This window comes from Muntiacus reevesi, chromosome 3 (genome assembly GCF_963930625.1).
Source record: "Muntiacus reevesi chromosome 3, mMunRee1.1, whole genome shotgun sequence".
Taxonomy (NCBI): Eukaryota; Metazoa; Chordata; class Mammalia; order Artiodactyla; family Cervidae; genus Muntiacus; species Muntiacus reevesi.
Window position 1 is genome coordinate 57,031,688 of NC_089251.1, and position 70,900 is coordinate 57,102,587.

The following is a 70,900-nucleotide window of genomic DNA, read 5'->3' on the forward strand; positions in this document are numbered from 1 at the left end:
AAGCATTTCACTGAAGGAAGATATCAAAGTACCAACCCTTTGCCTTCCCAGATGGTGGGAGGCCTGGCCTGGTGGGAGGCCTGACCTTGGCCACTATGGCCCTCGGGAAATGGAAGAGCCTGGTTCTGGTGATGGCCAGGAGCATCCAACTCACTTCTGTTCTTGCAGAGGCATAGCTGCAGCCGGACACCTAGTGCTTGAGGCTTGGGAGATGCAAGCCCGCCCCCCAGTGGTCACATGTCATAACCGCAGCCTAACAGCCCATCAAGCCTCCAGGCCAAACCTGGCTCGAGCAGAGCTGGACAGGGGGCACTCCAGCAGCCTGGAGCACCAGGCTCTGGAGACCTTCTGTGCCCAGGTGAAAGGAGGTACAAGTTCTACGAGAGCAAAGAAACATGGAAGCATCACAGACATGCAAGCATGCCAACAAACCTCTGCCTTTTATTCTGGTTTTGGAAATAAGGATACAGGTCAGTGAGGTCAAATAACCCACTCACGGTGGTTCAGCCTGTAAGCATCACTTGTGGGCCAAGTCACGTCCACACGGTGCTAGTCTACCACCCCAATCAAATGAGACAATTGGCCTCTGCCCATCAGAGTGGCCCAAGGAGCCTTAGAAATACTGTTGGTACCTCTGACCCAGACCTACTGGATCCAGATTCCTGGGCATAGGATGGGAATGCCTTCAGGGTCACTCTATACTGCCAGCTGGGAACCAGAGAACAGGATGGTCCTCTCCTGGAGGCCAGGGACATGCTGGATTCATGCCTGAATCTCATAGTACTGGCCCATAAAGGTACTTAATATTATTGGAGAAATGAAAGAATGAACCCATGAGCGGATGAATCAATGATTCTGAGGTCCCCTCCTGCTGTGACAGCCTATGTGACTCCTGCACACGATTAGCACACACATTCACAGACATGCACACACACAGACACATACATGCACACACAGACCCACACACACAGACACACACATGCACACACACGGCAAAGGGAACCCGGCCTGCCACCCTGCAGGTGGCCTCAGCTGCCCAGAGCTGCCTGCCTCTCCCACGCCCCTCACCGGTACACACCTCCTTCTTCACTGGTCTGTATTATTGTGCACCCACTGGGTGTGTGGCCCAGCCACAGCAGACACTTGTTGGTGACCCTCAAGTGCCAGCCCCACCCGGTGGAGTTGCAGGCCCCAGGGCTGGTTACAAGCACGAAGGGGAGGGCAGGGCGGCAGGAAGGCTGGAGAGGCCGTGCGAGCGTCAGCCAGCAGGCGGGTAGCTAGAGGCCCCTTTTGGCGGGCAGCCGGCTCTCACACTTGGCTGAACAGAGACAATGGTGGCTGCCTGGCGGCCCGGCCTCCTTCCCACAGGCAGAGCCTCGGGTCCTCGAGTGTCTGGTGAGCAGCCCAGCTGGGATGCAGTCAAAGGGAGCACAAGGGGGCTTCCCAGGGAGGGTGGCAAGGGCCCCTGGGAGCAAGCTGGGGCAGAGAAGGGGTCCCTGAATGAGTCCTGGAGCTTCCAGGGGAGGGGTGTGTGGGGAGGGAGCCAGGCCTTCACCGCCCCTCACAACTCTCCAGAGTCCCCAGGGAATACAGCATGCGTCACCACCTCTTACTCTTAGCCTCCCCGAACCTGGAGCACCTCCTTCCCTGCTCTGGGGAGGCAAAGGCCCTTGTGGCAGGGCTCTCCACTGAGCTCTGGGCGCCCCCACCCCTTCCGGCCCTCGCTGACCACCGTCGGTTCCACTCTGATGATCAGCCATTGGCCATGGGAGGCAAGGCCTCCCTCATCTGCCCCCTGTGTGTGCAGGATGTAGGGAAGACCAGACAAAGGCAGGGGGCCCCAGAGCCAGCCTCACTGAGCCCTTGAACTTGCCGAGTCTCTGCCCCTGCCCAGAAGGCTGTCCCCGCGGTGGGCAGGGCCCAGCTGGGGTCTCCCAGGACCTCTTCCAGCAAGTCACCTGATTTCCAGAGCAAGACCACTCCCAGCGCTGCAGCTTCCCTAGCCTGTCTATGCCCAGGTCTCTGCTGCCCTGGTCTTTGTCCCCGAGGATGGGGGAGCTTGCGGGGCCTCTGACTCTCAAACAGAGAGCTGAGAAATCCTCCAGGTCCAGGAAAGGTGTCCTCTGTGGCTTCTGAAGGGATGAAGGGTGGAGTGGGATGAACTGTGGCAGCTGAGTCAAGTCCTTGACCTCTGTCCTCTCTTGGGAGCAGCCAGGGTGGGGGCAAGTGTCAGAACTCCAGTGTGGTGTGCGAGGGAGCAAGGGGGGGACCACACTAGGGTATCCTTCCATGGGGAAGAGGCAGGGCCCCATCCTCAGCATGGACCCGCTGACATAAGGCTCTCCCTAGGGTTTCATCCCAAATCCACCGCAGGCCCAGGTCGCGGGGGGGAGTTGGTGAGGTGGCCCTGGCTTCACAGTTGATTGCGGTTCCGTTTGGGGATGATCTTCCGGTAGGTTCTGCGCTCTGAGATGTTGCGCTTGACCTTGGCCGTGGTGGGGGCCTCATCCTGGTGCAGCGACGGGCTGGAGTGGGACTTCTTCAGGCTGGGCTTGGGCTCCTGCAGGCCTCCAGCCTCCCTCCCCAGCTGTTTTTCCCACAGGTCCAGGTCTTCTGACGGGCAGTGCAGACGGGCCACGAGCAGCTGCAGGTAGGTCTCATAGCGAGTTTTCTGGAACACACATGGGTTCCACTGCCTCAGCACCACCCCAGTTCCAGGTCGGGATGGGGCTGGGATGGTGAGGGACAGACAGATCACACTGAATGATGTTACAGGGACAAAGACTTCTGCAGAAAGAGGGCTGGGCCAACTGCTAGCATTCCCTTGGACAACGATCTCAGCAGATCCTGTCCTTCCCCGGGTATCTTAGAGTTACACCCATCGGCCTGGCCCTGTTTGATACAGCCAACACTGCCTGGTGCTGTAACTAACATCTCTGGAGCACGTTACGTCGCTGAGACACTAAAAGATCCATCACCCACTAGGCTAGAGATCTGTGCAGCACCGCACACAAACAGCACACATCTGTACGCAGCCCTCATTGAGTCTGAATAGCATTTTAACAACTGGCATCTGGAGAGCATGACGCTAACTACCCTCATCTGCTTAACACTCCTCGGGCCCCCGTAACTAACATCCTTCAGATACAGTTCCCAGTTTACTCAGAGCTTTCCCACCCTCCAGCCCACTGGGTCCTCATCCCGGCCCTGGGAGGCTGGTAGGAGTCATCGCTGTGCTTTATAAAGAGGGAGGGTCAGTGTTAGTTGCTCAGTCATGTCCGACTCTTTACAACCCCATGGATTGTAGCCCGCCAGGCTCCTCTGTCCATGGGATTCTCCAGGCAAGAATACTAGAGTGGGTTGTCATTTCTTTCTTTCTGCCCCAGGGACCGAACTCAGGTTCTCCTGCATTGCTGGCAGGTTCTTTACCATCTGAGCCACCAGGGAAACCCACCAGAGAGGGTGAAGGCCTTGCTAAAGGTTCCAGCGAAAGGCTGGTCAGTGGTGGGGAATGGCTGGAGTGCTGCAGGCAGGGCTGGATCCTATCAGCCAGCCCTGGGACCTCGGGGAAGTGGCATGCTCACGGCCATGGATGCAGCCAATGCCCCAAGAGGATGAGCTAGAAAGGGAGGGAGAGGATAGAGAAAGACTGGTGGGCACAGACAGGAGGGGACACTGATGCTTGCTCCCCTCTCCGCCCCTGGGTGGCCTTTGCCCTCCTCTGTATCACACTGCCCCTCACCCGCCCTCCTGCTGAACTTGGGTGCAGGATTGGGGGTGGGGTGAGGAAAATATTTCAGCATCAGTCAGAGAGTTAATAAAGATCATTCCTTAGTTAGGGCCATGAATGAGGCATGGATGTGATCAGGTCTCAAGCAAGTATATCAGGTGTGAGCAAGTTTAATCTCTCTGTGCTGCAGTTTCCTCATCTGTAAAATGAGGATTAGTGTCCTTACCCCAGAGTAGCTGGATGACTAAATAAGACAATTCATGCAACAAGATTCAGAAATACTGCCTATTATAATAGTATTAGGTAGGTATGAGGGGAAGTAATTCTGTTAAAATATAGTTTTTCCATGACTTCCCTGGCAGTCCAGTGGTTAAGACTCAGCACTCCCAATGCAGGGTGCATGGGTTGGATCCCTGGTCAGGAACTAAGATCCCATGTGCCAAAAGGTATGGCCAAGAAAATTATATATATATATGTGTGTGTGTGTATGTGTGTATATATATATATACACACACACACATATATATGTAAAATAATATAATAGTTGGGCTTCCCAAGTGGCTCAGATGGTAAAGAATCTTCCTGCAAAGCAAGGGACCTGGGCTTGATGCCTGGGTTGGCAAGATCCCCTGGAGAGGGGAATGGCAACCCACTCCAGTATTCTTGCCTGAGAATCCCAAGGACAAGGGAGCCTGGCTGGGAGGCAAGACACACATACACATACACACGAGTGTTACCAGACAAGCAGCTGCTGTGTTCCCAGAACAAGAGGTGAAGTGGCCTGAGTGCACACGGACACACACACTTGTGCAGGCGTGTGCACACATTCGCGTGTGTACACATTCGCGTGTGTAGACCATTCACACAGGGCTGGAGTTCTCGCCCAAGCCCCTCCCCCTGCCCTGAGCGGCGGGGAGCCAAGGCTGCAGGGACGGCCACGGCCATGAGAGGGCGGCAGAGGGTCCAGGCGGAGGGTGAGACACAGGGACCTCACCTCGTACTCCAGGTACTCCTTCCGCAAGCGGTAGTCTTCCAGCTCCCGGCTGCGGCCTCGCCGCTCGGGTAAGTTCCTCTGCAGATCCAGTAGGTCGTCAGAGGCAGCGTCCAGGCAGTTCTCGTGGGATCGATGCTGCTCCTCCTGGGAGTGGGAGGCGGTGCGGGGAGCTGTTTCAAGCCCTCCCTCTCTGTCCCCACCATCCCAAGACGTCCCCTCTCTGTTCCTGAGCCCAGGAGGACAGCTCCATCCTGACCCAGGGGCCCAGATGTTCAGCCCAGCCCCCGCCCCCCCACTTCTCCTAGGCCTGGTGCACTGCCTCTCATCTCCCTTCTAGTCCTCCAGGGTGTATCCCACCACCACATCCCGCCCCTCCCTCAAGCTCAGGTCTTACCAGGGAGCCCTGGGTTGGGCCCACGGGCAGGATGGGCCGGACGAATTTGCGCTGGGAGCCCACCGCGGCAGGGAAAGGCGGAGCCGAGTGCGTGGCGGCAGCCAGGTTGATGCGTGCGATCCAGGAAGTCATCTCCTGGGCAGTGCTGTGGGCAGAGAGAGCGGTCTGTTCCTCGGACCGCAGAGTGCTAGCCCACCCCCGCCCTCCAGCCTCTGGTGGTCAGCGCAGCCACCCAGCTACAAAGGTCAGAAGTCCTGCCACTAGCTGAGGTGGCTGACCTCTGCTGCTGGTTTTTCTCACCCAACAGAGGCAAATCTGGGAAGGCAATAAGAGTTTATGTTTAGTTACTCAGTCGTGTCCAATTCTGGGACCCCAAGGACTGTAGCCCGCCAGGCTCCTCTGTCCATGAGATTCTCCAGACGAGAATACTGGAGTGGGTTGCCATTCCCTTATCCAGGAGATCCCCCCGATCCAGGGATCTAACCCAAGTCTCCTGCATTGATTGGCAGGTGGGTCCTTTACCACTGAGCCATCAGGGAAGCCCAATACAGTTTATATCAAATGCCAAAAAATGATCAAGTGTTCATGGCTTCCTGGAATCCTCTGTTTGGAACTGGGAGGCTTAGTCCAACTTTCAAGGAAGAGGTGGTCCCAGGGGTGAAACGGGCTTAGGGCAGGGGATGGAAGCCGAAGTTCCCCGCTCCCCACACTTCATGTGTATCTGGGGCCCACCAGTGAAACATCTCAGGTCAAGCCTGCACCTCCCTCCAGGGTAGGGCCAGCACCCATCAGAGGATGAGAGGTTCACAGGAGGAAGGCTGGGGCCTTGCTATCTCTCATCTCATCCCCGCCCCTGACTTACGGTGCCTGGAAGAGGTAGAGGCGCCAGTCGGCCGTGCGAAGCTGGAAGACATGAGGCTTCTTGGTGTAGTGGGTGGCGGGGGTGGCTAGTGAGTGGTGCACCCCCACCGGCTCATCCACCATCTGCCCCACCAAACTCTCCCCATCAAGGCCGTGGTCCTCTCCCTGCCACAGGGCAACAGGGGCTCAGAAAAGAGGTTTCCATCAGCTGCCCCCTCTCCCACACGGCCCATCAGGGATGCAGACACCCTCCCTACCTTCAGGAAGTAGAGGACCATCCCTCGAAGTAAGGTGTGGAGCATCTTCCAGCCGCGCTTACCCCACGGCGCTACCCGGGAAGCAGAACACGAAGGTGGGTGATGATCTCCCCCACACATCCACACCCTCAGATGCACACCATCTCACCACCGCCAGTCCCTCCCCAGGGTGCACAGAAACACAACAAAACACAACAGATCACAAGCAGGCAGTACTGTGTCTCACACACATGGGCAATCATGCTTAGATACCAAAACAGAGCTACTTACGAATAACAACACAAATAGGTGCTCACCCAATCCATCCTCCCTCAAACACGCCCACGCACAAGCACAGCTCTTCTGGGACCTCTTTCTGGTCCCATCCAGAGAGACACAGGGGCTCAGAAGCTAGGGCTGAAGGCCTACTTCCCCATGGTCACCTCTTGGCCTTGCTCATGTGGCTTCTCACAACCAAATGCCAGACCCCTAGCTGGTCGCCACAGCCCCATCCATCTGGGATCCTACTCCTGCTCTGGTCATGTGGCTCCCTGCTCCAGAGCCCTCAACGGTCTGCAGAATGAAGCCCAGTGCACCTCACACCATCTTTTCTCACACACCCCACTCTGCTCTTTTCCTGGTGGGGATCTCTCTGCAAATAACCAGACCCTCTTTTCCTCCAAGGTTCAGCTCAGAGACCATCATGTCCCAGAAACCTTAACTATCCTGTCTCCCACATTCTACCCCCAAAACAAAAACAGAGGCCTCACCCTCCTCCACACCCCATACCCGATTGAGACCTCCCTGCAGCACGCAGCTAGCTCCTCTGTTTATCCCAGACACTGCCTTGTTTGTCTAATTCCCACCTTAGCACAGAGGCCCAGGGGGCGGGGGATCCCTAGGTTTGTCTTGTCTCTGCATCACCTCCCTCACCCCCAACCCTGAGCTTATAGTCACTATTGAGGAAGGACCATGGGCTGCCCATCCTCCACCCATGCCGTCTCTCTGCACACCTGCACACACATCAGCTCAGGACATCGTGTTCCTGGGCAGGGCGCTCTGCACACACTGGCAGACAGATGCCCGGCAGCAGGCAGACACTCACTCTTCTTGCCATCCGCATCCTGGTGCATCTTCCGGGCCAGGAAGCCCTGCTTGTAGGTGGGCACCGTGGGGTCCTGAGCCAGCTGGAGGAAAGGGTTGCTCATCTTGCCAGCCGGGGGAGACGGCCGGGCCTTCTCGGGCCTGGCTGCGTCTTCTTCATCCCTGGGCATCAGAGAATTGGGCTGGGGCTGCTTGAATGGGCAGAGGCCACCAGGAGGCACCCCTGCCTCAGGACCCCACTCTCTCTCTTGCTGGGCAACCACACCTCAGGACCCCCTAAAAGAAGCCCTCCTGCAAGGTCAGCCCATCAGTTCCTTCATCCCTATGCCCTCATGGCCTCTGGCTCCTCCAGGTGTTATATGCCCCCCTGCACCCTCTCTGAGACCGGCCTGATGCCCTGCCTCTGGCTCCATCCATGCAGAGGGGAGCACTGTCCAGGACCCTGAACTCTCCCACTCAGCTGGGTGGGAGGAGGGCGGGCAGGAGAGAGGGCGGGGAGGGAAGATGGGTCTCACTTACACGGCCCACTCGAGCTTCTCACTTCGGATAGACCAGTAGAGGGCCTGGAACAGAAACACACAGCTGGGCCGGAGAGCCTCAGGCCAGGGGGCCCATACTCTGGCAGAGGTGGGATGGGCATGCTGCCACCTCCATCCCAGTGCTGCTGCCCTTCTGCCCTGGGCAGCAAGCAACCCATGGGTCCACGCATGCAGGCAACAATTTATCAGGCATTCGCCATGTGCTGGGCACTGTCCTGGGGGCTGGAGACACGAGGGTGAACAAGCCAATCCCCGTCCTTACTCGGGCTTTGTTTGTGCTCAGTGTGACCACGTGGACTCCAGCCCGCTGTGTGTGTGTGCTCAGTCGCTCAGTCGGGTCCGACTCTTTGCGACCTGATGGACTGTAACCCGCCAGGCTCCTCTGTCCATGGGGATTCTCCAAGCAATACTGGAGTGGATTACTATGCCCTTCTCCAGGGGACCTTCCCAACCCAGGGATCAAACCCAGGTCTCCCGAATTGCAGGCAGATTCTTTACCGTCTGAGTCATCAGAGAAGCCCATAGCCTGCCAAGCTCCTCTGTCCGTAAGATTTGCCAGGCAACAATACTAGAGCAGGTAGCCATTTCCTCTGCAGGAGAGCTTCCCAACCCAACGATTAAACCCAGGTCTCCTGCGTTGCAGGCGAATTCTTTACCATCTGAGCCATGAGGGAAGCCCTTTCCTTGAATTTAGTGAGGCCTGAACTAGTTCCCGTGAAGGGGAAATGAATCACCCACATACCATCCTGCCCAGAGGGATCTGAGGCCGCAGGAATGGCTCACTGCAGAGTAGTCAGCATTTGCTGAGTGAATGAATAAACGAGATGCCATGACTTTGAAATGATACGACCAAGAGTACGCATGTCCACGTGGCTGGCTGGCTTCTGGAGCTCTGGCCACATCTAGCGGGGGTGCCATGCGGATAGTAAGTGTTCAGTCAATGTTCGCTGAATAGACAGGAGAATAAATGCTGTGACTGCTTATGAAAGCAGCCTGTGTGCCAGGCCCTGGACTAAGCACTTGACCACCTTAATTTCATCGTGGTAACGACCCTGCAAAATGGTCACGCACCCTGGGAGAACTTGCCTCGGCCGAAGTGTAAGCTGCCCAAGGCTAGAATTCAAACCCTGCAACCTCTGGCTCCTGAATCCTAGCTCCAGACTTTCACCATGTGAAGCTTTACACCAAGGACCAAAAACCAGTGCTTCTCAGACTTAACAGGCCTAAGAGTCACCCAGAGGCATAACGGAATAATGTAGGGCCCAGCCCGAGATTTGATTCAGTGGACCCAGGCCAGGGGGATGTGAATTCACACAAGCTAATACCTTTCAAGGGGACACTGATGTCGCAGGCTGGGTAGTATCACTTTTAGTTCCCTTCAGTAAAGAAGGCCTGTTCTGGGATTTCCCTGGCAGTCCGGTGGTTAAGACTCTGTGCTCCCATTGCAGGGCGGACAGGTTAGGTTCGATCCCTGGTCAGGGAACTAGATCCCGCATGCCACAACTAGAAGATGTTGCATATTGGTGACAAAGACCCAGGACAGTCAAATAAATAAAAATGGAATTATGTTTTTAAAAAGGCGTGTTGTCTCCAGGATGTCTTGGCAGAGCCAGGCCCAAGCTCATGTTCCCCTTGAGACAGCAAGCTGAGGTTCTAGGCCCTACGTGGACCCTGTGCCGTACCTTGAGCAGTTCTTTGGGGAAGTTCCCGCCGTCCCGCAGGCCATTCAGGTTGGTTATGAATTCCTGGCAGCTCATGCTCTTCCCAATGTTCTGTGGCCAGAACATGTGGAGAGGGGGGCAGCTGGCACACATGTCCCACTCCAGCAGCAAGACCCCTGGCTGGCCACCCTGAACCTCCCATGGGTCCCCAGGGCCCTCCCTGACCCCATCCCAGGCCTTGGTCTTGGTTCCCCTCTCCCAGGACCCCCACAGGCTCTCACCTGTCCGTGCAGGTCCGTGTTAAGGAGCATGATGGCGCAGGTCAAGGTGTGTACACAATCTGCCCCCAACAGAGAGAAAAGGCCGTTGGAACTGGGACTCCCGCACTGTCTCTGCCCACCCTGTTGGGGGGACCTCCCCAATGCTTCTGGGCCCCCATGGGCCCCCAGCACACTCCCACCAGTCACCACCCAGTGAACCGGCCCCTCCCTACCTACTGAGGAGAAAAGCCCGGGGTTGCAGTGATGGAAGCGCTTGGAGAACTGGTAGAGGATCCGCTCTCGTTCCTGGGTCTCCCCACTGAGCACCAGGGCCTGGAGGAAGCCCCTGGAAGGAGGTCCCGAGTCCAGGCAGAGTCCGGCAGCCTGAGCTCGGGGCCAGCCAGAATCCAGCCTCTGCTGGTGGTGCTTCCCCTCTGCTTCCCCACCAGCCATCCCTCCTCCCCAGAGAAGGCTCCCAGGTGTTACCGGAGCGCGCGGTCCAGGCTCTGGCCTCCGAACTGGAAGAAGGACAGGTACTCCTCAGCCACGGCCCTGCTGAAGTCATTGCTGCAGAAGGAAAGTGGGGATGAAGCCTGGGTGGGGACCGGCGGGCCTCCTGGGGCCTGATGGGGGCTGGGAGTGTGATCAAAGGAAAGGCACAGCCAGGGTGGACCCTGGGTCCCGAGAGGGCACTGGCAGCCCCTGGGACCTCATCAGCGCTGAGCAGGAGGGACATGGGGCTGGGGTAGGGGAGGCAGGTGGGCAGGTCTGGCAGCTCTAGGCAGGGACTGAGGGTGGTCCAACGTGACTAAGAGAGAGGGGCACAACAAGGGTCTGGGGGTGAAGGGGAGGGGGTGTGGTGGACAGGGCAGGAGTGAAGGCATGAGAGGTCAGTGGTGAGGGGACACGGGCAGCAAGGATGGCCCATCAGTGGTCATCCCCATCCTGACTAGACATCCAGCCTTGCTTGAGTTCAAAAGCCCTTACTTCTTTCTCAGGTAGGCGGCCACTTCAGACTTCCGGAAGCCCTCCAGGTGATAGAGACGAGAGGCCAAGTTCCAGGCCACCTTGTCAGTCCTGACGCCATTCGCCAGCTTGTCTCCAGCCGGGGGCCTCTGGCCTTCCTCTGGAGGTTGCACTTGGGGCACGGGGCTCCCAGGAAGCCTGTGGAAGTCCATCATTGTCATCTCCATTTGGGATGGAGACAAAGGGCTTCTGGGTCAGGTGTCCTTGAGGTCAGTTGGGGCAGTGGGGGGCAGCAGTGCTCAGAGTCCATGCCCAGAGCTCAGAGTGGGAGCTGGGGCTACCCTCTACCCCAGGGAAGAGTGTGGGTCACAGCCCGCCTGACCTGACCTGGGCACCAGGAGGGCCCAATGAGGGCAGTATCCACAGCGAGCCAGCAGGGGCTGGAGCCGAGCTTGGTACCAGCACGTTCTCAGGTAAACCACATGGATTCACTGAGCCTAATTCACCTTGGGTGGCAGGTGCAGCCCTTTGAAGACCCTGGTGGTACTGAATCCATCCCAAGGAGGGGTGGGATTACCTCCCCAAACCCCAGCAGCCACTCGTGTCCCTCACCTCTCCTGCCCTCCCCATCATGCCTCCTTCCCTACCCCCAGGCCCCAGCCTCCACTCCTAGATCTGCAGCCAAGGATGGTGCAAGGATGAGGCAAGAACCAGAAGCTAGACTGGCTTTAGGGATGGTGATAGCTGGGGTTGCCATACAGGTGGTTTCCAACCCTTGCCCTCCCATACCAGCTGCCCTGTCATATAGAAGGGTCTCACTGCAGGGGCTTGGATGGGGATCTACAAAGGTGCACAGGCCCAGGAGACCCCCGGGCAGACTAAGGGAACACTCAGAATCTCAGAAGTCACCAAGACCAATCTCCATCTGACTCCTGCATTGTCCCTGCAACACTGCAACCAAGTACTTGGGTATCCTTGTTATTATCATACAAGTTGCTTCCCCAGGTGGCCCAGTGGTTAAAAAAAAAAAAAAAAACTGCCTGCCAATGCAGGAGACACAGGCTTGATCCCTGGGTCAGAAAAATCCCCTGGAGGAGGAAATGGTAACCCACTCCAGTATTCTTGCCTAGAAAATCTCATGGACAAGGGGAACCTGGGCGGGGTGCAGTCTATGGGGTCGCAAAGATTCAGACACGGCTAAGCGACTGAGCACATGCGACCATGCATCATCCAGGTTACCTCAGTTAGGGAGTTGTACAGAGAAGCAAAACTTATCACAATACGAAAATGTTCACCAATGGACTACCCACTTATAAAACTCAGCTGGACTTAGTAGTCCTCTCCACGTAACACAAATGCATGTTTCTGCCCCCAACTGGGTGAGTGACTTTGCTGATAACTTCTCCCTACTTCCTGAGGCTCATCTGCATCCAACAAGGCAAACATAATGGAAATCAACTGAAAACTGACATTACAAATCTTGCCGAAAAAACATAGGATGTTATGAAGTCCATGAAAGCGATACTGGAAGATTCCAGGGGTCACTTGGGAAGCCAGAGACAAATAGAAGAACAGGAAGGCTTATTCCAATGAACAACTGAGGAGGAGGAAGTAAAAATAATGACATGCTTGTCACATGTAAAGAGAACTACTTGGGGGACTTCCTGAGAGGTCCTTCAATTAAGACTTCATGCTTCCAATGCAGGGGGCACAGGTTCAATCCCCGGCCAGGGAACTAGATCACACATGCCTTGTGGTACAGCCAAAAAATGTAAAAAGAACTACCTGGGATAATCAGCTGATGAAGCCCTCAAATACTTTTACCAAAATGACCTAGTCAATTAGTATTGTTACTAAAATAACATCTAGATAGGGAGGCACTTTGAGGGAAAAAAAAACCCACAAAGCAAATATAATCTGTTATAGAATTGTATACTTTAAATGGATGGATTGTATGATATGTGAATTATATCTCAATAAAGTTGTTATTAATCTTCCTGACCCAGGGATTGAACCTAGGTCTCCTGCACTGCAGGCAGATTCTTGACCATCTGAGCCACCAAGGAAGCCCAAAATAAAATAAAGTAATAAATAGACCTTTATGACCTCACTGTAAAAGTTAAAGATGAATGAGTGACATCTCACTGGGCCAGCAAATTAGGCCAGGAAAATTAACTTCCTATATTGTATTAAATATAAGATTAAATAAATTTATTTCTGTAATATTTAGTGGGGTTTACCAAGAAAAGCATTAGTTAAACCGTTTTCATTATCTACTATCAAAGTATGGCTCACATTTTAGGTAGATTTACTTTTACTTGGGGTTGAATTAAGGTTAATTTCTGGTACAATGAACACTCTCTTTTTAGATACTGAGAGACTCTTCTGATTACCCTGAACATCTCCAGACACCTTGCAGTATTCCAGCGGTGGAAGAAAGATGCTTCTTTAGTTTCTGATACTGCCTGAGGTTCGCCATCACTCAATGACATTAAGATCGGAGTGGAGTTAACCTTCCGGTTAGTGTAACACTTAAACCATCACTGGTGTTCCCTGATCTCTTTCATCTGACCTCAATTTGGCCAACAAAATCCCTTTTCCATGGAGAGATCCTAGAGGTTGACAGGCTTCACGCAGTATCCTTGGGGCAGGAGGACATTTAAGTGGATTTCCAGGTGGCCTATTCCTACCTTGGCTCACAGTTCTGGGGTCATTCAATCCTGCTATGGACCCCAAGGTCCACCATTCCTTTGGTACCAATCAAACCTTCCCCTGCTACTCTGTGAGGGAGAGAGATCTGGGTCAGCACTCTGGGCCTCCCAGTCACATCTTCAAATTCATAGCAGTATGTAATCCCCACACCACTAGCTCTGAGCATCCCTCTTTCCAGACCTGCCTAGCATGACCCCCATTCTTCCGCACTCGTGGACCTGGTCAGGTTCACTGCACAACCCCCTGGTCGTGGACATGTCTCCCTGGCTGTCCCTCGGCACACGCAAGTCCTGCCCTACGTGTATGACCATCCGCTCTTTGGTTTCTTGTGCTTCTAAACTCTCCAGTCTGTAATCCCGGCTTATATACATTCTATGTTAGGTCCCAGCATGCATTTCTCATGTCACCTCACACCAGTCAGAATGGCTATCATCAAAAAGTCTACCAATAATACATGCTGGAGAGGATATGGAGAAAAAGGAACCCTCCAACACTGTTGGTGGGAATGTAAACTGGTGCAGCCACTATGGAGAACAGTATGGAGTTTTCTTAAAAACCTAAATATAGAACTACCATATGATCCAGCAATCCCAGTCCTAGGCATACATCTAGAGAAGCCATAATTTGAAAAGATATATGCACCCCAATGTTCACTGCAGCACTATTTACAATAGCCAAGACATGTGAACAACCTAAATGTCCACTGACAGATGAATGGATAAAAAAGATGCGGTATACATTGAGGGCTTTCCTGGTGGCTCAGATGGTAAAGCGTCTGTCTGCAATGCTGGAGACCTGGGTTTGATTCCTGGATCAGGAAGATCCCCTGGAGAAGGAAATGGCAACCCACTCCGGTACTCTTGCCTGGAAAATCCCATGGACAGAGAAGCCTGGTAGGCTACAGTCCATGGAGTCACAAAGAGTCAGACACAACTGAGTGACTTTACTTACATACTTAACTTATACATATATATACACACACATACAATAGAATATTACTCATCCATACAAAAGAATAAAATAAGCCATTTGCAGCAACATGGATGGACCTAGAGATTATCATACTAAGTGAAGTCAGACAACTGTTGTATGCTATGACTTATATATGAGGTCTAAAAAAAAAAAAGATACAAATGAATTTACTCATAAAACAGAAATGGAAAAAAACTTATGGTTACCAAACGGGAAAGAGGGGTAAGAATAAATGAGGAGTCTGGAATTAACATATACACACTATTATATATAAAACAGATAACCAATAAGGACCTACTGTAACAGCACAGGAAAGTATTCTTAATATTTTGTAATAAACTATAAGGGAAAAGAATCAGACTGGGTATTGTTAAATGCCTACATAATTAGGAGGCAGAAGGTGGTTAGAATGACACTTACGTTTTTGCAGAAGTCAGGCAAGCGTCAGGCTGTCTGGCTCCGGCCTCCGCAGTCCTGGTGGGGCTTAACTTTACTTCCTTCCCTCGGTTTGGGGCCTCTCCTGCCTCCTCTTTTTCCAGGGAACCTGGCTGCACCCCATCTGTCTCCAGGAATGAAGGGCTTGGAGCATCTAGTGTCCACTCAGGAAAAACACTGCCTGGGGGGCGGCCCTGCAGCCGCAGGCTGCCTTCCCGGGAGGAGACCGGGCTGGGCAGGGAGTCGGAGCCTCTGACCCCAGACTCAGGGCTGCTTGGCTCCGGCGAAGAGGCTGGGCTCTCCCAGGGGTGGCCAGGGGCCACGGTGCAGGGAGCAGACTCCTGGACACACTCTGTATCCTTGTCACCTGAGAAAGAGCATGGAATGAAGCTGGCATGGGGTGAGGGGCAGGCTTCGGGCCAAGGGGCCTGGCAGAGCCAGGGAACAGCCTGGGCTGTCATCACCAGCATGTCCCCCTCCCCTACCCCCCGGGCTCCTCCCTGAAACTGCACATTCTGTCCCTGGTCATGGGGCAGTGACCTCCCACACATGGGGCAGCAGGCAGAGAACTCCAGCCCCAAGGCAACCACGGGTTCAAGGTTGCTAAACCATGAAGATCCCGGCATCCAAAAGGCTGGGTCTTTTGTTGCTGTTGTTCAGTCGCTAAGTCGTGTCTGACTCTTTGTGACCCCATGGACTGCAGCACGCCAGGCTTCCCTGTCTTTCACCATCTCCCGGAGCTTGCTCAAACTCATGTCCATTGAGTCGGTGATGCCATCCAACCACCTCATCCCCTGTCATCCCCTTCTCCTTCTGCCTTCAATCTTTCCCAGCTTCAGGATCTTTTGCACATTTCATCATTTACTCTATGAGATGGTATTTTACTTTATTTTAAAAAAATTTTATTTTTCATTTACTCTATGTGTATTTTATTTTTAAAAAATTTTTAGTCTTCATTTACTCCCAAGAGATGGGTATTTCATTATTTATTCTTTTAAATTTACTTTTAAATTGGAAGATATGGGGGTGGGCAGGGGACGAGATGGTTAAGATAAGCATCACCAAGTCAGTAGACATGAATGTGAGCAAACTCCAGGAGATAGTGAAGGACAGGGAAGCCTGGCGTGCTGCAGTTCATGGGGTCGCAGAGAATCGGACATGACTTAGCGACTGAACAGTTCTTTACAATGTTGTGTTGGTTTCTGCCATACAACAACATGAATCAGCTGTAGGTATACATATGTCCCCTCCCTCTTGAAATTATTCCCTCCCACTCCCCACCCCATCCTGTCCCTCTAGGTTGTCACAGAGCACTGGGCTGAGCTCCCGTATTATACAGCAACTTCCCATTAGCAGAGATGGGTATTTTAAAACCCATTGCATTGATGAAGTTACAGAGGCAGACACAGGGTTTAACCTCAAGTCTGTCTGGTTCTAATACAATACAAGGGGACCCCTTAACAACACCCCTAGGATCCAAGAATGATCTTTGTCCCCACTCCCGATCAAGCCCCCAACCACTTGATTTCCCAGACCCCACACTGGATCTCACCTCTGTCCTGGGAGCTAAGAGGCCCTGGGGGCCAGGAAGGAATGACCTTGGTTGGCCAGCCCTGGGTGCCTGGCCCGGCCTGTTGAGAAAGATAGAGTTTCATCCATGAGGCCTGGAGACATTGAGAGGTGTGGGAGGCAGCGTAGGCAGGGGAAGATGGGAGGGAAGCAGGACTATAAGTATACAGGGCCCTCCTTCCCTGCTGTCCTCCCCCATCCCAGACCACACTCCCTGATCTGGGCCTCGGTTCAGAAGAGGCACCCTGGATGGGACCCACGTCCTAGGTGGGCTGGTGCTGGGCCCCGGAAATCACGGGGTTCATGTTCCCTCTTTACAGATGGAAAAGGTGAGGCCCAGAGAGGGGAAGTGACTTGCCCAAGGTTGCACTGGATGTGTGGCGGGTCTGCCGTTAGATTCCACATGTTCTGTCTCCCAGCTAAGTGTTTGGTCCACACAGGATGCTGCAGGCGAGGCAGGCTCAAGGCTGTCTCTCAGAGAACTCTTCGGGAAGAAAAGGAGAGATTTGCCCCAGGGAAACTGCTTCCAGGGCCTTTCCGACATCCCTCTGGCCTCACCCATGTTCACTGACTTCTAGTCTCTGCTCTGTCTGCTCAGAATGGGCCCTGCTTCCCGTGGCCCTGCTCAAGGAGAGGCTGTGTTGGAGGGAAGGTCAACAGCTCCCAGACACTGGGCTGGGCTCTGTCATCCCAGATAAGAGCAAACTGCCAGCTCCCAGGCCAGGGCTCCCAGGCCTCCCTCTGAGGACCTCAGGGGCCCTGAAGCAACCAGGTCGAGAACACATGTCACAAAACAGAGCCACAACCACCCCCTACTCCACCCCAGCCTGTGGGTGGAGGGGCCTGGCCAGTGTTCACAGCTCCTCAGATCTCGGGGTCAGAGCTCTTCCCAATTGTTCTCTGGGATCACAGAGATTAGAACGTTACAGCCTGGCTGTGCCATCTTGAGTCTCCTTATCTCTTAAGCCGAGGCCTCCCTGGGGAAAAAAAAGTGCTCACATAACTTGTCCCCATAACTTGTGCTAGTTGATATCAAGGACCTCTGCCATTGTCCTGGGGGCCTGAGCTTGTGAAACTGAATTCGATGAAAGATGCTAAAAGTAACAAAATGCTGCAATCTCTCCCAAACAGAGAGGACTCAAAGGAGACACCCCAGCGGGAGAAGAGGTCACCCCTGCAGGTTGACCCCTGCCCTGTTACAGCTGGGACCTTCTTCGAGGTGGGAGGCCAGAGTCTAAAGACTGGTCTGGAACACGCTGCAACGGGAGGAGCTATTTGTTCTCTAAATGTGTCCAGACGCAGTGCCTTAGAGCTGGTGAGATGGAGACATTTGTGCCTTAACAAACATCATCTGCTTAACAACTGAGCATTGTCATCATGCTCAGCTGACATCATGGCTCCTGTAAAATTCCCTCTACTTCTGAAGGCCACCCTGGGCCTGCCTTTCTGCTCTGTTGCTCCCCAAAGGGAAGAGAGTTCTGGGCACAGTGATGGCAGAGGAAGGTCCTTCCTTCTGTCCATGTCCCCAAGCACAGCCCAAGGGTTGGTTCCCGGGGCTCAGTTTACCTCGGTCTCCTCCTGGCTGGAAGGTGCCGAGGGAGCCCCCTCGGGGGTATCCACCACGACCCAGGAGAAAGAGTGTGGCCTGTAGGTGGGCACAGGGAATGGAGGGGTGGTGTGCCCGCTGGACTCTGCTGTGCTCTCCCCCAGATCCGGCTCACCGCCCAGCTCCCAGGGCACTCTGCCTCCTGGGGGTGGAGGCTCCAGGGTCTGCGGGCTCTGGGGCCCAGTCCTCACGTCTACATAGGAGTCCGAGAAGCCCCAGGAAAAGTGCGTTTCAGATGCACTGGAGTTCGAGCAAGGGCTCTCCAGGAAGAGCGGGTTGTCAAAGAAGATGCTCTCCTCCTCGGCACTCCACTCGGGAGACAAGTCCAGCGTGCCCTCCCTCGGCCATGCTGGGTTCTGGGTCTCTCCTTCTGGTCCGCTGCTGTCTTCCCCCGAGGCCTCATCCGCATCCACGGGTGGGCTGGGAGGGAGGCCTGAGTTCCGGGGGCCAACTGGGATGGTGGGAAAAGTGGGGAGGTCTGCAGGGGCCGCGGGAATGCAGCATCTCAGCTCAGCTCTGAGCTCTTCCGTCTTCTCCAGCTCCTCCTCCAGGTCCAGCACACACATCTGGGCCTGCAGGATCCCCGCCCAGAACACCACCTGTGTGGACGTGCTTTGGCTCTGCCCTGGGCTCCCCAGAGGCTGGTTGTCCCTGGAAGACCCGGGGGAGGTGGTTTTCTGTCCTGCCTGTTCCTGGGAAGAGCCGCTCCCCAGGTGCATGGGCTCTGGGCTGGAGCCCTGGGGACAAACATCGGGCCTCACAGCATCAGGAGGGACAGAGGCCCAGGTCTGCTCCCCGTGAGGTTCAAGAGGCTCAGGGTGGCCATAGGTCTCCCCTAGGTGGGCTTCCGAGTGGGGCTGCAGGCTGTCTCCCAAACAGATGTCGAGGATTTCCACGGGTCTGGGGTGGCCACAGAGTCCGTCGTCGCCCATCATCCAATGAGCGTAAGCTGCGCTAGAGCCTTCAGGAACATCCGCCTTCACAAACCCATTGTGTGGATTAGAGGGAGCGCTGACCAGGGGGGCGACCGGGACCCCGCAGGTACCCTGGAAGTACCCAAAGCAAACTCAGGTTAGCACTGGGCTGTCAGCCCCTGGAAGCACACAAGTGGCAAGTTACATATAGTTTTGAGTGCCTGCCACATCCACAGCCCAGGTCCAGGGCCACTGCCCTCAACACAGAAGCAGGGGTGAGGAGTGTGCCATACACGCTGTCTGACCCATGACTGCAACTGCCTATACCCATGGGGGCACCTGCCCCAAAGACACTCATCTGTTGGCTGAAGGCGGCTCCTGTGGCTGAGCTAAAAATGATGAACTGAGCACACCAGAGCCTTCTTTGGGGAACCTGGATTGGAGAATGTTGAGGCTGAGAATGTTGGTAGCAAGAACAAAAGGCACAAATGTCTCAAATTAGCAGGAAAGCAGAGGCAAACCAAAAAAAAAAAAAAAAAAATGACACGGAAACCAATGTATGTGGGAGCCAAATAGTCAAGGACTAGAGGTGAAAGGAATGAAACAGACTCAAGGGAGAAGCAGGCAGCCAGGGAAGAAAGGCCATGGCCAGTCTTGTTTCTACTTCCTGAGGCTCCAGCCTTCGGGGCCTGCATCCTTGCAACAATGAACCGGCCAATTCCCAGTTACAGCCATGCAGTCTGGCCTAGGTGGAACCAGGAAGAGGAGCACCAGCTAAGCTCAGCCTGGGCTCTTGCAGGGAGGGTGCTGGGCTTCAGCCCACAGGGAAGACTCAGGCTGCATGGAGAGGAGACCACTGCCTTCTTGGTGACTGGAGGGGGCGGGGGTGGGGAAAGCTGGGGATGTCCACCCGTGTTCCCCTGGGGCTCCACCACATCTGTTCAGAGCTGCCCAGTGCATTGGCCACATTGGCACTCTGGGCGGGGTCTAATGGGATGCAGCTGAGGATTCTCACGGGGAATTTTCTAGAAGACGTATCTCCATCCCCTGCATGTGGACTCCAGGTTACAGAGCTTTTGGGAGTGGCCCTGCTGCTTCAGAACAACTGGCCTGTTCTGATCCTGTGGACACTGTGAGACTCGTAACTGGATCCATTTCCCTCCCCGTATGGGCCCTCAGGAAGTGTAGGTTAAATCTGCAGGCCCTATGCATGCATTTCCAGGATTAAATGCACCCCAGGGGACTTTCCTGTTGGTCCAGTGGCTAAGACTCCATGCTCCCAACGCAGGGGGCCTGAGTTCAATGCCTGGTCAGGGAAGCATATCCCACTTGCTGCACCTAAGAGTTCACAAGCTGCAACTAAAGCTCCCACTTGCTGCAACTATTTCTTGGTGTAGTCAAATAAATAAAAACAGAACAATAAATGCACCCCAGACCGCCTCACATCTTTCATTTTCCCTTTGCCTTACTTTCCTCACTCAGAGATGTCTACTTGGAGGACTGTGTATACATTAAGCTGTTTTTTGAAATATCTGGGGGGGACAAAGGCACAAATAAACACACACATATCCCTGCTCCTGACTTGCAACCACGTGTGATTTCCCAATACCCATTGTCCACCTACTTCATGGTCTACCAGGAGACACTCAATAAGGGGGAAGTCTCAGAGACAGGGAACCAAGGCTGGGTGGGGTCCTATTGCTTAAGGTCACCAAGACAGCACAACTGGGTACTCTTCCTTCTTTCAAGAGGTGCCAGAGAAAAACAAGACAGGACCAGCGTGAATTTCAGTTTCTTATTCCCCTTGAGAGCATCCTCCAAAAAGTCTCTCAAAACCAGAATCCTTTTCTGGGTTTTTACTTCTCCCTCAGTCCCAACCCTCAGATCCCTCACTGTGAGCACAGCAAGAATCTGTAATTGCCAATCTGTGGCCTCAGGATTCTGAAGCTTTAGGCCCCAGGAAGGCCCAATTTACCACTGAGTTCTCAGCCGGCCTCCCCAGTAGACTGGAACTTCCTGAGAGCTGAGGCCACTTCTTACTTTCAGTCTTGTATTTGATGCTCTAAATCCAATCAATTTGAAATCTGCTCTTCCTATGGGTCTCCAACTCTTTTAGCTCAGCCTCAGTCATCATCTGGGACTTTCCTGGTGGCTCAGATGATAAAGAATCAGCCTGCAGTTCAGAATACCCAGGTTTGATTCATGGGTAGGGAAGATCCCCTGGAGAAGAGAAGGACAACCCACTCTAGTATTCTTGCCTGGAGAATCTTATGGACAGAAGAGCCTGGCAGGCTACAGCTCACAGGGTCACAAAGAGTCAGACATGACTGAGCGATTAACACTTTCACTTTCAGTCATCATTTGAGCATCTTCCTCTCCACCCCATATCTTCCCCAGGTTAAAGGCTGAGGACTTGTATGGTTCACTCCCTAAGTCCTTGGCTGGTCTCAGGGGTAATCCCTGGCTACCTTGCTCCCCCCAAGCAGCTGTCCATTTTCAACTCTTCCCCTCTCTGAGTGAGAGCCCTGCTATGATCCTATCTCCATGGGAGAGAGAATGAGTGAGGTCAGGACCCACCATCTATATTTGGGCAACCCCTCTGGAGCCAAACCTCCCTCCCCAGGCCTACCTGGAGAATGACCAAGTATAAATAAACAGGTGAGACATGACCCCCCCCATGCGCGCGCGCGCGCGCGCGCGCACACACACACACACACACACACACACACACACACACACACACACACACATTGCAGGCTTCTCAAGGAAACAGCCCTTGAAACTGCTAGTTGCTCAGTCGTGTCCGACTCTTTGCAACCCCATGGCTCCATGGACTGTAGCCCACCAAGCTCCTCTGTCCATAGAATTCTCCAGGCAAGAATACTGGAGTGGATAGCCATTCCCTTCTCCAGGGGATCTTCCTGATGCAGGGATCGAACCTGGGTCTCCCACATTGCAGGGAAATTCTTTACTGCCTGAGCCACCAGGGAAACAGCCCTTACGGTATGGGAAACTCAGGATATAGCTCCATTTATGAGATGGAGGGCAGATGCACAGGGAAGCACCTCCATCACAGACACCTGAACTTGGGGCATCCCTAGCTCCCTTCCCAGACCCCTTGACCATCCCTCCCTGCCAAGACCTGGTCTGTTTGTGTCCAGCAGGCTCCCCTCCTGGGATGCCCCCTCTCCAGTCCTCACTCCTCCTCACACTCTATCCAACGTGTGTCTACCTTAGGAGCAAATCCTTGTGGGTATCACAGCATTCTGCCTAAATGACTTCAACTCCCCTCCTCTTGTTAGTAAATTGCTTGACAGCCAAGTTCAAATGACAATAATGGGAATGGGAAACGATGGGCAGGGGGCCGGAGGAAAGTGTGCCCTGCAATTTTTAATAAGACGAGTTCCACACATCCCTCTTTGCCGAAGTGCTCAGTCACTCGGCCGTATCTGACTCTTTGCAAGCCTATGGACTGTAGCCCACCAGGCTCCTCTGTCCATGGGAATTCCCAGGCAAGAATACTGGAGTGGGTTGCCATTTCCTCCTCCAGGAGATCTTCCTGACCCAAGGATCAAACTTGCATCTTGGTGTCTCCTGCATTTACTGGTGGATTGTTTACCACTGAGCCAACAGGGAAGCCCTTATAACTAAACTTGTATATGAAGCAAAGTAGACATACAGGTAAATGTTAATGACCATGCTAGACATAAATGAGGGTTGAACTTGCCTTCCCAGAAGAAACGGGGACTTCCTCCATGAATTCAAAGGGAAAGAAAAATCAGAGAAGTTGTAGCAGCTTTCCAGAGAACAAAGGGAACAGATTGCTAGGGCCTGAGGGGACGGAAGGGCATGAGGGAGGTGGGGTGGGGACTGGGGAAAGACTGACAGATCCAGCACATGGTGGGGAAAGAGCTATGCCAGCACACCACCCCCTTCTCTCTCGTATTTCAGAGCATTTACTCCATCATGTAATTTCTAGCGTGTCAACCCACCTGGTTCTCACTTGCCTCCCCTCCCCAGAAGAAGGTTCTTTGTGTTTCTTGCTATCACTATTTCCTACGAAAATGCTATCCCTAATCGCTTTAGTGATTGACTGTGTGAGCCTCTTGATGAAAGTGAAAGAGGAGAGTAAAAAAGTTGGCTTAAAACTCAACATTCAGAAAACTAAGATCATGGCATCTGGTCCCATCACTTTGTGGCAAATAGATGGGGAAACAGTGACAGACTTTGTTTTGGGGGGCTCCAAAATCACTGCAGATGGTGAGTGCAGCCATGAAATTAAAAGACACTTGCTCCTTGGAAGAAAAATTATGACCAATCTAGACAGCATATTAAAAAAGCAGAGACATTACTTTGCCAACAAAGTTCCATCTAGTCAAAGCTATGGTATTTCCAGTAGTCATTTATGGATGTGAGAGCTGGACAAGAGAAAAGGATAAGCACCAAAGAATTGATGCCTTCAAACTGTGGTGCTGAAGAAGACTCTTGAGAGTCCCTTGGACTGCAAGGAGATCAAACCAGTCAATCCTAAAGGAAATCAAGCCTGAATATTCATTGGAAGGACTGATGCTAAAGCTGAAACTCCAATACTTTGGCCATCTGATACAAAGAACTGACTCATTTGAAAAGACCCTGACGCTGGGAAAGATTGAAGGCAGGAAAAGGGGACGAGAGGATGAGATGGTTGGATGGCATCACCAACTCAATGGACATAAGTTTGAGTAAACTCTGGGAGCTGGCGATGGACAGGGAGGTCTGGCGTGCTGCTGTCCATGGGGTCACAAAGAGTCGGATGTGACTGATCGGCTGAACTGAACTGTGTTTACCCGCTCCAGCTGCCGAGTGTGGGGGGCACAGCGTTATCCTCTAGTTTCAGCGGCTAGAAAGCTGAGGGTTAGTGTGGACTGGAGAAGCTCAGGACCACTCATGAGATACCTGGGGTTACAGAGCCTGGTGGCAGGCGTCCTGGTTCCAGGCAGACAGGTCCACATGGGCGCACACAACCTCTAGGCAGAGTTGCCACATTTAGCAAATACACAACAGAAGATGCCCAATACTGGGAACATATTTACACTGAAAATCAACTCACTTATCTGAAATTTAAATTTAGCCCTGGACTCTATTATATCTGGCAACTCAACTCATGTCGAGAGCACCCATCTCTCTCGACATTAGTAGGGTGTCCCTCACCTAGCTAGCTTTGCAGCCCAGACCTCAGGCCTGCCAGTCACCCCACGGGTGAGGCAAGTGGTGACATTGCCCTCCTACTCACAAGGAAACAAGGCTCAGAGAGCTTCAGAAATGTGCCCGGGTAGCTCAGCTAGTGGGTGGGGAAGCTGGGGTCTGATCCAGGTCTGTGGCTCCCTTTAGCGGTACTTTCTTTCCACCTGTAAATCAATTCCTTTGGGTATTCATGGGACTGAACAAAGCATAAATTTCTTCTGAGGTGGAGTCACCTGAATTCATCTGTTCCCCCCACTGTCCAGGGCAGGGCCTGCCTGACTCAGAGGTGACACTCCAGAAACACTTGTGAAAATAAGAGGAAAGATGGAGAGATGGATGGAGGGAGGGAGGGAAGGAGGAGGGATGATGTATGGGTGGATAGATGGAGGGATGGATGGATGAATAGAAGGATGGATGGATGAATGGATAGAGGGGTGGAAGAAGGGATGGATGAATGGATGGGTAGGTGGATGGGTGGATAGATCCTCAGAAAGCTCCCTCCTCACAACCTCACTACAGGACTGGGGAGACTGAGGCTTGGAGAAGGAGATTTAGCATTATTATGACATAAAGAGGTTCCCCTAAGGGCAAGTCTGACCATGAACCAATCACACCTTATTTCCAGGAAGCCCAGCGCCCTAAGGGCAGAGCTTTCCCAGAAGTGGTTCCCACCAGGCCAGGCCAGCCCAGCAGCCAAAACGTCCATCTGGGTCCTGGCTCCAAGGAAGAAGCTGGACAGAGAGGAAGAGAGTTCAGGACCCGTTCAACCACCTTGTCTATGCTCCTCACTAGAAATGCAAGTTGACTGAGTCTCTGTCTCTCTCTCCCACCCTCCTTCCCTCTCCCCGCCTACAGCCCCCACCCCACCCCCTTCTCTCTTCTATTGCTTCTCGCTGAATGAAGGGATGGGATGCCTGAGGGGGTGAGGTCACTTCTTATGACCAACGTGGCAGTCCCACCAATCACCTGGGTGAGGACAACCTGACTGAGCAAGGGTGAAGAGTCAAGGGTCAAAGGTGGAGACCAGTCTCTGTTTCCTGGAGGTAGGATGGCACCTCTTAGGCAGAGGTGGGCCAGGAATTGGGGAGCAGAGTCCAGGTCTCAAGCATCTAGACTTTTCTTGGTTTATTCCCTCCCTCACCCTTGGTACTTAGTGTTACCTCTTTTAAAATCACTCAGGTATCTTAACCAGAATTAAGGAGAAAGTGTCCAACACGGGTCTCTTAGCTGGGTTCCATCCTCTCTAAAAGGAGTGGCCCTTCATGTTTCTAAGCACCATGATAGGTCAGGAAGCTTAAGGAAAACTTCTGGGAGAAGTGGGGTGGCTCTTTGGAATCCAAGAAAATGCTCTGAGTTCAGAAGCCAGTGAGGGGAAAGATTGGGGAGGGAGCCGGGGATGGGGGAGGGATGGGAGAGAACGGGCGCTCCACTGGACAGTCCCCCAAGGCTCCTGTCCAGAGCGGAGTGACCACTGCTGGGGCTGAGTCTGTGTTAGCTGATGGTAGGTAAAGGACACAGAACCTGACAGCTGGGGGACCAAGGGGACAAGAAGTCCCTTCTACCCTCACCTAACCTCTCCTCCCAGCTTCAAGGCAAGGTTTTTTCCATCCTGGGAGAGGAAGGAGCCCAGATGGCACCCAGATCATCCTTTTGAGAGTGGGTTCTCTTTCCACCCTCTGCTTGGGCACAGAGCCTGTGCCCTGAGGTGTTGAAGGCCACAGGAGGCCAGGGGAGAGCCTGTCCAAGGGGGACAGGGGCCAGCACGAGTGTCACACATTCAGCCCCTGCTCGCCATACCCTGGAGGCTCACGGCCTAGTCTCAAATCCTAACTACCACTGACGAGCCACGTGACTCTGGGGCAAAACTTCACCTGGCTCCTTGCCTGTGAGAGAAGGAAATACGATGGAAAAGTCTTCTCGGGAAGTTTGCTAGAAAATGGGTGCAGGGCTTCCCTGGTAGTCCAGGGGATAACAATCCACCTTGCAATGCAGGGGACACCGGTTTGTTCCCTGGTCCCAGAAGATCCTACGGGCCACATAGCAACTAAGCCCGTGTACCACAACTGAGCCTGAGCGCTGTGACTCCTGAGCCCACGCTCTGCACCTCCTGAGCCCACGCCCCACACGCTCTTGAGCCTGTGCTCTGCAACAAGAGAAGCCACGACAACGAGAAGCCTGCAATGAAGAGCGGCCCTCACTCACCGCAACTAGAGAAAGCCTGTGCAGCAACGAAGACCCAGTGCAGCCCAAAATAAATAAATGAGTAAACAAATAAATAAAATCTTTTCAGAAAAGAAAGAGAGAAAATGGGAGGGGGTCTGAGTACCAACGCTGAGCCCGCCCTTGGGAGGTGCTCAGAAATACCATGTCCTGCTTGTATTAACCTGGCTGCTTTGCAGGTCCATTTGGAGAAGAAAAAATACATGAAAACAAGCAAACACACGGCCCTCCATGAGAGCACGGACTCGGCCCGATGGGCTCCCTCTGGACCTGAGGAATCGGTTCCTGGATGTCCTGTCTGGACTGTGTGTGTCTCTCTCTCCTTTTAAGCTTCCAACTCAGAAAGCTGCCTCCTTTTGCCCTGGCAAAGCTCCCTTCCTGTGCAAAAACCAAAGTCTTCTGGCCCATCCTGGGATTTAGGAGGTGATCTGCCCTGTCCTTCAGCAACCCTGAGCGGCAGCCAGGTGAAGGGTGTTGCTCTGCGGGCAGTTACCCTCCCCTGCACACTGTCCCCGGGCTGAAGCTGCAGGACAGACACCCCTTCCTGAACCTGGGGCCAGGGCACCCGAGATACATGACATATGATGAGGGGCCAGCCCACATCCTGCCCACACGGAAGGCAGCTTCATGCAAATGTGCAGAGAGAGCGAGAGAGAGAGCGAAACACTCACACACATACACACGCCATTGGTGCTGAGAACCCTGAGATGGGTCAGCTGAGAAGCAGGCATGGAGGGAGAATGGAGAGGAAAGAGAAGAAGAGAGAGTGGTGAGCAGAAAGGATGAGCCAGGGGCAGAGGAGATGAGGGGGCAGAGGGCCAAAGGGTAACTACTGACCACAGGAGGACAACAAAGCCTCGGGGCCAGCCCGGACCTCCCTCACGCCTTCCTGGATCTCCCCCTCCCACAACAAAAAGCCCTGAGCCCAGATTCTAATCCATAGGCTGGGTGGCTCCTTATCTGTAGAGCAAGAAGCCCTGTGATGTCCTAAAGCCTGGGAGACAGGCCTCCTGGCTGAGGCCCCATAGTCCTGTGGGGTGTTTATTATCAGCTGATGACAGGTCACCCTTCCCAGGCTTTTAGCAGAGAAGAGTGACTCTGCCTGTAGGATCTCGGGCCCTAGAATAAGGGGGCGGTGGCTGAGGATAAGAACTAGGAAGCTTGATATTGTCCCAAACAGGGACGCCATTGAGAGTGAGCTTGTTCCTGTCAACCACCAGGGCGATAAGCCTAAATTCGTGCTGCCAGGGCAAGCCAGCAAGTTGGGCCCCCTCCCCCAGCCCTGCCGTGCTGCGGGGGCCCTGAAGGCAATGCGGGACTGGGCGACCCAAGTCTGAGCTCCTACGATGACCACACCCAAAGCTGCCCCCACCCCAAAGCCCCAGCCCAAATGGCTTCCTTCTCTCCAGGGTTGAGGGGTCATTTGGGGCCTCTAGCCTCGTTAACCCCCACTGGGCACCAGTCACCAGGGACCCAGGGAGGCTCACAGAAGATTCAAGAAGGGTCTCCCTGGGAGGCCGGAGTAAGTGGGAGCCACAGCAGGATTCAGGGAAAGGGCTAGATTGGGAGGCGGCTGGTTGATGGAGAGGAGGAAGGAGAAGGATGGGGCTGCTGCCTGGGGCCGGGCTCACGGCAGACGCACAGGCCTTCAGGGCCCTCCTTCCGGCCCACCTGCCCCACTAGGGTCCGCACATGACTCCTTGCACCCTCCGCCCCCACCCCACGCAGGCCCACCTTGCTCACCTCCAGAGGACCGGGAAGGGATGCGTGGCCCTGGCTCCCCCGGAGCGATCCTGCCGCCCGGTCCGCCCGCCCTGTGAACGGTGAACGTGGCGGCAGCGGCTTCCGACTTCCGCTCCCCTCACCACACTCACCCTCCCTGCCCCCCTTAGGCCTCTGGGGCTCCCCAGCTGCTCTGCACCTCAAACTTCCTGCCCCAATGTGAGAGACCCTACTCCCAGGCTCAGTGCCTCTGGCCGCCAGCCCCCTGCTCCTGGGGACCCCCACCCTCTGCACAGCCCAGAGTCAGAGCCTGGGAGAGAAAAAGAGGAAGATGCAGCGCCCTGGGCTGTGAGCACGCCCCACCCTCCACCCTCAGTTCTGTCACCAGGTTCTCATCTCTGCCCAGCTCTCGGTTCCTTGCACGGCACCCAGTGGGACTCAGGAGGACCCTGGGGCTGCCAACTTTTCTTTTTCCCTCGATTTATGTGTGGCTAGGTCTTAACGGAGGGGCTTCCCAGGTGGCTCAATGGTAAAGGATCTGCCTGCCAATGCAGGAGATGCAGGTTCGATCCCTGGTCCAGGAAGATCCTACGTGCCTTGGAGCTAAATACCTTAAGCCTGTGCACCAGAACTACCAAGGCCATGTTCCTCCAGCCGATGCTCCATAAAAAGAGAGTAGCCCTCACTAGTGGCAACTGGAGAAAGCCCTCGGGAAGCAACAATACCCACTGCAGCTGAAAATAAAGTAATTAATTTTCTTATTTAAAAAAAGATCAACAATCAAGGGCTTCAGACCTGGGCTAGCCTGGCCCACAGCACAGAGGGCGTGGCTCCAGCTGCACTCCCCAACCCCCCCCCCCCCCCCCCCCGCCCCCGACACACACAAAGCAAGGAGTCCATAGGGACATGCCTACCTGGCCTTTCTGCATCACACCCTGGAAAACTTGGAATCTGGGATTCTCTGCTTCCTGGACTCACAGGGTCTCTACCCTCTGTGGACATTGCATCACTGCTCTGTGCAGCCTGAGACCTGGAGGGAGGCGGAGAGGTAGTCAAGAGGTGAACATGGCCTGGGCTTGGGGGTAGGTCACGTCCCTCTATACACATGCTGTATCAAGCCAGGGCAGGGAAGAGAGAAGGAAGGGGCTAAAGGCTTGGGGTGGGCTCTGCTGCCATATACGGTGATGGCTGAGGATTCCAATTCAAACTTGGGCCTCCAGGTCATCTGTAAAGGGGGAGGCAGAAGAAGGGAACATTCATTCTATAAGAGTTCATCAGGTGTGGTGTTATAACACTGACATATCCAAACACATCTTGATGGGTTCTGTTTCTGAGGCTGCAATGCTAGTTCAGTCAGTCAGTCAGTCAGTTCAGTCGCTCAGTCATGTCTGACTCTTTGCGACTCCATGAATTGCAGCACACCAGGCCTCCCTGTCTATCACCAACTCCCGGAGTTTATTCAAACCCGTGTCCATTGAGTCGGTGATGCCATCCAACCATCTCATCCTCTGTCATTCCCTTCTCCTCTTGCCCCCAATCCCTCCCAGCATCAGGGTCTTTTCCAATGAGTCAGTTCTTCGCATGAGGGGGCCAAAGTATTGGAGTTTCAGCTTCAACATCAGTCCTTCCAATGAACACCCAGGACTGATCTTCTTTAGGATGGACTGGTTGGATCTCCTTGCAGTCCAAGGGACTCTCAAGAGTCTTCTCCAACACCACAGTTCAAAAGCATCAATTTTTCAGTGCTCAGCTTTCTTCACAGTCCAACTCTCACATCCATACATGACCACTGGAAAAACCATAGCCTTGACCAGACGGACCTTTGTTGGCAAAGTAATGTCTCTGCTTTTTTAATATGCTATCTAGGTTGGTCATAACTTTCCTTCCAAGGAGTAAGTGTCTTTTAATTTCATGGCTGCAATCACCATCTGCAGTGATTTTGGAGCCCCATAAAATAAAGTCTGACACTGTTTCCACTGTCTCCCCATCTATTTCCCATGAAGTGATGGGACCAGATGCCATGATCTTAGTTTTCTGAATGTTGAGCTTCAAGCCAACTTTTTCACTCTCCTCTTTCACTTTCATCAAGAGGCATTTTAGTTCCTATTCACTTTCTGCCATAAGGGTGGTGTCATCTGCATATCAAGGTTATTGATATTTCTCCCGGCAATCTTGATTCCAGCTTGTGCTTCATCCAGCCCAGCATTTCTCATGATGTACTCTGCATATAAGTTAAATAAGCAGGGTGACAATATACAGCCTTGACGTACTCCTTTTCCTATTTGGAACCAGTCTGTTGTTCCATGTCCAGTTTTAACTGTTGCTTCCTGACCTGCATACAGGTTTCTCAAGAGGCAGGTCAGGTGGTCTGGTATTCCCATCTCTTTCAGAAATTTCCCACAGTTTATTGTGATCCATACAGTTGAAGGCTTTGGCATAGTCAATAAAGCAGAAATAGATGTTTTTCTGGAACTTTCTTGCTTTTTCGATGAGCAGGCTTATTTCAAGCTTAGTGCAATGCAAACCTGGTTCCTTACCTCCTCTAAGCTGCTTGTCCTCTGTATGGGGGATTCTTATTCCCAGCCAGGTGACAGAAACTGAAGTCACCTTGGCCTAAATGCCAGCCCTCCCTCAGGCCAATCCTAATGCCAACCCTCAGGCCTCCAGCCTCATAGGGTGTCTGGAATATGACCAGCACCAACTCCATGCTGTCTCAATGTGAGAAGCCACTGACGGTCAGGGATAAAACACAGGATCCCCAGGGTTTCCCTGGTAGTCCAGTGGCTAAAACTCCATGCTCCCAATTAAGGGGCCTGGGTTCATCCCTGGTCAGGGAACTCGATCCCACATGCCACAACTCAGAATTCAAAAGATCCCATGTGCTACAACTAAGACCTGGCAGAGTCAAATCAATAAATATTAAAAAACAAACAAACACAGGACTTCTGTCCTCAGGAGCTTCCAATCTAGTGACAGAAAATAAACAAGAAGTAATCAACATGTGATTATAAACTGTGAGGAGTGCTGGCAGGGGAACAGGCGGGGAGAGAAGAAAGTGATTGGGGCTGGGGGGCTCACTGCAAGGGGAGACCAGGGGCATCATACCCCCATGAAGAGGAGCCAGGATGTGAAAAGAGAGCGTGGGGTGGGCATTTTAGGAAGATGAAACTGCATGTCTAGTTTCTTACCGAGACTGGAAAGGTCTCCAGGAGGGAAGGGAACAGAAAGCCAGACAGTGTGGGAGGGTGGGAGAGGTGGGTGGGCTGGACCCCACAGGGTCCCCAGGGGTAAAGCAAGGAAGGGACAGGTGTATTTATTTTCAGATCGCCTGGCGCTGCATGGAAGAGAGACAGTGAAAGTGCTCAGTGGGGTCAGGTAGGGCTCTGTGACAGTCCAGGGGAGGCGGGACAGTGGCTTGGAAGGGGGTCAGAAAGGGCACAGAAGGAAGACGGAGGATGTGGGACCTACAGCAGGGATTTCTGGTAGAATCTGCCACGAAAGTGGTGAGAGATAGAAGTCAAAGGCGACTTGAGAGATAGAAGTCAAGAGTTCTGGCTTGAGCAACTTCAAGGGGTGGGAATTTTTGTGGAAATGGGAAAGAACTGGGGAGATGAGGCTCAGGGGAGAAAATCAAGGGTTTCAATCTTTACATATTAGGTTTGAGATATCTGTGAACTACTCAAGCAGGAGTGGCTGGTACCTAGAGTGGATGGGAGGGGCTGGGGTGGAGAAAGGAGCACGTGTGTGACCAGCAGGAAGGTACCCTCACTAGGGGTCGGCAGAGCCCCCCCAGGAGACGCCTGCAGAAGAGAGCGAGCAGGGGCTGTCAGGGAGGTGAGAATGAGAGGGTGTGTTGTCACCCAAGGCAAGAGAGGAGACAGACAACTTCAGAAGGAGGAAGTGGTCGGCTGTGTCAAATGCTGCTAGAAAGAGAAGGAAGATAAGGAGCAAGGTGACCATCGAATGAGGCGCACGAGGAGGTCACAGACAAGCTGGGGGTGGGGGTGAAGACATGATGGGGGCGACCAGGAAGTAAGGACTGATCAGAAGCCAAGGACCGGGGTCCACCCCCCTCCAGTCCCAGCTCTGCACCATCCCCGGGCCCCTCAGCATGCTGGGCTGAGGTGCTGTTGGTCAAGCCAGGTGCCAGTGACCAGCCTCCTCTGTGTATTTCTGAATCTCCACCCATCCCCCTGACTGTGAACTTCTCAAGGGCGAGGACTGGTCCACTCGCCTCTATCACCACCCAAGTTGTGCAACTGGTGGGGGCCGGGCTCATAACTGCTCCAAGACCTTCTGATGAAGACTCCTGCACCCATCAGCTCTGTTCCATCTCCTAGAACTTTCACCTCCTTCCCAAGATGCAAGGAACTAGAGCTGGACAGCCAAGAAGGGCCTTCTGCTCACAGGGTGTGGGGCTCAGGGTGAGAAGGGGAAGGCAAATTGGCTCCTGCCCCCAGAGCCCTGCCAGAGATGGGCTTTGATCTTTTATGCCTCCTCCCCCTTCTGGGGGTCCTAGCCCACTGTCCCCCTTCCCTGGGCCCAGCAGATACGCAGTCTGCTGACCCGACCACAGCCCAGGGGCAGGCAGCCCCTTCCTGCCTCCCCCAATGTGAGCGGCTTCCTGTTTGCCCACAGAGGAAGCTGCTGCGTGCAGGTGGGGAGGCAGCATCTCACAGACCGAGCGCAGGTTGGGGAGTGGAGCTCACCTTCCAGGAAAGGAGCTCTGGGGCTTTCAGCACACAGACCACCCTCCTGAGAGGCAGAATGTGAGAGGACAGAGGAAATGGACACCTGACTTCTGACAACCTTTCACAGCGGGCCCCTAGATGCTAACATTCATCAGGCCTTTCACAACCAGTAACTCCAAACTCTAGAGTCTAGGGTGGGGGTGGGGTGTCATGAGTCCCATGCCACAGAACAGATGAGGAGATCAAGGGTCAGAGTAGCCACTTCGGCTGAACTTGAGCCCAGGACTGCCAAACCAAATCCACTTTCTGCTATACCATATTGCATTCACACACCACTCATATGAAGGACCGAGGCTTCTTTCCAAGCAAGCAGGGCCACGGACAGCCCAGTTTGAACTCACCTTTTAAAAAAATAATTTTACTTGTTTGTTTTTGGCTGTGCTGGGTCTTCGCTGCTGCACGGGCTTTCTCTAGTTGCCATGAGTGGGGCTTACTTTCTAGTTGCAATGGGCAGGCTTCTCATTGTGGTGGCTTCTCTTGCTGCAAGCGCAGGCTCTAGAGCGCAGGCTCAGTAGTCATGGCGCACAGGCTTAGTTGCTCCATGGCAGGTGGGATCTTCCCGGATCAAAGATCAAACCCATGTCTCCTGCACTGGCAGGTGGATTCTTTACCACTGAGCCACCAGGGAAGCCACAAATTATTTTTAACAAAGCAGACCTTAGGAAAACTCTGATGCTGATGGAGCTCACTACCATCCTTCTGGGGGTACTAGCTATCAGGCAGAGGGAGAGCTGAGGCCAGAGACACCTCATTTGGGCCACATGTCCCCGTTGTCTCTGTAGAGATTTTGTTCTTCAAGGAGCCCTGGGAGTGAGGCAGCCACGTGCGCCTTCCTCCAGGAAATGCCCTTTGCCCTCCTAGCCCTCAGGCCCTCACGAGCCTGGGCCCTCAGGGAGACAGACGGGAGGACGCCTGTCTTCCTAAACAACCCTCTGACAGATTAGATGATGACAGCCCCACTGGCCAAGCAGACTGCAGGTTCCCTAGGGATCGGAGCAGAGAGCTGGGAGGGAGGTCCAAGTGGAGGGCTTCTAGGGACCGAGTCCATGACGGGGTCTAGGGACGGGGTTCCCCGGGGTCCCTCCCTAACACCTGTGGTCTTAGACTGGGAGAGAGAGGTATCCCTGAGCAGGGCAATGAGAACAGGGGGCAGAGGCCAGTGGTAACACCATCAAAAATCACCCTACGTACGTGGAAGCCAAGGCTGCCCTTGATTTCCTGGGGAAGGGCAGGAAGTGATTATTACAAAAATGAGTGACAAGCTTCTATCTCCTGGACTTGGTTGCCCAATCGAGTGCTGGGTACAGTAACTTTGTGAGGTGTCCCTTCCCGGCCTGGGGACAGGTGTCCAGGCCACCAATTCCTGGAACTTTTCTTCCATGAGAGTCTGGCCCCAGCTGCTCTCTCCTAGTGCTGCCCAGTGCTTTCAGATTAGCATTTTCCATGTAGCCACTTGTCACAGGTCCATTTAGGGAACCAGAAAGTAGGGTCCACAGGTATTCACCTCTGTCCTCGAGCCCCCTTGGTACCCAGATGATGCTTACAAACATCTGTCTAAATACATATGTCTTAAGATAGACTCAGTGGTAAAGAATCTGCCTGCCAATGAAGGAGACACAGGTTCGATCCCTGATCTGGGAAGATCTCCTGGAGAAGGAAATAGCAACCAACTCCAGTATTCTTGCCTGGGAAATCCAATGAAAAGAGGAGCCTAGTAGGCTACAGTCCCAAGGGGTCACAATGAGTCCAAAACAACTTAGCAATCGAATGACAAGATACTATAAAAGGAAAAATGCTCACAGCTTCAACATCCATAATCAGGAAACAGATAGATTATGGGACAGCCATAGAGCCATAGGGTGAACCCCAGCACCTTTAACTATCTTGCTTTTGAAGAGCATTTCATGAAGTGGAAAGATTCTCACAGCATATTATTAAGTAAGGAACTTGATTATATATTTGGCACAGTCTCATTTTTCAAAAATGTATGTACCTAGGCAATGAAATACTAAAACACTGGTTGATAGTGGCAATCTCTGTGTGGTAACAATATACAGGATTTTAAGCTCTTTATGGCTTTTGTGTGTGTGTGTACCTGCTGTTAAAAATAAATAGGGATGGACTTCCCTGGTGGTCCAGTGGTTAAGATTCTGTGCTTTTTTTAATGCAGGGGGAGAGGGTTTGATAACCGGTCAGAGAGCTAAGATCCCACATGCTGAGTGGTAGGTTCAAATTAAAAAATAAAACAATATCGTCAGAGCTATGGTATTTCCAGTAGTCATGTATGGAAGTAAGAGTTGAACCAAAAGAAGGCTGAGTGCTGATGCTTTAAAACTGTGGTGCTAGAGAAGACTCTTGAGAGTCCCTTGGATAGCAAGGCAATCAAACCTGTCAATCCTAAAGGAAATCAACCCTGAATATTCATTGCAAGGACTGATGCTGAAGCTGAAGCTCCAATACTTTGGCCACCTGATGTGAAGAACCGACTCACTGGAAAAGACCCTGATGCTGGGAAAGATTGAAGGCAGGAGGAGAAGAGGGCGATAAGAGGATGAGATGGTTGGATGGCATCACTGACTCAATGAACATGAGTTCTAGCAAACCCTGGGAGATGGTAAAGGACAGGGAAGCCTAGCATGCTGCAGTCCATGGGGTTGCAAAGTTGGACATGACTTAGCAATGGAACAAAAACAAAAATAAATATGCATGATGTTTGTCATCAGCAAAAATAAATTTGTTGTATTAAATTACAGAGAAATATTTAATTTCTCTGCTCACTTTAAAGGCTAGGAGTTTCTTTGCCAACACTCCCTACCCCCTCTGGTTGCCAGTGGGGGACTTGTGTGGGATGGAGGTGAGCCTGAGAGGATCTGTATGGGGCCCCCTCACTGTTACCACCTCTCAACTGGCGGCAGGGTGACTTCTCTGATGCTAGTGTAGGGACCTACCTGGGGCCCCAGAACTGATACAGAGTTTAAGATGAACACATTTGAGATCTAACAGATACAGTAAGAAACCTTCTCAGAGCTTAACTTATCAGACTAAAAGCAGCAACTTTTGAGAAATAAGGTTGCCATAAATTCCTTCTGCAGGGCAGTTCTACTCCCAGAAGGAAGAACTGAATAAAATCTACCCTACCTCCCTTCTCTAGGAGAGATTTATGGCCCAGAAGGAGACTGAAAAAAACAGTCTTACCTATAAAGACCAACATTATCCCTATTTTCTCATTTCATGTGTTCTAAAAATCCATTAGTCTTATGAAAAGAAACCTATTTGTTCTTCCCCTAGAAGCCTTTTTCTCCCTCCTCCCTTTCCCCTACTAATTTAGGTATATAAGCATTTAACCCTTTAATAAGTGAAAAGTGAAAGTCGCTCAGTTATGTCTGACTCTTTGCAGCCCTTTAACAAGCCAGTTACTTAGATTGACTCCTATGTGCAGGCCAATAAAACTTTTTTTTTTTACTGTTAATCATCTGTCAGTTTAATTCACAGGTACCAGTGACAACATCTTAGAGGGTTGTTGTTGTTTAGTCGCTAAGTCGTGTCTGACTCTTCTGTGACCCTATGGACTATAGCCCGCCAGGCTCCTCTATGCATGGGATTTTCCTGGCAAGAATACTCGAGTGGGTTGCCATTTCCTTCTCCGTGATTTTCCTGACCCAGGGATCAAATTGGCATCTCCTGCTTGGCAGGCAGATTCTTTACCACCGAGCCACCTGGAAAGCCCCGTTAGAGGGTAAAGTTTTTCTTTTCCCCCTCTCCCACATCGTTTCTGGGTCAGGAAGATCCGCTGGAGAAGGGATAGGCTACCCACTCACTCCAGTATTCTTGGGCTTCCCTTGTGGCTCAGTTGGTAAAGAATCTGCCTGCAATGCAGGAGACCTGGGTTCGATCCCTGGGTTGGGAAGATCCCCTGGAAAAGAGGAAGGCAACCCACTCCAGTATTCTGGCCTGGAGAATTCCATGGACTATATAGTCCATGGGGTTGCAAAGAGTCAGACATGACTGAGCAACTTTCACTTCAGTTCACATCGTAAAGATTATCTCCTCCATGAATCCACCAATCTAAAGCTGTATTTGCCTAAGTAGGCATATGGTATACATAATAAACATTTTTAATAGTTAAGAATGTACTTGAATATGCAGTAAAAAGTCATGATTTCACTGATATTGTTGCTAAGGACCACACTAAAGTAAATTATGCCTACCTCACATTGATTTTTCAAACTGCATGCACTCAGGAAAAAATGTTAAATGAAATAGTATAGGTGGAAAATTCTCATGTCAGAAATCATGACAAACTATGTGGATGAGTAGACACTTTTTATACGGCTGAGTTCAATCTTTCAGGCAGTTACTCTTTCGGAGAAAGAACTGGGGTACTCCTTATAATACTAACTGGCCTTCATCCATCATTGATTGATGAGCATAGAATTCAATTCAGGTGCACAACTGGCAGAAAACCAAGGCTCTTCTTGTGTTACCTAAAGGAACAGATATGCTCTGACATGGTAAAGAAGGGAGACAAAAAGAGCAAGGCATTTCCTGGAGCCCCCGGAAAGGTCAGTGTTCCCCTGGAGGTGCCCACACTTAAGCCTGCCCAGAGCAACAAAGCCATGGGCTCCCCAGTGCCCTCTACATGCCAGCTGGAGATGATCATGTCTATCAACAGTTGCCCACGGGGACAGAGAGGGCAGCCTGTCTGGCTTGGCAACTTCCAGCTGGAACAGTGCTAGGGCCCGGAGCTCCTCCCCAGGGAGAGAGCCGGCACACCTGTGCTTCCTGAGGTCATTTCCCTCCTATCTGCCTCAGCCCTTCCATACATCCTTCAAGGATCCACAGAGAAACACCTGGAAGGCAGGGAGCCCTTGTTGGCCATCCCTTGACCAGCTTTCCATGATGAGAGGATGCATCCCCGAGGCTGTGGAGCCAGCAGAGGGCAGAGTTCCAAAGGGCATCCATGCCTCCTTGTTGGTCCAGCCTCTCCATCTACTTCTCCCTGCATGCCTACCCAGGGCTTTGTTCTAGAGGGGCCTCTTCTGCCCTTGGGGGCTTCCCTGGAAATTCAGATGGTAAAGAATCTGCCTGCAGTGCAGGAGACCTGAGTTCAATCCCTGCATTGGGAAGGTCTTCTGGAGAATGAAATGGCAATCCACTCCAGTATTTGCGGGCGAAATTCCATGGATTTCTCATGGACTTCCACGAGAAGCCTGGCAGGCTATAGTCCATGGGGTCACAGAGTCGGACACAATTTGGCAACTAAACAATAACAACGGCACATGATGACCTACTCATTCCGACATGTTTACCTCCTACCCACTCACTGAAGGTTCAAGAACACTCCCCAGCCTGCAGTCCTAACTATCAATGAGGATACTCTAGGTAGGTGAGCAGGACTTCAGAGTGATTAGGCGCCCGACAGCCTGTCCACATGCCCATGAGTGCACCTCCCCACCCCTGTGCCCAGGCCTGCCCTCGGTCCTGTCAGTGACAACCCATCTGCCTGGTTTCCCCAGGTGAGCCTCCGGCGCCCAGTCCTGCTGGTTCTCCCTGCCCAGTAGCCCCACCATTCCTCCCTTACCTGGAGAACCCCAGGGACCTCCCCTGCTTCCCAGGTTCACGTCCACGGTCCCAATTCTCCTTCAGGAGACCACCCCTGCCCTTGAAAATCCTTCCTGATTGACCCCTAGCCCACTGCCTCTCCCCGTTGCCTTTAGGGAAGGCCCAACACAGGCATTTGAGATCCTCCCCCAACCTCTGCTGGGACCACACATGCCCACCCTGAGCCACTCCCCCAGTCTATGGGGCTCCCCTGAACATTCCTGGAACTTTCACATGTTGGCATGTCCTCAAGCGGGGCTCCTGGTCAGCTCTACTTCCCTTCCCCATTCTCCTTTCCTCCCAGCCAATCCTCTTCATCTGCCAAGGCTCACCCCCATCATGCCATTTCTCCCAAAAAACTTTCTAGACCAAGCCAATAAGAATCAATGGTTATACTCGATGACATAAATCAAAGCAAGATCCTCTATGACCCACCTCCTAGAGTAATGGAAATAAAAACAAAAGTTGGAACCTAGTTAAACTTAAAAGCTGACGCACAGCAAAGGAAACTATAAACAAGGTGAAAAGACAACCCTCAGAATGGGAGAAAATAACAGCAAATGAAGCAACTGACAAAGGATTAATTTCCAAAATACACAAGCAGCCCATACAACTCAATACCAGAAAAACAAACAACCCAATCAAAAAGTGGGAAAAAGACCTAAACAGACATTTCTCCAAAGAAGACATACAGATGGCTAACAAACACATGAAAAGATGCTCAGTGTTGCTAATCATTAGAGAAATGCAAATCAAAACTACAATGAGATATCACCTCAGAATGGCCATTATCAAAAAGTCTACAAACAATAAATGCTGGAGAGGGTGTGGAGAAAAGGGAACTCTCCTGCCCTGTTGGTGGGAATGTAAATTGATACAGCCTCTATGGAAGACAGTATGGAGATTCCTTAAAAAATTAGGAACAAAACCACCATATGACCCAGCAATCCCACTCCTAGGCATATACCCTGAGGAAACCAAAATTGAAAAAGACACATGTACCCCAATGTTCACTGCAGCACTCTACAACAGCTAGAACATGGAAGCAAGCTAGATGTCCATCAGCAGATGAATGGATAAAGAAGTTGTGGTACATACACATGATGGAATATTACTCAGCCATAAAAAGGAACACATTTGAGTCAGTTCTAATGAGGTAGATGAACCTAGAGCCTATTATACAGAGTGAAGTCAGAAAGAGAAAGATAAATGTCGTATACTAATGCAGTGTTCTTGCCTGGAGAATCCCAAGGATGGGGGAGCCTGGTGGGCTGCCATCTATGGGGTCGCACAGAGTCAGACACAAGTGAAGCGACTTAGCAGCAGCAGCAGCAATGCATATATATGGAATCTAGAAAGATGGTACTGATAAATTTATTTACAAGGCAGCAATGGAGAAACAGACATAGAGAACAGATTATGGACATAGGGAGGGAGAGGAGAGGGTGAGATGTATGGAGAGAGTAACAAGGAAACTTATATTTCCATATGTAAAATAGATAGCCAAGGGGAATTTGCTGTATGTCTCAGGGAACTCAAATAGGGGCTTTGAATCAACCTAGAGGGGTGGGATGGGGAGGTAGGTGGGAGGGATGTTCAGGAAGGAGGGGATATATGTATACCTATGGCTGATTCATGTTGAGGTATGACAGAAAACAACAAAATTCTGTAAAGCAATTATCCTTCAACTTAAAAATAAACTAATCAAAAAAAAGAGTCAATGGATACGATAATTTCGTAATTCCAACCATGGGATGCAGTACAACAATCAGAAGCAATAAACCAAGTGTCCAGACACCAGCCAGATAAATCTTGAAAAACAGCATCGGGTTTCAAAGTACGATCCAGATTTGTAGCACAATACAACGTCTGTAAGTTTAAATTACATGCATATATAAATCAACACCATACATTTCTCTAAAACAGTCTGGATCCCAGGATAAACATATCATAAATATATCAGAGTAGCTGCTATGCACAAAAGGAAGATGCTGAAGGGCAGTCAGTGATGGGGGATAAAGAGGAAATCATAATAAGATCCCTTGTAATTCCCTCAGAATTCAAAAACAACAACAAGAAGACAAAAATCCAAGTTAAACCAGAGGCCAAGGACATGAACAGAAAGAGAAAAACAAAGGGCTTAAAACATACAGGAGACTCATAACATTGCTCACAATAAAGAAATACCTATTAAAAATGACAACGTGATGCCCAAGTCTGCAGGACCATGCCAATGCAAACAAGCAATCCCGGAAGTAGTAAGTCAGACTGGGGCTTCAGTGTAACTGCAGGCTGCAGCATCAGTGTAAATCTAAACTACACAGAGCTTTTCAATCAGTAGTTACATGTTTATGGATTTCCCCTGCGGAAAGTCACAGAGTGAGCAAAGATGTGGGTACACGCATGTGCGCTAAGTCACTTCAGCCATGTGTCCGACTCTTTGTGACCCCATGGACTGTAGCCCACCAGGCTCCTCTGTCCATGGAATTCTCCAGGCAAGAGTACTGGAGTGGGTTGCCATGCCCTCCTCCAGGGAATCTTCCTGATGCAGGGACCAAAACTGCGTCTCTTGTGTCTCATGCACGGGCAGATGGGTTCTTTACCACTAGTGCCACCTAGGAAGCCCGATGTAGGTACAAGTATCCAAATGCATACTTGTCTACCACAGCAAACAAACAAAAATAGGAAAAACAGTTTAGAAGACCATAAAGGAATGACTAGAGAAATACAGTACAAACATATTTATTTTAAAAAGATGAAGTATATCTCTATGCCCTGAATCAGAATAAGTATATTAAGTTTAAAAAAAAAAAAAAAGGTACACACCTGAGTTTTCTTATTTGTGTTAAAAAAAACAAAAGTACAATCTAGGACTTCTGTGATGGTCCAGTGGTCAGGAATCTGCCAGAAAATTCATGGGACCCAGGTTCGATCCCTGGTCTAGGAAGATCCCACACGCTGCAACTAAGTCTGTGGGCCACCACTGCTGCTGCTAAGTTGTTAAGTCACTTCAGTCATGTCCGACTCTGTGCGACCCCATAGATGGCAGGCTACCAGGCTCCTCCATCTCTGGGATTCTCCAGGCAAGAACACTGGAGTGGGTTGCCATTTCCTTCTCCAATGCATGAAAGTGAAAAGTGAAAGTGAAGTCGCTCAGTCGTGTCCGACTCTTAGCAACCCCATGGACCGCAGCCTACCAGTCTTCTCCATCCATGGGATTTTCCAGGTAAGAGTACTAGAGTGGGGTGCCATTGCTTTCTCCAGTGTGCACCCACTACTGAAGCTTGAATTCTGCAACAAGAGAAGCCACTGCAGTGAGAAGCCCATGCACCGCAACTAGAGAGTAGGCCCCGCTCGCTGCAAGTAGAGAAAAGCCCACAGCAGCAACCAAGACCCAGCGCAGTCAAAATTAAATAATAAAATTAATTTAAAAATACTTTTTTTAAAAGTGCAATCCATACACACTCATTTACAAATAGAACATTTGTCCACAAGCATTCTCAATGTCCTCTGAGGAGGACTGGGAATCAGAGGACAGCACAACAAGAGAGATTTCTGTGTTCCTTAAGTGCTGTTTGAATAAACATCTGTAAAAAACAATTTTTAACAGGCAAGTAGTACCTTTCAAAATATTTTTAAAAGAATTTGTAACCCACACAAAGATTGTCTTAAAAAGAAGAAAAGAGGTGGAATGCACCCAAAAACCCTGCTGTCTTCTAAGAACCCCCTGCTGTGAGACACCCTGGCGCCCTAACAAACATCCCTTCAGCCAAAGCCTCTCTCTCTCTTTCAGAACACTTGGCTCTAAAACTGCACCACATGGTTACAAATCCTGATTCTTCTTCAGTCACTAGCTGTGTAGAAAAGTGGGCAACTTGCTTCTTGCTGGCCTCAGTTTTCTCATCTGTGAAACGGGGTTGTCTGTACCTCACAGACATGCTGTGAGGCTGGTCTGTGTTTGCACACAAGGTGCTTAAAGGAGAGCCTAGCATAGAGTACATGCCTCAACATACTCTCCTGACTCTCTTTGGAGCCTACTAATCAGATTATTCTTTGTAAAAGATTATTGGAATTTTTCTAGATGGCAAGTTTTGCTCCCCATAGCCAGTCTTTAGTGATTTGAAAAACTTGTGGTCCGCCTCCCACTTTAGCCCATGTTCTTTTGAGGGATGCTGGGTGTAAGAAAAAAAAGTGAGGGATTTCCCGAGGGGTCCAGTGGTTAAGACTCTATGCTTCCAACTTAGGGGGTAAGGGTTCAATCCCTGGTCGGGGTACTAGGATCCCACATGCCAAGGGGTATGGCCAAAAAAATAAATAAATAATTTAAAAATTAAATTAAAAAAAAAGAAAAGCAAGTGATACTTCTCCTACCAAGAGACACACTCTCCATCTCTGGTGATTCCCTATTCCCCTGCTAGTGTAAACCACCAGGCCCGACCCTGAGTTTTCTTACTTGTGTGCGTGCAAAGTCACTTTAGTCGTGTCTGACTCTTTGTGACTCTATGAACTGTAGCCCGCCAGGCTCCTCTGTCCATGGGATTCTCCAGGCAAGAATACTGGAATGGGTTGCCATTTCCTTCTACAGGGCATCTTCCCAACCCAGGGGTAGAACCAGCATCTCTTATGTCTCCTACACTGGCAGGGGGGCTCTTTACCACTAGCGCCACGTGGGAAGTTTTCTTGGGAGCATGTAAATCTTTTGTCACAGCAGCTGAGAGCATCACCTGCCCTCCTGCATGTCTCTGGTCAGCAGTCTAAACCCCGCCCCCTCTAATGAGAGCCCATTCCTCTAACATGTTCAGCAATGCCCAGTCTGCTCCAGCCTCCTTTGTATCTCTGGGCCTTTGCACTTGTTCTTCCCCCTGCTTGGAATGTTCTTTCCCCAGAGAGTCACATACCTGTGTCTTGTCTATACTTGGCTCCTCAGCACAGCCTGCCCTGACCACCCTATTGAACCCAGGAGCCCCCATCACCTTCTCACCCCTTACGCTGCTTTGCTTTTGTTCATAGCATTTATGTGACATGACAATAAAATGACTGTTATTGTTACTGTGGGCTTCATTGGTGGCTCAGACAGTAAAGAATCTGCCTGCAATGCAGGAGGCCCAGGTTCATTCCCTGGGTTGGGAAGATCCCCTGGAGAAGGGAACGGCAACCCACTCCAGTATTCTTCCCTGGAGAATTCCATTGACAGAGGACCCTGGCAGGCTATAGTCTGTGGGGTCACAAAGAGTCAGACACGACTGAGCAAATCTCTGTGTTGTTATGTGTTGTTACTGTCCATTTCTCTCCACCAGAAAATAAGCTCTACAAGAGGAAAGACTGGCTTATTCAGTGATGTATACTTAACACCCAGAACAGTGCCTAACATGTGGGCCCTCAGTATTTGTCAAATGAATGAACAAACAAGTGAGTCAAAAGAATATGTCTTCTGGGATTTCCCTGGTGGTCCAGTGGCTAAGACTCCTTGCTCCCAATGCAGAAGGCCTGGGTTTGATCCCTCATCAGGGAAGTTAGATCCCACATGCCACAATTAAGAGTTCACATGCTGCAACTAAGACTCTGCAAAGCCAGATAAATAAATAAATATTAAAGAGAAAAAAAGGATATGTCTTCCGGGGAAACTCAAATCGATGTCTCAGATTTAAACTTCCCAACAAGTCGGACAGCTTCCCTGGGGGCTTGCTGGTAAAGAACTCGCCTGCCAATGCAGGAGACAAGGGTTCAGTCCCTGGGTTGGGAAGATCTCCTGGAGAAGGAAATGGCAACCCACTCCAGTATTCTTTCCTAGAGAATGCCACGGACAGAGGAGCCTGGCCGGCTACTGCCCATGGGGTCGCAAAGAGTCAGATTCGACTGAGCATGCATGCTCATGCCCATGGTCATCCTGCTTTGTTTTGTTTTACAGCACTTCTCACTCTCTGAAATAATATGATTCATCTGCTTACTTATTTTCTCTTTCCCACAACTCCTGTAAATAAGAGCAGCTATATTCTCAGTGCCTCCATGTCTGATTAGTAGTTGGCACTCAGTAAATTTTGGATGAATGAATGAATGACCCTTCTTCAGACCCCTCACCTAAGGGAAACACCATATCTGGAAGAAAAGAATGAATCACTCAGCAGGGTCAGCTGTCTAAATCTGACCTTGGTGTGTTTCACATGTAGAGGGGCTCAGAGACATTCAATTAGTGGCTAATTACATTCAATCAACTCTGGGCCAGGGGAAGGACTGGGCTAATGAAGTTCAAGGGCAGGTGGGGCCCCTGGCTGCCCTAGCCTTCACTTCACTGCTGCTCACCTGACCCAGGCATGCAGGCCATGGACACAGGGGTCTGGGTGAGCACACTTAGCAATGCGCTGAGCCTTGCAGCCCGGGGGAAAAACACCTGCAAGGAACTCACAGTCCTGGCTCCACTATTTTATTGAAAGAAGCTAAACTCAAGTGCAGGGCCAGAAAGAACCCTAAGGGGATAATGAGAGTTTGTTAGCCGGGCAGACAGTGTTTACCGTCTTAGGAATCTCTGGGGTCTTCTGACCAGACACACTTAGCAGGGCCAAGGAGAGGGGGGCCAGCACTCAAGGAAATGGGGAACAGCTGGCTTCTCCTCCATCCCCATGCGCTCCTGGAGAGGTGGACAGCCTGCCAGTTCAGCCAGTCTCCCAGCAAACAGAGAGAGAATCCCTGCTGGGTCACAGGCCCCAGGGGCCACCGAGGCCAACGGGAAGTAAGGAGTAGGGCCCTCCGTGGCGCCCGGCTCAGACGCTGGAGGTTTTTGAGGACTCCTCCTGCACCCAAATGCACCGCCCAGCTGGAGGGGTCAGTGGGGCCACGGCACCCCAGGCCGGGGCAGGCTCTGTTGTCCCCCTGCGGTCCCTGGCCCCGCCCCCTGATGAAGTTGAAGGCGGAGGACCCCCACTCGCTCCCGCTCTCCCCGGTTGCACTGGGGCTCCCCCGCTCGGCGCCCCGGTGCACTGGCACACGGTCCCCATCGAGGGCGGCGCGGGGCCGCAACTGCTCTTACCAGAGTCCCGCCGGGCTCCTCCCATGGCCCGGAGCCCAGGCGCCGGCTAGGGGGCTGCGAGGCGGCGGCTGCGCCGGGGGCCGGGCCGGTCCAGCTCGCGCGCGCGGCTCGCGGGAGGCGCTGGGTTTCCGGCGCGGAGACTAGGGCGGCGGCAGAACCGGCGGCGCGGGGCGGGGCGCGCGAAGCCGTCCGACTGGTCTGACGGCGGCGGCGCGGGGCCGGCCGGCCGGGCGGGCGCCTCCTGCACGACCTGCGGTGTTCCAGACGGGCCGGCCGCCGGCGCCTGGAGCCCCGCTCCGGTGTCCTCCTCCAGTCCAGAAACCAGCCGGAATCTCAGACGTGTGCACGGCCCCGAGCCGGGTCCAAATCCGAGTCCCTCCAAACCCATCCTGTAGTATTTATTTGGGCTCAAGAAATCAAGCGCCTATAACATGATTTATGGTGAAATTTCGCTTGCTGTTTTAGGAATCGGTGGATTGAAGACGAATAACTGTGTCTTGAAACTTGAATTTGTCTTAGTAAACATGTCCTCAGAGGTCGTGGTATTGGCAGGAGGCTCTTATTTTTCAAGCCCCACTAGATGCCACTCTAGTTTCTGTCTGTAACTGTGTAAAGCGCTCTATGTGAAAATCGAAGTGAGTCCTTATTTCTAGTACAGTCAGTGATACTTTAGCTTCCTTAGAGACTGACAACAGAAGTCCGTTTCTTTCTCCTTTCTTTTCTTCTTTGGCCACATCTCACCGCAAGGGGTGAGATCCCCATCGGGGATCCCCACCGCCTGCAGTGGAAGCGCAGAGTCTTAACCACTGGACCACCTGGAAGTCCTTAGAAGTTCCTCTGTATTGGACGAGGTCCTCTTCAAGCAACAACAGTAGCTATAAAATAATATTTAATTTATGAGCGTTATCAATATGCCAGCCACTAGCTCTCTACCTGTCTTAATACTTAATCCTATAATCCCCCTATAAGGTAGAAAGCTTTCCCTATAAAGGAAACGGAGGCACAGAGGTGAAGTAACCGGACCCTTGACAGGCAGACAGGAGCTGTCTGTCACTATGCAACGCTGTTGCTTTGTCATTTTTGGATGACAGACCTGATGCTAGGTCAGCAATCCTACAACTTAATAGTAATTTGTTTGGTAATGGTACAAACGTTTACTGTGCACCTACCGTTTGTATGCCAGACGCTGACTAGGTACTGTGGAATAGAAGCCTGAAGCAAATACTCAGAAAGTTCTCCGTCCAGAAGGGGAGTGGTATGCTGTAAACTGGTGCTAGGCAGTGGGGGGCCACTCCCAGAGGGGAAAGATCCTAGAGGAGGGAGCCACACAGGGAAAAGGTGCAACAGGCAACTGCCTGCAAACTCCCCTCAAATCCTTGGCTGACTCCTGAATGAACACGCATGGGGCAAGAACCCACACGACCCAAAGGATAACAAGAGCCGGACAGAAATTTGAACAGCTCGTTGCCTGCTGCTGGGAAGTTTGGACTCAAGTCCTGCTGTCTTAGAGCTGCTTTGTGAACACTTGGCTTTTTTGTTTCTTTATTTGTCATTTTTTATTATTTTGAGGTACAGTTGATTTATGACACTGTGTAAGTTTCAGGTGTACAACATAGTGATTTACATTTTTTGAAAGTTACACTCAATTTATAGTTCTTATAAAACATTGGCTATGTTCCTTTTGCTGTAAAATATATCCTTGTAGCTTATTTATTTTATATAAAGAAGTTTGTTCCCCTTAATAATCTACCCCTAGTTTACCCCCTCCTCCCTCCCCTTTCCCCACTGGTAAGCACTAGTTTGTTTCTCTGTCTGCAAGTCTGTTTCTTTTTTGCTGTTTTAGCCAGCTTATTTTATTTCTTAGATACCACATGTAAGTGAGATTATGCAGTATTTTTCTTTCTCTGTCTGACTTATTTCAGTAAGTATGATGCCCTCCAAGTCCATCCATGTTGTTGCAAATGGCAAACTTTCATTCATATCTATGTCTGAGTAGTATTTCATTGTGTGTGTGTGTGTGTGTGTGTGTGTGTGTGTGTGTGTGTGTGTGTATCCCACATGTTCTTTATTCACCTTTAACTGTCCATTGAAACTTCAGAATGACACACTTGAGGAGTAGAGACTGCATTCCAAAATTAAGGAATATATGCTAGGATTAGGGACAAATCAAGAGAAATCTAAAACCAAACCCCTACCAAACCAAGGTGAGTTTCCGGTCATTTGACTTCCTGCTGGAAAAAAATTTGACACTCTTCACAGGAAAATAAAAGAATCCAGAACATCTACAATGCATCATTCACAATATCTACCATACAACAACAATGGGAAAAAATAGTAGATATTGTGAGTAGAATATGTGAACTATGGTCAAAAAGAGGGGAAAAAAAATTACAATATACCCACTAAAAGAAAAAAAAAAAAAAAAACCTTGCTAACTCAAGGAAAACTGTTTCCCTCTAGACTCTTAATACTTCTGACATCAAATGTATGGGGTTTCCCCTCATATTAAGCAATTCTCCAACTCTTCAGGCCAGCAGGATGTCCTATAGCTTAATTATGACACTACTCACAGTTATTGCAGAACACACAGGCTAGAGGCTTCCCCTAACTTCAAATGCCAATCACAAGTTCCAGGTTGTCACCTGTACTTCTCACTCACTGGCTATAAATTAAGGACTCCCAGGACCCTCTCCTCAGGCTTGTTAATTTCTAGAGTGGCCCACAGAACTCAAGAATCACTTGACTTACTGCTACCAGTTTCCTTTAAAGGATGGAACTCAGGAACAACCAAATGCAATGGACACATAGGGCAAAGTATGGGAAAGCGTGCAAAGCTGCTATACCATCCCCAGGCCCACCACCCTCCTGGGACACAGATGTGCTCACCAACCCATCCTTTCAAGAGCTTGAATAGGCTCGCCAAACACGGTTCTTTAGGGGTTTTATGGAGGTTCTATTTTGGAGGCATATGATTGATTAAACCATTGACCTTTGGTGACTAAATTCAATATCCACACCTCTCCGCTCACTGGAGATCAAGGGGATAGGATTGAAAGTTCCAACCCTCTAGTCGCATGACTGTTTCACCTGGCAACCAGTTCCCATCTATAGCAGCTTTCCAAAAGTCACTTCATTAACATAAACTCAGGTGTTTTGGAAGCCACTTGTTATGAATAACAGACAACTCTCCTTCACCTTTGTCACTGCAGAGCTATTTCAGAAACTGGGGAGAAAACAAACAAACAAATATTATAACAAAAGATGCTCCTATTACTCTCTCACTCAGAAAACTACAAGAGACTTTAGGAGTTCTGTGCCAGGAACCAGGGACAAAGACCAAATATGTATTTTTTATTATATCACAATTATCAGGAAGCCTGCAGGCTTCCCTGGTAGATTAGTAGTAAAGAATCCACCTGCTGATATAGAAGACTTGGGTTCCATCCCTGGGTCAGGAAGATCCTCTGAAGAAGGAAATGGCAATCCAGTCCAGTATTCTTGCCTGGTAAAACCCATAGACAGGGGAGCCTGGTGGGCTGCAGTCCATGGGGTCGCAAAGAGTCAGACACGACTGAGCAACGGAGAGCACACTCACAACCTATGTACCAATGTTCCCCTCCTACTGCTGTGAATCATAAACTCTCTCTTGTCTTCGCCAGTGTCTATGAAAATTGTGACATGCTAACTTTCTGGCTTACAAGAGGAGTAAAATCAAATCTCAAATCCTTTCACAGTTACCAACTTAACAGAGGTGAAGAGAAAAATCTTATAAGGAACCAGGGGGAAAAATACACATTGCATACATGGATCCAATGATAGGAACAATGGCTAGCTTCTCATCAGAAACAATATAAGCCAAAAGGCAATGGGACATCAATTTTAAGTGTTGAAAGGAAAAAGATGTATTAACTTATAGTTCTGTATCTAGTTAAAAACATGTTTTAAATAGAAATCTAAATAAAGATATTGTCAAATAAACAAAACTAGTTTTTGCCACCAGCAGATTCACACTACAAAAGAAAGTGAAGAAAATTTTCAAGGTGAGGAAATGATGCAAGATAAAATTTAGAATCTATAGAAAGAAACAAAGAGAAGAGGAAATGATAAATATATTAGTGAATGTAAAAGACAATTTTCTTTCTTGTATTCAATGATTTAAAAATCAACTGACAATTTAGATTAAAAAACACAATAATATTAGGGGGTTTATAACACAAGTAGAAGAAGCAAGGAGTGTGACAAGAAAAGCACAAAGCAAAAGGGAAGGTAAGTAAAATCACATTGTTGTAAGGTTCTTACATGTGAAGCTTTAAAATATTAACTCAGAGTAGTGTCAGTATAAGATATAAAAATAACTATTGAAATAGAGAAGTCAGGAAAGCTATGAAAAATAAGCAAAAAAAAAAAAAAAAGGACACAAATAAAGCAAATAGCAAGATTGAAAAGTTATCAAGAACTACTGTTCACACTCCAATTAAAAAGATAGACCTTGTCAACATGACTAAGAAAAGACCCAACTCTGTGCACAGAAAAGATCCCCAACTCTACATTTAGAAAAAGTAAACAAAAAGGAAGGGACACAAATGAAACAAGTAGCAAGATTGAAAAGTTATCAACAACTATATTAAACATTTCAGTTAAAAGGCAAAATTTGTCAAAATGACTAAGACCCAATGCTATGTTTAGAAAAGGTTCACTTTAAGATATAGACGGGTGAAAGTAAATGAATGAATAAATTATACAGTGTAAACAGTAAGCCTGAGAAAGCTAGGTGTGGTTATACTAAGTTTGTACAAAGTAGACTTCAACAGAAGGAGTATTCCCCAAATTAAGTGTCATTCTTGTAAAGATAAAAGGATCAATTCATCAAGAAAACATAACCCTAAATATGATGAATCTAACAATCAAACTTCAAAATACATCAAGCAGAAATTGACAGAACAAAAGAGAGAAATATAAAATTCATAGAGTTGAATATTTTAACACCTCTGTCAGTAATAACACAAGTACAAAGTCATAAGGGTACAGAAGATGTAAACATTATAATTTATCATTACGAAATCAACACTATAGAATATTATACCACCGACAGCAGGATATATATTCTTTTCACGTACATATGAACTTTAACCAAGACCAACTATTTGGACTATCAAACAGTCAGTGGGTTGAAATTGTAGAGGTTATGTCTTCTCAATCAGAATGAAATTAAGCTAGAAATCAGCAGCAATAATTTATCTAGAAAATGCCCTAATATTTGGAAATCAAGCATTATGCCTGTAAATAACCCAGGAGTCAGAGACAATATTACAGGGAAAATTAGGAAATACTCCAAACTGAAAAGGCATGAAGACAAAGAAACAGACCATTGTAATAGAAGTAAAGTGTCCAAATATAATTCCACACATGTATGGTCAATTGGCATCATTTGGCAAAAGTGTCAAGGTAATTTAGTGAAAAAAGAAAAGTCTTTCTACAAACGGTTCTGGAACACCTAGAACTCTGTATGGTAAGAACATGAACTTTGGGACTTATATCTAGAACATATAAAGAAATCTTTTCAACTCAATGAAAAATGGGCAAAATATTTAAATAGACTTTTCTCCAAATAAGATATACAAATGATCAATAAGCTTATGAAAAGATGCTTGACATCATTAGACATCAGAGAAATACAAATCAAAATGCCAGTGAGATACTACTTCACATCCAGTAGACTGGCCATAATAAAAGAAAATAAGTGTTGGTGAGGATATGGGAAATGTGAATCCTCCTATACTTCTGGTTCAGTTCAGTTCAGTTGTGTCTGACTCTTAGCGATCCATGAACTGCAGCATGCCAGGCCTCCCTGTCCATCACCAACTCTTGGAGTTTACTCAAACTCATGTCCGTTGAGTTGGTGATGCCATCCAACCATCGCATTCTGTCATCCCCTTCTCCTCCTGCCTTCAATCTTTCCCAGCATCAGGGTCTTTACAAATGAGCCAGTCCTTTGCATCAGGTGGCCAAAGTATTGGAGTTTCAGCTTCAGCATCAGTCCTTCCAATGAATATTTCCTTTAGAATGGACTGGTTGGATCTCCTTGCAGTCCAAGGGACTCTCAAGAGTCTTCTCCAACACCACTGTTCAAAAGCATCAATTCTTCAGCGCTCAGCTTTCTTTATAGTCCAACTCTCACATCCATTCATGACTACTGGAAAAACCATAGCTTTGACTAGATGAACCTTTGTTGGGAAAGCAATGTCTCTGCTTTTTAATATGCTGTCGAGGTTGGTCATAACTTTCCTTCCAAGGAGTAAGCGTCTTTTAATTTCATGGCTGCAGTCACCATCTGCAGTGATTTTGGAGCCCCTCAAAATAAAGTCTGCCACTGTTTCCACTGTTTCTCCATCTATTTGCCATGAAGTGATGGGACCAGATGCCATGATCTTAGTTTTCTGAATGTTGAGCTTCAAGCCAACTTTTTCACTCTCCTCTTTCACTTTTATCAAGAGGCTTTTTAGTTCTTCTTCGCTTTCTGCCATAAGGGTGGTATTCATCTGCATATCTGAGGTTATTGATATTTCTCCCAGAAATCTTGATTCCAGCTTGTGCTTCATCCAGCCCAGCATTTCTCATGATGTACTCTGCATATAAGTTAAATAAGCAGGGTGACAATATACAGCCTTGACATACTCCTTTTCCTATTTGGAACCAGTCTGTTGTTACATGTCCAGTTCTAACTGTTGCTTCCTGACCTGCATACAGGTTTCTCAAGAGGCAGGTCAGGTGGTCTGGTATTCCCCTCTCTTAAGAATTTTCTTTTTTTAAAAAAATTTATTTATTTATTTTAATTGGAGGCTAATTACTTTACAATATTGTGATGATTTTTGCCATACATTGACATGAATCAGTCATGGGTGTACATGTGTCCCCACTCCTGAACCCGTGTCCCATCTCCCTCCCCATCCCATCCCTCAGGATCATCCCAGTGCACCAGCCCTGAGTGCCCTGACTCATGCTTTGAACCTGAGCTGGTGATCTATTTCACATATGGTAATAAAGATGTTTCAATGCTATTCTCTCAAATCATCCCACCCTCGCCTTCTCCCACCAAGTCCAAAAGTCTGTTCTTTATATCTGTGTTTCTTTTGCTGTCTCACATATAGGGTCATTAGTACCATCTTTCTAAATTCCATATATATGCTTTAGTATACTGCATTGGTGTTTTTCTTTCTGACTTACTTCACTCCGTCCACAGTTTGTGGTGATCCACACAGTCAAAGGCTTTCGTGTAGTCAGTAAAGCAGAAATAGACGTTTTTCTGGAACTCTCTTGCTTTTTCAATGATCAAACAGATGTTGGCAATTTGATCTCTGGTTCCTCTGCCTTTTCTAAGTCCAGCATGAATATCTGGAAACTCACGGTTCATGTCTGGTTGAAGCCTGGCTATGCTGCTGGTAGGATTATAAAATGATCTAGTAGCTTTGGAAAGGGGTTTCCCAGGTGGTAAAGAATTTGCTGGCCAATACAGGAGACTCAGGTTTGATCCCTGGATCGGGACGATTCCCCTGGGGAAGTAAATGGTAACCCATTTCCGTATTCTTGCTTGGGAAATCCCATGGACAGAGGAGCCTGGCACGGCTACACAGCCCATGGGGTCACAGAAGAGTTGGACATGTTGTTGTTCAGCCACTAAGTTGTGTCTGAGTCTTTGTGACCCCATGAACTGCAGCAAGTCAGGCTTCCCTGTCCTTCACTGTCTCCCGGAGCTTGCTCAAGCTCGTGTCCATTGAGTTGGTGATGCCATCCAACCATCTCATCCTCTGTCACCCTCTTCTCCTCCTGCCCTCAATCTTTCCCAGCATCAGGGTCTTTCCAACGAGACACTTCTTTGCATCAAGTGGCCAAAGTATCAGAGCTTCAGCTTTAGTACTTCTAGTGAATTTCAGGGTTCATTTACTTTAGGACTGACATGACTTAAGGACTAAACAACAACAATGAGCTTTGGAAAACTGTTGGGTCATTCCTGAAGGTTAACCATAGAAGTACCGAATGACCTACAATCCTCCTTTCTGATACATACCTAAGAGAGATAAAAACACATATTCGCAAAAAAAATATGTACACAAATGTTGATAGCAAGATTATTCATGATAGACTAAACTGGAAACAACCCAAATGTCCATCTACTGATGAATCAGTAAGCAAAACATAGCAGCATATCCATGCAATGCAATATCATTTAGCTATACACCTCCATGATCCTATGATATGGATTAACTTCAAAACATCACACTAAGTTAAGGGCACAAAAGATAACATATTGCATAAGTCCATTTATATAAACCGTCTGCCATAGGGAAATCTGCAGAGACAGAAAGTAGATTAAGTGTTGCCTAGGATTGGGAGAAGGGGGAAGTGGGAGTGACTGCTAAAAGATATGGGGTTTCTCTCTGGGGTGATAAAAATGATGAAACTGTGGTGACGGTTGCACAACTGTACAAATATGTTTGTACAGTATGAACCAGGGTTCTCCAGAGAAATAGAGCTAAGAGGATTTATTTATCCATCCATCCATCCATCCATGCATTAGTTACAGGAATTCATGCATGATCTGGCATCTGCAAGCTGGAGAACAAGGAACTGACTGGTATGAGTCCCAGTCTGAGTCCAAAGACCTGAGAACCAGGGAAGCCCAAGTCCAAAGGCTTTGGTGTAGTCAATAAAGCAAAAATAGATGTTTCCCTGGAACTCTCTTGCTTTTTGGATGATCAAACAGATGATGATACTCTCAACTCAAGCAAAAAGAGCAAATCTGTCCTTCTTATGCCTTTTTGTTCTATTCACACCCTCAGTAAATTGGATGATGTCAGCAGGCATTAGTGAAGGCCATTTGCTTTACTCAGTCTACCTATTCAAATGCTAATCTCTTCCAGAAACCCCCCTCACAGTCCAAAATAATGTTTTACAGCTATCTGGGTTTACAATGGGGTTTCCTTGGTGACTCAGACAGGACAGAATCTGTCTGCAATGCTGGAGACCCAGGTTCGATCCCTGGATAGGGAAGATCCCCTGGAGAGGGAATGGCTACCCACTCCAGTATTCTTGCCTGGAGAACCCCAGGGACAGAGAAGCCTGAGGGGCTACAGTCCATGAGGTCACAAAGAATTGGACATGACTGAGTGACTACTAACAGTGTAACTAACTGGGTATCTGAAGAATTGGGGATTTGGGGATAATTTGGTGAGATTGCCCCAGACGTTGACAGATAAGGAGAGGAGGGAAGTGGAAGGAGATTGGGGGTTGGAGGTTTTGACAGATATGAGTGAGGGTCCCTCTACTGGGTCATCTGGAATTACTGGGTGGGAGCTGGCTTCATAGCAGGGGACAGTGAGGGGCTTAGGGGAGTAGGATCAGGACCCCAGCACCCATCCTACACTTTGCTTCTGCAAGCTGGAGACACTTGGGTTATAGCATTTTAATAATGCTTTTTAAAGAGGACATTCATGTATGTTGTTTAATTGTCCAAACAACTCTGAGAAGTATTATGATTTGGGTTTTTCAAATGTATATAATGAGCCTCAGGAAGCTTCAGTAGCTTCACTGAGATTTTTGTGGCTCCTCACAACAGGAACATAGTCCCCTCAGGCCCCCAATATCTACCTCAGGAGAAGGAATCATTATTTTGCCAATTCACCCCCTAACACACAAGAAAGAAGGCAAAATCTGAAAATACAAAGTAATCATAGGAAAATACTATTAATTATCTGTGTGTTGGAACTTGTTCCCACTCCAGGCTGAGCTAGGGGGAGCTCTGTGTGACGTCTCCAGCACCTGGAATTGACATAGAGTCCATGATCCACAAATGGCAACCCTCTCCAGTATTCTTGCTTGGAGAGTTCCAGGGACAGGGGAGCCTGGCGGGCTATAATCCACGGAGTCCCAAAGAGTCAGACATGACTGAGACTAAAACCATGCTCCATGAACATTTTTGAATTAATAATCAGATACTGATATGGGAGAGGGCTTCCCTGATGGCTCAGTAATAAAGAATCCGCCTGCCAAGGCATGAGACTTAGGTTCGAACTTTGGGTCAGGAAGATCCCCTGGAGAGGGAAATGGCAATCCACTCCAGTATTCCTGCCTGGGAAATCCCATGAACAGAGGAGCCTGGTGGGCTACAGTCCATGGGATCGCAAAGAGTTAGAAGATGAAATAAGCCAGGTGGATCTCTGGGGCAGAGTCTTCTAAGAAAAGGGAAGAGTAAAGGGGAAGCGCATGTGAAATTAATGTGCTCTGAATATGTTTACAGTAAGTTTTACAGGTATCCCCTGCTTTTGGTATCCCCTGCTTTTGGAAAGTCTGCTTGACACCACTCCTCTTTACAAAAGATATACAAAAAATATACTGTTTTTGCCAATGGAATCCAAAGAGGATTTTAGCTTTTACAAAAAAAAAAAAAAAAGGAGAAAACCAAAACTAGCATCAGTGGTTGTTTTGTAGCCAGCCGTTACAGAAGCTGTGGCAGCACCTAAGCATCCCTGAGCTCCTTTCTTGGGAACTACATTCAGTCTCTCAGCATCAAGGTACTGTAACTTTGAACTGTATCTGTGAGCATCTGTGCTTTATCTCAATTTATCTTGTGTATCTGTTAGCAAGATGTGTCCTAAGGTAATTGCTTCTTCACTTTATACCATTTAGGCTTAGGAAAAGTTTTCATAGGAACTCTCTACTTCCTCACAGGGGAGAAACCTTTCATCAGTTTCAGGTAAGTGGCCAAGTGCTTTGGGGATTGCAAAATGCAAAACACTTAGTCCCTTGGCTTCCCTGGAGGCTAGGTGATAAAGAATCTACCTGCCAATGCAGGAGACATGGATTCCGTCCCTGATCTGGGAAGATCCCACATGCTGCAGAGCAACTAGGCCCATGTGCCACAACTATTGAGCCTATACTTCAGAGGCCAAGAGTCTCAACTCCTGAACCCATGTGCCACAACTACCGAAGCCTGAGTGCCCTCTGCAACAAAAGAAGCCACCACAATGAGAAGTCTTCACGCTGCATCTAAAGAGTAGCCCCTGCTTGCCACAACAAGAGAAGAGCCTGTGAGCAATGAAGACCCAGCCTAGCCAAAATAATAAATAAACAATAAAATTATCTAGCTATATAACTTAATGAGGGCTGGCATGGATGGCCCTCAAAGTCTTCATGGAAAAAGTTGCCCAAAAGCCTAGGTTTGAAAATTGAGTAGGAGTTAGGTGGTGCAGAGGAGCAGAGCGGATGCTCTGAAGTAGGGTGTAGGGTGGTGAAGGGATAGGGCTCAGATTGTTCCCACCTTGTGTGTGTGTGTGTGCTCTGTTGCTTCAGTCATGTCTGACTCTTTGTGACCCCATGGAATGTAGCCTGCCAGGATCCTCTGTCCATGGGATTCTCCAGGCAAGAATACTGGAGTGGGTTGCCATGCCCTCCTCCAGGGGATCGTCCTGACCTAGGGATGGAACCTGCATCTCTTAGGCCTCCTGGATGGGCAGGCAGATTCTTTACCACTAGCACCACCTGGGAAGCCCAACCTTCTCATTTAGGATAGGCTATAAATCCAAACATTATTGGCCAAGCCCAGCAGGAACTAGCCCCTACCTGCCTCTCCCTGGTCCCCATGCTCCAGCTTCATGCCTGTGATAAAAGGAATGAAAATGTCCATGACCACATAAGAAACAGTGCCAAGGAGAGAGAAGAAGGTGGAGGAGTGACTCCATCATGGCCCATGGAGGGGAGTGCCTGACTCCAGGACATGGGTGGAAGACCCTCGGAGTGGAGGTGAAGTTCCAGAAGCAGCAGTCTGAGTTCACTGGCCACCGAGATCATTCCTCTGCTCTGTCTCCGAGTCAACTTTTCTTAGTCATCCAATCCGTGTGGACTTTCCCTGGGGAGAGGATGCAGGCATGGCTGTTCCCTCTATGGATCCACGCCTCATGGTAATGAGGGTCTTGACATTTTTCCTTATTTATTATAGACAGTACCAGCCACCACCCACCAACATGAAAACATGCCTGTCTTCCTTGCAGATATGATGCTGGAACTCCTGTGTTGAGTTCTGGCAAGATGGGTGTATGTACTCCCCAGGGTGGAGGTGGGGTAGGGTTCATTCCACATGTCAATCAATCATCCAGGTAAGAGATCCTCAGCTAGAAACAGGACCACAGTTTGTTGGCTTTCTTTTCTTTCTTTTTTTAAAAATTTTTGACCACACTGCACAGCATGTGGGATCTTAGTTCTCCGACCAGGGATTGAACCCATGCCCCACGCATTGGAAGGCGGAGTCTTAACCTTTGAACAACCAGAAAAGTCCCTGTTGACTTTCAAGTAAGTATAAGAAGACACTTAGAATCTCTTGAAAGAAGAGAATCCCTTAGAATCCCTTTGGAGACTAAACACAGGTAACAGGCAACATTTGCTGGATACTTGTCAAGGGTCAGACCCTACATGTAAATAGTCCAAGTCAGGATTAAACTACAGCTCAATTAATAGGCGAAAAAACTTTCCCTGGAGGGAAAAAACAGCTTTTTCTTAGGAAATCTTTCAAAGACTTGACCTTCACTCCCGAGAGCATGAATTAAACTAGATATTTTTCTTCTCAAGATTTTTCCCAGAACTAAGACGGGAAGAGAATAGGATCATCTTCAGGAAAATGCTGACCCCTGGTGGACATTTATTGAACAGCTTTTTAAACAACCGCCACAGTATGGACGGTAAACCCAGAGGCAAAACTTTTTCAAGTTGCCAAAGCGAGAAGAGGAATCAAGAATTCCTTTTTACTCCTTGTTACCAAATAAGCCATTTGTCTCTAAAAATAAAATAAAATAAAATAAAGTTGACCGTCCCTCTATTTAAGTTTTCTCAGGCTTCTGCTGCTGCTGCTGCTAAGTCACTTCAGTCTTGTCTGACTCTGTGCTATCCCATAGACGGCAGCCCACCAGGCTCCCCCGTTCCTGGGATTCTCCAGGCAAGAACACTGGAGTGGGTTGCCATTTCCTTCTCCAGCTCATGAAAGTGAAAAGTGAAAGTGAAGTCGCTCAGTCGTGTCCTACTCTTAGCGACCTCATGGACTGCAGCCTACCAGTCTCCTCCGTCCATGGGATTTTCCAGGCAAGAGTACTGGAGTGGGGTGCCATTGCCTTCTCCGTTTCTCAGGCTGAGAACCCCAATAGAAATAGAATATTTCACTGTCTCTCCAAACTTTTCTGTCAACTGGGTTTAATATCAAGCATGTTGAGATTTGCCATTATGACTTAGGGATTTCACAGTTATATGAAGAAAAAACACAAAATGATTTGGTTTCCCCAAAATTTGCAAACATTTTGCCTTGATTGAACACCTTCTATTAGAGCACAATCTATACCACCCCCCCCAGAAGTTAAGCTCGAACTGTCTTAGACTGAGAAAATAGAAAAACTTCTTCTACTAAAGGTGAATTCCCCTAAAATTGAGTTCCTCTGCTGAGTTTATGATTAACCTCTCTATCCAAAACTTTATTCCCTTTCCTGTCCCATACCTCTTCCCCGTCAAGACTGAAGAGTATCAAAGAAAAGTGGGGGGAGGGGTTGTAACCTAGCAAAAGCCTGAGATCTTCCCAGGACAGAGCCCGCCTCCCCACCGTGTTCTCTGCTGGTCACCTATAATGTAGAAAAAATTTAGCCTTATACACCTTTCTTGAGTTCCAGAGAAGAAATGTAATCAGAGGAGTGAAAATATGCAGAAACAAAGGAAAATATTCAAGCGAGACAAAATAATAATAGTTTAGTCATTAAATAAAGTCAAGGACCTTTAGTTTCTCCTCAAGGGCTAGAGATAATATTCTGAACCATATTCTTGAGCTATTTTGCAGACACTGAAACCCCCACCAGGTAAAAGAAGTCAAGTGTATGCTACTCATAAGCACATAGACCCCAGACTGGTTGGAACTAGATGGGTGATGATGTTGACTCCCAATTACCTTACCAACAACCAATCAGAAGAATGCTGGTGGTCACAAACTGATCACACACTCAGTAACCCTCTCCCTCGTGCGCGTGAAGTCGCTTCAGTCATGTCTGACTCTTTGCAACCCCATGGACTATAGCCCGCTAGGTTTCTCTCTTCATGGGATTCTCCAGGCAAGAATACTGAAGTGGGTTTCCATGCCCTCCTCCGGGGGATCTTCCATACCCAGGATTCGAAACCACGTCTCTTACATCTCCTGCATTGACAGGTGGGCTCTTTACCACTGGCACCACCTGGGAAGCCCAACCCTCTCTCTCATCCTTTCTTTCATCTGAGTATCACCCACTGGACTCCTTACTGAGTGCACTGAATTTTTCTTCACCACAACTGAATGTCAGTAGATTTACTTCACTATGTGCAGGTGAACAGAGGACCAAGTTTAGTTCAGTAACACCATCTTCAACCCAAATTAAAATGTGGTCAAAATCGACTGACTTTCTCTGGAGGCTTTCTCTGAAGTCAAAGACCATTTCCCTTCTTTGCATTTTAAACCTCTGCCAGGCGCCAGATACAGGTTACTTGGAAGCAGTAGCAGAGATTCTTGGTGTCAGGGTCCTTGAGTCAAGAGCCTTCTGGTCCAGGGGGTCCTGGCACTGGCATACTGATGCCCCAGTTCCACTCCTAGGCCACCCCCAAGCCAGTCTCTGGGAGTTGGGACTGGGTGTTGGCATCATTTATTTTTAAATTCTGCCCATGAACCTAGTAAGAACTGCAGATCCAACCCTTTCCTATTTTATGTCAGAAAATTGAGGCCTAGAGAGGAGAGGTCACTTGAGCAAGTTCACCAGCTAGTTAGTAAAGAAACCCTGACTAGTCTGTGAAAGTCTTAAAGACTGGAGCCATGTGTGTTCAGTGTCGAATTCACAAATTAGCTGTTCTTCGATTCTGTGATCCTATAGTGCAATCAGGCTAGAAGTGACAGGGAAAGACTTTTAGATTACTCTTTCTCCCACCTAAGTCCCCTACCTCCTAGTCAACCTTGTCCTGCATTTTAATTGTACAAAGCTTCACTTTACTTTTAAAATATTTATTTTCATTTATTTGGCTCCATCTTAGTTGCAGCACATGGAATCTTTGATTTCGTTGTGCATGCAGGATCTCTCGCTCTCTTTTTTTTAGTTGCAGCATATATGATCTAGTCACTCTTAAAGGAAATCAACCCTGAATACTCACTGAAAGGACTGATGCTGAAGCTGAAGCTTCAATCCTTTGACCAGCTAATCTGAAGAGCCAACTCTTTGGAAAAGATCCTGATGCTGGGAAAGAATGAAGGCAAAGGATGAGTTGTGACAGAGAATGAGATGGTTGGATGGCATCACTGATTCAATGAATATGAACTTGGGAAAACTCCAGGAGATGGTAAGGGATAGGGAAGCCTGGGGTGCTGCAGTTCATTGGGTGGCAAGAGTTGGACATGACTTGGTGACTAAACGGCAACGTGTGATCTAGTTCCCCAACCAAGGATCAAACCTGGGCCATCTGCATTGGGAGCATGGACTCTTAGCCACTGGACCACCAGGGATGTCCCAACAAAGCCTCACTTTCCTTGCTGCCCAGATCCTGTGTTCTATCCATGAGCCAAAGATGGCCTCTATGTGCTGGTCCCTGGGTGGTGATTTCTTTACAGCAGGCTGAGATCTGTGGGCTACAAAGTCTACCACTGCCTAACTGTGTTAAGTATCACCTGAATAAAGAGATTTTGAGCCATTTCAAACCCACCTGCTTTGCATATCCCCTGAAAGTGTACCCAATATTTGCTAGCCAGGGATGAGCCCCAGGTCACAAAGTCCCCAAGCTGCTGCATCCTTTGGAGATTTCTGACCCAGAGATTCCCGCTGCGCTACAGAGTGACATCATTCGCACACACAGGAGCCCCTTCCCCTGAGTCCTCTTGCTCTCCTCCTTCTGAGTAGAGACCCACTTCTGCGTAGCCTTTGGACAGACCCCTGCTGTGATGTACCTCCCTCCTGAAAAGCGTGTGTGCTTTGTCAGCCACTCAGTCCTGTTCAACTCTTTGCAACCCCCTGGATGGTAGCCTGCCAGGCTCCTCTGTCCATGGGATTTCCCAGGCAAGAATACTGGAGTGGACTGCCATTCCCTCTTCCAGGGGATCTTCCCAACTCAGAGATCGAACCCTTGTCTCCTGCATCTCCTGCATTGTCAGGCGAGTTCTTTACCACTGAGCCACCAGGGACGCCCGGTAAAGCTGCCACCTGGTGGTCAGATCTTTTCATTGCAAAGCCTCCTTTTGCTTTGGCTTACCATTAGGCTACCCATGGAGCATGTTGTTCCCTGTTACATAGGAGGAAGAGAGAGCCTCCTAACACTGAGTCCTTTCCCTTTCTCTAGGCTTCTTTCAAAAGTTCCCTGGTCCAAGTCCTCTGTCTGCTCAAGTTTTCTGGCCGATACAATACATTAACCCCTACTGAGATGTCAGTGGCTAGTTTATTTATTCATCAAATGTTTATGGAGCACCCAGTATCTACCAAGTTGAATTCTTTGGATATGGACATGTCAATCAGTCATGTCCAACTCTTTGTGACCCCATGGTCTGTAGCCTGTCAGGCTCCTCCATCCATGGGATTTTCCTGGCAAGAATACTGGAAGGAATACTATTTCCTTCTCCAGGGGATCTTCCCAACCCAAGGATCAAATCCCAGTCTCCCACACTGCAGGCAGACTGTTTACCATCTGAGCCACCTAGGAAGCCCATTTTGGGATGTATCGTGGAACAAAACAGGTGAAAGTTCTTTGTGCGTGAAGCTGGCATTCTGGCAGCATGAGGATGGCTTAAAGCTTTTCCTCTCTTAATTTTATTTTTATTATTTATTATTTTTATTTTTGTAAGCCTCTAGGTTTGGAGATAGTTTTTTTTATCATTTATTTTTATTGGTTGGAGGCTAATTGCTTTACAATATTGTAGTGGTTTTTGCCATACATTGACATGAATCAGTCATGGATTTACATGTGTTCCCCATCCTGAACCTCCCCCCCGCAACCTCCCTCCCTATCCCATCCCTCTGGGTCATCCCAGGGCACCAGCCCTGAGCACTTGTTTCATGCATCCAACCTGGACTGGTGATCTGTTTCACACTTGATAATATACATGTTTCGATGCTGTTCTCTCAGATCATCCCACCCTCGCCTTCTCCCATAGAGTCCAAAAGTCTGTTCTATACATCTGTGTCTCTTTTTCTGTCTTGCATATAGGGTTATCATTACCATCTTTCTAAATTCCATATATATGCGTTAGTATACTGTATTGGTGTTTATCTTTCTGGGTTACTTCACTCTGTATAATGGGCTCCAGTTTCATCCATCTCATTAGAACTGATTCATATGTATTCTTTTTAATGGCTGAGTAATATTCCATGGTGTATATGTACCACAGCTTTCTTATCCATTCGTCTGCTGTTGGGCATCTAGGTTGCTTCCATGTCCTGGCTATTATAAACAGTGCTGCAATGAACATTGGGGTACATGTGTCTCTTTCAGTTCTGGTTTCCTCGGTGTGTATGCCCAGAAGTGGGATTGCTGGGTCATATGGCAGTTCTATTTCCAGTTTTTAAAGGAATCTCCACACTGTTCTCCATAGTGGAAGTACTAGTTTGCATTCCCACCAACAGTGTAAGAGGGTTCCCTTTTCTCCACACCCTCTCCAGCATTTATTGCTTGTAGACTTTTGGATAGCAGCCATTCTGACTGGCATGTAATGGTACCTCACTGAGGTTTTGATTTGCATTTCTCTGATAATGAGTGATGTTGAGCATCTTTTCATGTGTTTGTTAGCCATCTGTATGTCTTCTTCTCAAAGAGGACACAAATAGATGGAGAAATATACAGTGTTCGTGGATTGGAAGAATCAATATTGTGAAAATGAGTATATGACCCCCAAAGCAATCTATAGATTCACTGCAATCCCTATCAAGCTACCAACGGTATTCTTCACAGAGCTAGAACAAATAATTTCACAATTTGTATGGAAATACAAAAAACCTCAAATAGCCAAAGCAAACTTGAAAAAGAAGAATGGAACTGGAGGAATCAACCTGCCTGACTTCAGGCTCTACTACAAAGCCACAGTTATCAAGACAGTATGGTACTGGCACAAAGACAGAAATATAGATCAATGGAACAAAATAGAAAGCCCAGAGATAAATCCATGTACCTATGAACACCTCAGCTTCGACAAAGGAGGCAAGAATACACAATGGAAAAAAGATAACCTCTTTAACAAGTGGTGCTGGGAAAACTGGTCAACCACTTGTAAAAGAATGAAACTAGAACACTTCCTAACACCATACACAAAAATAAACTCAAAATGGATTAAAGATCTAAATGTAAGACCAGAAATGATAAAACTCTTAGAGGAGAACATAGGCAAAACACTCTCCAACATAAATCTCAGCAAGATCCTCTATGATCCAGCTCCCAGAATATTGGAAATAAAAGCAAAAATAAACAAATGGGACCTAATTAAACTTAAAAGCTTTTGCACAACAAAGGAAACTATAAGCAAGGTGGAAAGACAGCCTTCAGAATGGGAGAAAATAATAGCAAATGAAGAAACAGACAAAGGATTAATCTCAAAAATATACAAGCAACTCCTGCAGCTCAATTCCAGAAAAATAAATGACCCAGTCAAAAAAGGGGCCAAAGATCTAAAGAGACATTTCTCCAAAGAAGCTTTTCCTCTCTTAAGAACACTTCAGGGACTTCCCTGGTGGTCCAGTGGCTAAGACTCCACACTTCCAATGCAGGGGACCAGGGTTTGATCTCTGTCCAGGGAACTAGATCCCACATGCTGCAATTAAAGATTCAGCATGCCATAATTAAGACTGAGTATAATCAAACAAATGACTTTAAAAAAAACTATGTTATTTGTATAAGCATATTAAAAAAAAAAAAAAAAAAAAAAAAAAACCTTGTTGCTCAAAGTGTGGTCCATGGTATAGCAGCCGCAGTCTCATTTGGAAGCTGCTGGGCTTCCCTAGTGGCTCAGAGAGCAAAGACTCCGCCTGCAATTCAGAAGACATAGGTTCAATCTGTGGGTTGGGAAGATCCCCTGGAGAAGGAAATGGCAACTCACTCAAGTATTCTTGCCTGGAGGATCCCATGGACAGAGGAGCCTGATGGGCTATTGTCCATGGGGTTGCATAAAGTCTGACACAACTGAACGACTAACATAATTGTCACCATTAGGTCTGGAAGAGTTTTTTGCCTTGAACTTCCTCCTTTTACCATGATTGAAAATATCGCAACCACACTCATACTTTTGTCATATACATAGTTTCACTCATATTGCCTTACTTCATCCTGTATCATCCCCATGGAGCATGTGGTTCCTTCCCTGTTACACAGGAGGAAGAGAAAGCTAAGGTAGGGCAACCTCATTATCATCTTAGGATCCAGCATCTGGACAAAATCTTAAAGATTTTCTCCAGTTAGTTGCCTTTCATCTACTTGGTTTCCTTTGTTTTCAGCATTGACATCTCCTCTTCAAATGCCCTGCAGGGAAGTTGAGTTTGGGCTGTATAAGGCTGGGTGGGAGTGGGGTTCTAGGGTTGGAGCCCAGCCTCTCAGCCTCCTCTCTATGGACTTTGTTTCCAGGGACCTCAGAGAGGCATGCACGGAGCTCTATTTGGAAAACCCTAATCTAAATCAACACTCTCCTGGGACAAGGAAGAAGTAGGCCTTAAGGAGAAAGGTGACTTGGCCAAAATCACACAGCAGGCTCTGGACCCAGCGGGGTCTGACTTTAGGAATCCCTCACCCCAACCCTGGGACAGCGCCCCTTGCTGGTCCAACTCTATTTAGTAGAGATGTATTTGATAAACCATCATTCTTGTAATCCTTCATTTCCGTCTCATGGGGTCAAATTCAACATTCCACATGTGAATGTTTTTTGTAATCTTATTTATTTATTCTTTGGCTGTGCTGGGTCTTAGTTGCTGCTCAGGCTTTCCTCTAGTTGTGGCGAGAGGGGCTACTCTCTATTTGTGGTGCTCAGGCTTCTCATTGGGCTGGCGTCTCTTGTTGCAGAGCACAGGCTCTAGGGTGAGATGGCTTCAGTAGCTGCACCACATGGACCCAGCAGGTGTGGCTCCAGGGCGCTAGAGCACAGGCTCAGTAGGTGTGGCTCTCGGGCTTAGTTGCTTTTCGATGTGTGGGATCTTCCTAGATCACAGATGGAACCCAAGTCTCCTGCATTGGCAGGCAGATTCTTCACCACTGAGCCACCAGGAAAGTCCTCTTCCGGTTAATCCCACCGTTTCCCAGATGCCCCCTTCCCTTACAAACCAGGATGGAGGTGTGTGTGTGGGGGGGGGTGAGGTTTTTTATTTTAAGACATTTCAAAACTGTGAATATACCATACACACAGAAAGCCCCCAACCACATCCATGCCAAGAGACAGAATGCTGCCTGGCCCCTCTGGCCACTGCCCAGCTTTCAGGCAGCGCATCCTTGCTGCTCTTAGTGGGCACAACTCTTTCTGCAGCCCTCCCCACAACCGCTCCATCTTCCTGTTCTGAACTTTATATAAATGAAATTGTGCTCTCTGCATGCTTTTGTGATTCTTAAACCCCACGTGATGTCTATAAGATTCACCCACCTTGTGACCACAGATGGTTTTGGTTTATCCATTTTCTTTACTGTCAAGTGTGTATGAATGAATGTAGATTTGTGAATGTACATGATTTACATGAATTGAGTATGTATGAATGACTATACATGTATGAATGTACACAAACCATTTTATGTGTACATGATTTATGTTTTAACTCTTTTCTTTAATATTTTTGTATCTATTTTTATATCTATTTATTTATTTGACTGCACTGGGTCTTAGTTGTATGCAGGGTCTTTTGTATGTATTTTTTGTATGTATGTATCTTTTGTATGTATCTTTTGTCATCATGTATACAATGAAGATCAACTTCATTGTAGCATGTGGGATCTAGTTCCCTGATCAGGGATGGAACCTGGACCATGCACTGGAGGTGTGAAGTCTTATGCACTGGACCACCAGGGAAGTCCCCATGTGTTCCTTCTTCTGGGGTAGGTTTTGGGTTGTTTCTAGTTGGGGGCTATTGTGGATGATGGTGCTGCAACCTTCTAGCAGAGAGATCTGCTCTTCTGTTCTTCAAGGAGAGTGAGACCCCAGGAGAAAGGGACTCAGGAGAGGTAGCCAGGCCCACCCCAGGAGTTTAAAAGACCTGTCCCTGCCCCACCCCCACTTCTAGTTCTCTTTGCCCCAAGCCCAGCAAGGCCATAGACACAGCCAGCAAAGTCGATGCGTTTTCAAGTTTTTATCATAAAACAAAGCTTAAGTCACAGAGAACAGGACACTTTCCACTAAACACATACAACACACATTCACTGAGCACCGCTGAGGCCAGGCTGTGTGCTCAGCCCCAGGGGGACCTGAGACGGGGAAGGTCACGGTCGCTGCTCCCAGGGGCTCACAGGCTGTTGAGGAGACAGACAGGGGCACACCTTCCAAACAAGTCTCAGGGCCTCAGAAGCGCTAAAATAGTCCAGGAACGATTCATTCCTCCGGGGAGGTCAGGAGAAGCCACATTTGTGTGGCGTCTTGGGAGCTGGGGAAATTTTGATGAGAGAGTGGGGGAGGGGACACACTACAGGCAGCTGCAGGAGGTCTGGAGTGGAGGGCGTGCTCAGGGCCTGGGCCAGAGGGTCTAGACTTCCAGAAACATTCCAGAAAAAGACAAAAACTAGGAGACCAACGCATTTGCTAACTTTTCATTGTTACAGGTTGAAAAGTGAAAGTGTTAATTGCTCAGTCATATCCAACTCTTCGCGACCACATGGACTAAAACCCTTCAGGCTCCTCTGTCCATGGAAATTTCCAGACAAGAAAAGTGGAGTCAGCTGCCATTCCCTTCTCCAGGGGATCTTCCCAACCCAGGTACAGGTTAGGTCATCACAAAAATATGAGATAAAAAAGGAAACGTTATCACCTCCTTTCAACATCACTTCCTAAACATGGGGCTATGTTAATATTCTACTCCCTTTCAGAAAGGACATCATTTCCAAATAAAAGACTCTCTTTCAAAGTTGGTTTAATTTAACAAAAAGATATTAAGAATTTTTTTTTTTAAAGAAAAAGATACCAGGAAATCCTTATTTCCTATTTTGCTATAGACCCTAAAAATCTTGCCCCTGGAGTAGCACCACTTTGCAAAACAAGAAATGGAAGCCACTTAGGGGGAGGGAAGTGAGAACCTTGGGGCCTGGGGTGAGAAAGGAGGCGGAACTGGAGCTGGCCACAGGGTGTGTACTTTACTCTGGAAGCACAGGCCACCCTGAGCGCTTTGAGTAAGGCTGGGATTCCATCTGCACTTTAGAAAGACCTTGTGGAGGGAGGCTGGGTGAGCCGAGGAGGTTGGAGATGGGGTCTTGTTCCCAGGGCTCTTGTACCTCCTTCTGAAGGTCCCCCAAGTCAAGGCCACCCTGCTGAGCCCCACAACACCTGGGAGACCCTGAGCAGGGTGGACAAGCATCTCTGGAGTCATGGATGTGCTGGGACTGGGGACAGGAAAGGCTGAGCACCATGACTAGTCCTGCTGGAAGTAGAACTTGGTGACCTTGATGGCCTCTGTGGGCTTATTGGTGAACCCCACTGGCTGGTCAGCCTCCAGCGATGTGCAGAGGAACCAGCCGGGGCAGGCAGCCGACTCGAAGCTGGTGGTGGGGCCATTGTCGGAGCGGATGAAGGCGAAGCGCTTGTCCTGCTCCCTGTTCTGGTTCAAGTCAGTGATGTTCACAGCCTGGAAGTCAAGAAAAAGCAAGTGAGGGCAGAGGAGCAGAGAGGTCCTTGCAGCCCACCTTGCCATCCGGCTGCCCAGAGTAAGTGCCGGGGAAATACTGGCCTGGCAAAAGTGTCTTGGGTCTCAGGAGAGCCTGACGCAAGGAGGTTGTCCCGTGCTTGCACTTTGATTTGGGGACATCTGACCACTGTAGCCTTAGGTCAATACGTTTGGCAAACACATGGTACCATCAACAGAGGCCAAGGCCTGTGGAGGCTGGACTCTGTCTTATCTGCACCTCTGAGAGTGCAGCAGCTGGGCCGGGTATGGCAGTCCATATTATTGACAATATCCTGGTCATTGCTACTCCACACAAAGCAGGCAGTCACTTTCCACTAAAGTGTCTGTTCACTAGTGGACAGAAAGGACAATGCCACAGTTACAGCCACTTTCATTTGGGTTAAGATTTTGTCCAACAGTCCCCTGATAGAAAGCTCTCTTTTTCCAGGGCTGATAGCCCATTAATGTTGCACAGGCGCACAAGGCCCTGGAGGGGATGCCAACTCATGGATTTGAGTAGATAAGGGCTGGAAAAGAATGGTCCCAAAGGTTGGCTTTACTGGAAGAGGGCAAGTCCAAGTGGGCTAGTGGCCCTTGGGGAAGAGAGTGACACACAGAGACTGAGGTCCCCAAAGGAGCCATGCCTCCTGGTGTCCTCATCCTGGTAATCCCCTCTCTCATTGAGGCTAGACTTAGCCACGTGGCAAGCTTTAGTTAATTTGGACATTAATGGCATGATACAAACAAAAGTTTAACAAGTGTTTGCACACTAAGGCTTGCCTTTTTGGAGTTATCCCTTTTGGAAACCAACCACCATGCTGTAAGGAAGCTCAAGCTGACAACTGAAATCAGTGAGACTGTGTGGAAGGAAAACCTGGAGGATGAGCCCCAGCCAAGCTCCCTGCTGGATGTGCCTGCAGGAGGGAACTCAGCTGCACCATGGAGCACAGATCTACCCAGCTGATCCTAGTCGACCCACAGAATCATGAGAAAGGACACACTGTGCTTGTTTTAAGCCACTGAGTTTGGGGGTGGTTGTTGTCTGAGGCAGGTCCTTACCTCTAACTTGAGCTTGATCTCATCTCCAGATTTGACGCAGGCCAGGCACAGCTTCCCCCCATGGATCCCCAGGAACATAGTATGGGGTTTGATGGGTACCACATCTATCTTCTCTGGGGAAGAACAAAGGGGAAGTTCAGATTGTAGAGAAGAGAAGGCAGAGATGGAGAAGACACAGCAGGCTGGACTCTCCCTGGGGACTTTTCTGTCCTCCTAACTAAAATCCTGGGCTTCCCTTGTGGCTCAGTGGTAAAAATACCTCTGCAATGCAGAAGACAAGGGTTTGATGCCCACATCGGGAAGATCCCCTGGAGAAGGAAATGGCAACCCACTCCAGTATTCTTGCCTAGGCAATCCACAGACAGAGGAATCTGGCAGGCTAGCATCCATGGGGTTGTGAAAGAGTCAAATACAACTTAGCAACTAAAAAAACAAGCAGATTAAAACCCCAAGGTCAGAAGGACAGTGAGGCCCCATCTTCTTGGTCAGGATCCAAACAGAAGATCAAACCAAGCACACTATCTAGCTACTCCTCAAGGACCAAGGCATCTCAATTCTGCTCCAGGTTATTGCCACCCTTCCCTTCTTTTCCTGGGCTTCGCAGGTGGCTCAGTGGTAAAGAATCCACCTGCCAATGCAGCAGCACAAGAGACAAGGCTTTTATCTCTGGGTTGGGAAGAGCCCCTGGAGGAGCAAATGGCAACCCACTCCAGTATTCTTGCCTGGAAAATCCCATGGACAGAGAAGCCTGGTGAGCTACAGTCTATGGGGTCACAAGACTGAGCACGTGTGCACACCCCCTTCCCCAGGACCCCTGTGCTCTAGGTCCACAGGTGTGCTGCCCATGGGGCCCAGTACACAAGATCATGAGTGGGGCCCCAGGGCTTGGTCCACAGAAGACTGGGTGTGTTTGAGCCCACTTTTTCCCTTGGTGGTCTCCATGCACTCATTGGGAGTGAAGACCTCAGCTTCTCTGTGCTTTAACCTCCTTATTCAGAGAGTTACCAGAGGACAGGAAAAGTGGGTCTCATGCTCTTTTAGAGTGAGGAAGGGGCAAAGAATAAGAATGGCGATCATGCCATTCTACAATACCAAACCAGCCAACAAGGACGTGAAAACATCCTAGAGAGATGGTGCTGGAAGAAACCCATATCCTATCATCTAATTGCCCTTCTCTTACTAAGGGGAAAACCAAGGAACAGAATGAGTGAACCTTGTTCAAATTCATCCAGGTTGACATGGATCTGGAACATGACTCAATGTGGTGTCCAAGGTTAAGGGATATAAGCCAGCCTGTGGATGGTGAATTAGTTTTAGGGGGGAGTGAGAGTTGAACACACAGAAACATGGGCTTCCTAGGCACTGGAGGAAGAAGAGGACTGGTCTTGTTTCTGGGCCCTGCCCTCCCATTTGTGGCTTGGGGATCATGGTGTCCATAGGTGGTGGCTCTCAAACTAGGCTGTGCCCTCTCTATCTTCTTGAGGCGCCCCTCATATG

At 49.2% G+C, this 70,900-nt stretch overlaps 2 protein-coding genes across 4 annotated transcripts in view; both read right to left on the reverse strand.

Annotated features, from left to right (window-relative positions):
• Positions 1–433: 433 nt before the first annotated feature.
• Positions 434–28,247, reverse strand: PSD4 (pleckstrin and Sec7 domain containing 4). 2 transcript variants are annotated; one of them, XM_065927294.1, is made up of 17 exons: positions 28,140–28,247; positions 18,000–19,085; positions 16,792–16,917; positions 16,417–16,495; positions 14,850–15,231; positions 10,767–10,943; positions 10,266–10,346; positions 10,013–10,125; positions 9,801–9,859; positions 9,541–9,630; positions 7,839–7,882; positions 7,321–7,481; positions 6,237–6,307; positions 5,981–6,144; positions 5,119–5,263; positions 4,725–4,868; positions 434–2,671 (listed from the first exon to the last, which is right to left on the reverse strand). In XM_065927294.1, exons 2-17 carry the CDS (start codon positions 18,972–18,974, stop codon positions 2,414–2,416), a joined length of 3,069 nt encoding a protein of 1,022 aa, XP_065783366.1. In that variant the 5' UTR covers positions 18,975–19,085; positions 28,140–28,247; the 3' UTR covers positions 434–2,413. The 2 variants fall into 2 exon arrangements, with proteins under 2 accessions (XP_065783366.1, XP_065783367.1); XM_065927295.1 differs by having other exon boundaries at positions 28,131–28,189.
• A 38,570-nt stretch (positions 28,248–66,817) lies between these two features.
• The window catches only part of IL1RN (interleukin 1 receptor antagonist), a 6,526-nt gene continuing 2,443 nt past the window's right edge, over positions 66,818–70,900 (reverse strand). For both annotated transcript variants that reach the window (XM_065927297.1, XM_065927296.1), the window contains 2 exons: positions 69,404–69,516; positions 66,818–68,305 (listed from right to left, as the gene is read on the reverse strand). In XM_065927297.1, the coding sequence (XP_065783369.1) occupies positions 68,093–68,305; positions 69,404–69,516 (326 nt within the window). In that variant the 3' untranslated portion in view covers positions 66,818–68,092. The remainder of the gene's footprint in view (positions 68,306–69,403; positions 69,517–70,900) is intronic.

What these genes read in the sequence shown, in the direction of transcription:
- PSD4 (XM_065927294.1), bottom strand. Translation starts at nt 18,974, where the DNA reads ATGATGGGCGACGACGGACTCTGTGGCCACCCCAGACCCGTGGAAATC. An exon ending in CCAGCCAGGAGGAGACCGAG is followed by an intron (nt 16,918 to 17,999) that starts GTAAACTGAGCC and finishes TTCTTCCCGAAG; the next exon opens with AGTTCTCTGAGAGACAGCCT. An exon ending in TCTTAGCTCCCAGGACAGAG is followed by an intron (nt 15,232 to 16,416) that starts GTGAGATCCAGT and finishes GCTCTTTCTCAG; the next exon opens with GTGACAAGGATACAGAGTGT.